This window comes from Pollicipes pollicipes, unplaced genomic scaffold, assembly GCF_011947565.3.
Source record: "Pollicipes pollicipes isolate AB1234 unplaced genomic scaffold, Ppol_2.1 Scaffold_7261;HRSCAF=8764_pilon_pilon_pilon, whole genome shotgun sequence".
Taxonomy (NCBI): Eukaryota; Metazoa; Arthropoda; class Thecostraca; order Pollicipedomorpha; family Pollicipedidae; genus Pollicipes; species Pollicipes pollicipes.
The window spans coordinates 62,013,681-62,082,895 of NW_023597054.1; the positions used below are offsets into that span (position 1 = coordinate 62,013,681).

At 52.1% G+C, this 69,215-nt stretch overlaps 1 protein-coding gene, 1 long non-coding RNA gene and 19 other non-coding genes across 21 annotated transcripts; 6 read left to right on the forward strand and 15 right to left on the reverse strand.

Annotated features, from left to right (window-relative positions):
* Positions 1 to 3,729: 3,729 nt before the first annotated feature.
* Positions 3,730 to 6,320, forward strand: LOC119112956 (uncharacterized). The gene is made up of 3 exons (XR_005095808.1): positions 3,730 to 3,842; positions 5,513 to 5,602; positions 6,177 to 6,320. It is a non-coding gene; the product is annotated as an uncharacterized LOC119112956 (long non-coding RNA).
* Positions 6,321 to 7,967: 1,647 nt separating this feature from the next.
* Positions 7,968 to 8,041, reverse strand: TRNAI-AAU (transfer RNA isoleucine (anticodon AAU)). Its single transcript has one exon. It is a non-coding gene; the product is annotated as a tRNA-Ile (tRNA).
* A 2,616-nt stretch (positions 8,042 to 10,657) lies between these two features.
* On the forward strand, positions 10,658 to 10,731 carry TRNAI-AAU (transfer RNA isoleucine (anticodon AAU)). Its single transcript has one exon. It is a non-coding gene; the product is annotated as a tRNA-Ile (tRNA).
* A 1,346-nt stretch (positions 10,732 to 12,077) lies between these two features.
* On the reverse strand, positions 12,078 to 12,151 carry TRNAI-AAU (transfer RNA isoleucine (anticodon AAU)). The gene has a single exon. It is a non-coding gene; the product is annotated as a tRNA-Ile (tRNA).
* Positions 12,152 to 14,419: 2,268 nt separating this feature from the next.
* On the forward strand, positions 14,420 to 14,493 carry TRNAI-AAU (transfer RNA isoleucine (anticodon AAU)). Its single transcript has one exon. It is a non-coding gene; the product is annotated as a tRNA-Ile (tRNA).
* A 1,939-nt stretch (positions 14,494 to 16,432) lies between these two features.
* Positions 16,433 to 16,514, reverse strand: TRNAI-AAU (transfer RNA isoleucine (anticodon AAU)). The gene has a single exon. It is a non-coding gene; the product is annotated as a tRNA-Ile (tRNA).
* Positions 16,515 to 20,420: 3,906 nt separating this feature from the next.
* TRNAI-AAU (transfer RNA isoleucine (anticodon AAU)) lies at positions 20,421 to 20,494 on the forward strand. Its single transcript has one exon. It is a non-coding gene; the product is annotated as a tRNA-Ile (tRNA).
* A 1,074-nt stretch (positions 20,495 to 21,568) lies between these two features.
* Positions 21,569 to 21,642, forward strand: TRNAI-AAU (transfer RNA isoleucine (anticodon AAU)). Its single transcript has one exon. It is a non-coding gene; the product is annotated as a tRNA-Ile (tRNA).
* A 1,182-nt stretch (positions 21,643 to 22,824) lies between these two features.
* Positions 22,825 to 22,898, reverse strand: TRNAI-AAU (transfer RNA isoleucine (anticodon AAU)). The gene has a single exon. It is a non-coding gene; the product is annotated as a tRNA-Ile (tRNA).
* A 791-nt stretch (positions 22,899 to 23,689) lies between these two features.
* On the reverse strand, positions 23,690 to 23,763 carry TRNAI-AAU (transfer RNA isoleucine (anticodon AAU)). The gene has a single exon. It is a non-coding gene; the product is annotated as a tRNA-Ile (tRNA).
* Positions 23,764 to 25,927: 2,164 nt separating this feature from the next.
* TRNAI-AAU (transfer RNA isoleucine (anticodon AAU)) lies at positions 25,928 to 26,001 on the reverse strand. The gene has a single exon. It is a non-coding gene; the product is annotated as a tRNA-Ile (tRNA).
* Positions 26,002 to 26,473: 472 nt separating this feature from the next.
* Positions 26,474 to 26,547, reverse strand: TRNAI-AAU (transfer RNA isoleucine (anticodon AAU)). Its single transcript has one exon. It is a non-coding gene; the product is annotated as a tRNA-Ile (tRNA).
* A 2,384-nt stretch (positions 26,548 to 28,931) lies between these two features.
* TRNAI-AAU (transfer RNA isoleucine (anticodon AAU)) lies at positions 28,932 to 29,005 on the reverse strand. Its single transcript has one exon. It is a non-coding gene; the product is annotated as a tRNA-Ile (tRNA).
* A 1,432-nt stretch (positions 29,006 to 30,437) lies between these two features.
* Positions 30,438 to 30,511, reverse strand: TRNAI-AAU (transfer RNA isoleucine (anticodon AAU)). Its single transcript has one exon. It is a non-coding gene; the product is annotated as a tRNA-Ile (tRNA).
* A 1,302-nt stretch (positions 30,512 to 31,813) lies between these two features.
* Positions 31,814 to 31,887, reverse strand: TRNAI-AAU (transfer RNA isoleucine (anticodon AAU)). The gene has a single exon. It is a non-coding gene; the product is annotated as a tRNA-Ile (tRNA).
* A 1,343-nt stretch (positions 31,888 to 33,230) lies between these two features.
* On the reverse strand, positions 33,231 to 33,304 carry TRNAI-AAU (transfer RNA isoleucine (anticodon AAU)). Its single transcript has one exon. It is a non-coding gene; the product is annotated as a tRNA-Ile (tRNA).
* Positions 33,305 to 34,621: 1,317 nt separating this feature from the next.
* Positions 34,622 to 34,696, reverse strand: TRNAI-AAU (transfer RNA isoleucine (anticodon AAU)). The gene has a single exon. It is a non-coding gene; the product is annotated as a tRNA-Ile (tRNA).
* Positions 34,697 to 35,990: 1,294 nt separating this feature from the next.
* On the reverse strand, positions 35,991 to 36,064 carry TRNAI-AAU (transfer RNA isoleucine (anticodon AAU)). Its single transcript has one exon. It is a non-coding gene; the product is annotated as a tRNA-Ile (tRNA).
* A 645-nt stretch (positions 36,065 to 36,709) lies between these two features.
* TRNAI-AAU (transfer RNA isoleucine (anticodon AAU)) lies at positions 36,710 to 36,783 on the reverse strand. Its single transcript has one exon. It is a non-coding gene; the product is annotated as a tRNA-Ile (tRNA).
* Positions 36,784 to 41,224: 4,441 nt separating this feature from the next.
* Positions 41,225 to 41,298, reverse strand: TRNAI-AAU (transfer RNA isoleucine (anticodon AAU)). Its single transcript has one exon. It is a non-coding gene; the product is annotated as a tRNA-Ile (tRNA).
* Positions 41,299 to 41,989: 691 nt separating this feature from the next.
* On the forward strand, positions 41,990 to 45,180 carry LOC119113058 (uncharacterized). The gene is made up of 4 exons (XM_037237384.1): positions 41,990 to 42,130; positions 42,729 to 42,890; positions 44,289 to 44,367; positions 44,720 to 45,180. The coding sequence occupies exons 3-4, from the start codon at positions 44,312 to 44,314 to the stop codon at positions 45,036 to 45,038; spliced, it is 375 nt and encodes a 124-aa protein (XP_037093279.1). The 5' UTR covers positions 41,990 to 42,130; positions 42,729 to 42,890; positions 44,289 to 44,311; the 3' UTR covers positions 45,039 to 45,180.
* The last annotated feature ends 24,035 nt before the right edge of the window (positions 45,181 to 69,215 follow it).

Genomic DNA, 69,215 nt, shown 5'->3' on the forward strand with positions numbered 1-69,215 from the left:
GCCATGATTTAATGATGTTATCAAGGAAGCATAAGTAAACGTGATAAGGAAACTCGACGCTTAGAGGTGTTGCTTATAATGGCTTATAATATAATAGCTTAAACAGTTGTTTATAGGGGCGTTGTTAACAATGCTTGGATGCCAAATGCTTGCTTGCTAACGTGGTTTAACCAGCAGCTCCTGCCATATTGAAGGTACGTTATCTGCAGCAGTAAATCTGATAATGGCAAAGGTAGGAGCTGCAGGCCGTTTTACTCACAACAAAAGACATTCATACCTATTATGACTGTGAAATCAGATTCTTCGCAACTGGCAGAGTCTCATCTCATTAGCACAGATAGTCCAATGGATTCTACTATCTCGGCCCAGGCATTACAAGTGCATACCGCCATATATATATATATATATATATATATATATATATATATATATATATATATATATATATTGTGATGTTGGGCGGGCTCGATTTAATCTCTTGTAGACCAAAAGCGATTAACCAAAATGGGGTATATTAATCACAGGAGCATGTAAGCATGAAGTCATCCTGACTTCCTACATCGCTTAGACCATGTTTGATACGAGTGCACGGCGGCTATAATCCCCGGGGGAGGTAGCAGTCGTCGGTAACAGCAACGGTCACTAAAGATGTGTCAACATTGTTATTCACAATGTCGACAAGGACACGTTGACGTCGTGTATATCAACTACAGCGGAGGGTAGAAGAGCCGGAGTCGGAGTCAAAGGGAACGGAGGGAGAGGAGCCAGCTACGCCGTGGATATCAACGAGAGCTGGCTTTCCTTCTCCGGCGCCGCCCGGACCACCACTGACCCACCGCCGACCCCGACCCCAGGCGTGACCTACTCCCCGGCTCGTGATTGGCCGGATCACGTGACCACGTAGCTTCGGGAACAGACGCGAAAATAAAAGGTCCCCTTACAAAAGAGAGGCAGCCGCCGTTGAGATTTTAACCCAACACGAAATGCGTACACGCTCACAACGCAGGCGCTCTACGCCACTGTGTCACCAGGACGATGATCACGTTGGCAGGTTAGAAGGCAACTTATCACGGGCACAACAATATATATATATATATATATATGTATGGTCATAATATAAGATATCGGTCCGGAAATGGGCAGCTCTGAACGCAAGTTCCATGCATAAATCAGCACGCCCACCTCCACTTAGATTTGCCTTGAAAGTCACTTTAGCCTAATTCCTACTCTATTCAATGATAAAGATTGCGGACCAATACTGCCAAGGGTTATCAAAAATGGAAGACGTGACGCCGCTATGTTAATTAAAGCTAATGACGCTTGCTAATGCTAATCCCGTGGGGAAGGTTTGCTTGAACTGGTCTACGCAGAGTGGAAGGATCTGGACCAGCGTTACAGAAACCTTGTTCTTCCACGCTGATTCAAGAAGTAGCAGGTTTGCGTTGTCTACCATCCACGTTTTTCTGGCTTCTATCTTCGACGAATCAACGTATTTTCCTTTTATTATACAGCATTGCGGCCAGCATAAGCAGAGACTAGATGCAACTATAGTTTTGTGACGCCAGCTTCCTCCTGACTTCACCGAAATGCTTGCTATTTCTTGAGAATATGCGTTTTATTTTGCGCAAAGTCGGAGCCGACTCTAGAAACCACCAAATTTTGGGTGAATCAGGAAGGAATCCTTTGCTTTCAAAACTGAAGCGCCAGCCCACCTATTTTACTTGCCAGTCATGCCACTTCTGCATGTCTTCTTCTTTTTTGTTTTGCTCGTTTTCGGTATATTTCATTACCCGGGTGATACGGGCACTGAAGGATGTTCCTGTCCACCTAATAACAGGTGAAGTTAATAAAAAAAACTACTGGTTGGTGCCAGTGAGGTGTCTGCTAAAGCTCATGTCAACAAACGTCTTGGAGGGTCCTTTCGCCCCGCAACGAGGAGTCAATGTTACCCCGCTCTTGCGTCTGGCGACACAAATATCAGGCTATGAACATGCATGCCCAGATGGCCATGGTAGCCCGGATAATTACCTGTGCAATCATGTTCAAATATTGCAGAAAACATTTCAAAATTTTACACTGGACAGCTTCTCCCAATTAGATCAGTATACATGCAGTGAGATTCCATGGAATGTTGACAAACGTGCAGGGCATTGTTCTGGATCGCTTCAGCATGGAATCATACTTCACCAGCAATGCAGTGCTCGAAAATAGGGGCAAGCGTCTGTTCTCGGAGATTTCCGACCGTTTTGAATCTTTCAAAACAAGTGCAAGCACCCTTTCAAGGTAGTTTGCTTTCCTTATGTGTCCCACTGAATTGTCTAAATTCGTTAACGGTCCGGTCCAGCCACAGACACCTGAAAAATAAGCAAATAAACAAACAAACAAAAACCCCAAAAGCTGTTTCCAATTCAAGTTCAGTCTGTAGTTACAACGGTCCCGAAATCAGCGATATGAGTTGCATGTTGAAGCCAAGATACGTCCACTATTCTCAATTCCAGTAGAAACGATGACTTTCACGATTGATGTCAAACACAGTCGTTAAGATATGTGGATATTTTTGAAAATGTGATTTTAACCCCGACATTTTATTGGTGGTAGAAAGGTTTTTCAAGGAGCATTAACGTAGCCGAAATTCGTCAAAACGGCATATGGTGGCTTTAGATTTTACGGGCTTTGGAATAGTCTCCTGTCGCTCTTGCCTTCCAGAAAAGGACCTGTGCATAAATTGGTCCTGAGCATCTTTTGAGGCCTCTGAATTTCATGCAGGGATAATTGGCAATGTAACCGATGAATTCTTGGTAAATGTTCATTGAGGTTCTTTTGAGGCTCAAAAAGTGCCTTCGATGAGGATTCGTCTTCATAAGTGCTTTGGACGTCCAGAGACCGCTTAACCAGCTGTCGTCGGGGCCCACGTGAATATCCAAAGGTCTGTTGGATAAACCAGGTATTCGTAGTCGGCTGGGAGGCCCGAGGTACCTTTCAACCAATGATCTTTTTTGAAAACGATTCCTTTCGTGGGTCTTGAAGTTCTAAGAACTTCCCACTGGAGCCCCAAGGGTTCCAAAAATGACAGTTGCTATAGACTGAGCGCCATTTTGCAGTAGGCTCCAGAAAGACCAAGGAGTGCTTCGTCACGGGGCTTATCGGGGCTATCGTCACGGGGCTCGTCCGGGGAGGGTCCTTTTGAAAGAAGACATCGAAGCCCAAGGAAATCCCTGACAGGACATCTAGAGGTTGAAGGGAGTTATGGATGCTCCTGGAATTGAAAGTGACCCCTAAGGGAGGGCCTTCAGGAGCCCATAGATACACAGGGGCCGCTTCTGCAAAGGTCGTCTTCAAACCATCGGGGGGGGGGGGGGGCTGAAGATTTGAGCGTCACGTTGAACGGGGACGCATAGAGACCGATAAGCTGCCTTGACAGGAACCCCTATAAGTATAACTGGCCGTTTGATATGACTCTCTAGAGTTAAGTGGCACTGCTTGGCAGATGCCGAAAAAAATCATGGAGACGAATTTTACGATACACCATCTAATTTCTAAACATCCAGGGCCTTAGCGGGGGGCATGGAGCCCGTGAGCAAGGGAGACGTGAAGGAAAAATAAAAAGAACCTGGCTAATACATTTGGAACGATATGGCAGCGTTGGCCGCGGGTTTATTGACGAATACTGGCGACGAGATGCGGCGTAATGCGGCGCGTTGATTGCACCGTTCACAGCGCTATTCCGGTCTCAACGCCCTTGCGCGCTGTTCCGTGGGTGAGATAGGTGCATAAGCGACGTTGATTGGTGGAAAGTCGTTGTCACTCTTCTCACAAATTGGGGTGTAGGTATAGGGCATAAGGTTAGTTGTTTCATATTTGTTATTGGCTCTTCGTTTCATATTTACAACCTGTTGTGTGCTGCTTTGTGTAAATTTGGGCAGAGTCCTGTTGCCTTTGCTTGTCACGATACTCAAATTCACCCAACGCAATTGGTGCTTTAACGAGCTTTATTTTCAGTTTGATGAAAACCCTTAGGCTATTGTGCAAAAAATATCCATATTGCATGGACGCTAGCACCATGGTGGTGTGCTGAGTCATGTACATGTCAGCCTCAGGTTGGGCTGAATTGGAGCTGAATTGATAAATAATTCTTTTTGTGAGAGGTTTTGGTGGCAATGATGTCATCAACTTTGAGGTGTTAACTATTCGTGCTGGAATTAGCAGCAACCTTGTGCTGGATGTTGTAGGTGCTCTCAAACTCATGTATGCTTATCAGGTCATCTGCTCTGCTAGATAATATATGTTCAGTTAAGGTTTTTCTGCCATTTGGACTGTGGGTTTTGTTCTGTTTTTAGTTGAATTAGACTGTTCAAAACTCCTATTAAGTGGCTGAGTGTAACTGCTAGGTATTTATTGAACTTTACAAGCTAAGTGCCTCTTATGAACTAAGTGCCTTATACCTGGCTATGTGGCAGCTGCAGGCAGCCTTTTCACTGGTGCATATGCTATGCAATATATTGTATTACTCTCCAGTGTTAGTGCTGCAGTCTGCCAATGTAGACAGTAGGTTGTTTGCTCTAAGTTATAATGAACTGCCTGTGATTCTTGAAAATTTGTGAACAGTATATTCTGTCAAAAAATGAAAGCTTGTTGCACTCTAGCTCATCTTTTTAGAAGTCTCTGATAGCATGCTATCAGTAGCCATTGTCATTTGTGGATAGTGTCAATGAGTGACACTTTGAATGTTTTATGCCCATATATGTACATTTTTGCATGCCCTTTGAAGCCATAACAACTGTTTCCTGCTCCCTTGGTGTCAGTGGATGCATTGAAGACAGTCATGACACTGACTATGATGGAGAAGCTGTAACCATCTCCATAGTCAATGCTGTCAGTGCTCCCAATACAGACATCAGAGTGCCTGCTGCACATCTTTTGATTCCATTGTAAATTTGCCTGCAGTTGATTTGGATGCTAAGTATTACATGTCATGTGGATCAACACTGTGTTCTGACATCTAACATTTTGGTAACTGGGACCATCTGACCTCAGGTGATTTGAATACTACCTGGCTTTATCATAGTTGTCCCCAGTTGTACCCTGCAGTATTTGGTGTATTTTGATATTTCGGAACAGCAAAATCATCATCTAGCATATTTTTCCTAGAACAGGCAGAGAACTGATAGCTAAAAGTAGTTCTTGTGTCTTGGAACCTGACATTTCATGTTTGCTGGAAATTTACTGCTGTTATTTTTTGTTGTTAATCATAGTGTTATCTAGTTTATTGACTCACCCCCATCAGGTGAACATAAATACCAAAATTGTGCAAAATCGTTTTGTTGTCAGAAGAAAGTATCTAGCAAAAAGTGAGATGTGAAGGTTACAGCCTACTTTCTTCTACAGGGCAGACTCAAAGATGGGTTTTGGTAGGCCCAAACCCTGCATTGGGATATGGGACATGTATCAGAACATTGTAACTTTAAATGAGTTCACGATAAATAACACTGTATTAGTAGCCTTCCTTTTGCAGGTTCTTGGTGTCTCATGCTCAAGGATGAGTGAAGGGGAACAAGATGAGGCTTCTTCAATTGGTCTTGCTGGACTGGCTGAGAAAATTCAGGTCTTTTGAAATGTTCCTTATGTGATTAGCTAAGGCTACATCCATACCACACTTAAATGTATGATGTATTTGTCATTCCTATGTGAGTTAGATATGGGTGGCTTGTAAATCAGTAGCTGTATATCTCTATTGCATGTAGATATCTGATGTTGGCATTACTCTTTCCTCCGTTAGATCTAGTGTTTACATATGCATTAATGAACAATATTTTGTTTAATCCATTAGTATGAAATGAACTGTGTGGATAGGCAGTATTATTTTGTTTAAATACCATTTGGCAATCGGCTGTGCTCTGAAGCAAACAAAAGGTTGTACTTTATAGGTTACCCAGTCATTTTGCATTTGTAAATGTAGCCAGTCATTTCATGATGAAAATTATCTGTGAAGAGTCTGTGTTCCAACATGCAGTGCTTGTGTGTACTTCTCCCAACTGACAGTTGTGCACTGTCATGCATAGCCATGTAGCAGAGCCCAGCTCTGCATCATCTCACCACACATCGCTCGGCCTGCGACCAGCCCTGCCCGTCCACACGCCCTGTCTCCTTCTCCTCTGACCTGACCGGCGGCTCCACAGGCGGTATCAGCGCTAGTGGGGCGGCGGCGGCAGCAGGTGGCGCTTCGGGACGGCCTGATCCGCGAGGCGGTCGCCTCGCTGCTGCGCCCGCTATCGCTGGACGAGGTCGGCTCCCTCGGCCAGCGGCCGGAGGGCGCCGTACCCCGCCCCCTCTCCCGGCCGGCCGGCCTGAGCGCCGCCGCCCGCTGGCAGCGCCTGCTCGGCCGTCACTGGGTGTTCGCCGCCGACCTGGTCAACGAGACGCAGCGGTGAGGGGAGGGTGTCAGCGGAGGGTCGGCTGCGGGCCGCGGTTCGGCGGTGCAGAACGCCGGGCTTCAGATGGGTCTCAACAACGCCGGCACAGATGGGTCGCGCGCGCTTGGTTGCATGCGTCTGTGATCAGGGGGCCTGGAATGCTTGTAACGTGTAGATGGCGGGAAGGGCACTTGACTCATACTTGGTTTGTAGCACCGGGGACCTCCTGGTCCCTGCATGGACCCTAACCTGTTCTGGGGAACGATGCTGGACCCTTTGTCCAGCAGTACGGGCTACCAGTCCCAGAACGGACGCTTTGTATGGTTCGGCTGATGTGGAGAGGTCAGCTGATGACTGACCAACCGGGGTCGGCCCGGGCCCGGGCCGCACCGTAGTCCGACACGCAAAACACGCAAAACGCACGACACGCAAAACACTCCACAGTTCCAGCTGTGGAAAGGCGTACGGCTTGGGCGGTGGGCTCATGGTACACACAGCACACGACGCGCAATACGCAACACAGCGTGCAACAGGCAACACGCAACAGGCTTTGCTTAGCTCAGCAAGCCGATGCCGTGCCGTGTGCCGTGCTCCGCCTCTCTCCCGGTCGGCGGGCCTGAGCACCGCCGCCCGCTGGCTGGATGTGCTCAGCTTAGCTTAGCTTAGCTAGCACTGCGAACACGAAGCCACCTGTAAACCGGATAAGGTTTTGGATTCCACTTCCAAAAACCGGATAAGGTGCTGGCGCGACATAGTACACACCAGTGGCGGTTAGGGCTTCCCTAAATCAAAGTCATTCGATCAGTGTTATGTAATTTGCGCAGTTTGTCGCGCAGACAACACAACTTGCTATGGTAGAAATAATTGCCGTTCGATGCCTGCACTCTAGTGACTCACTGGTGGAAAATGAGTGGCCAGTATGGGGGTCGAACTTCGCTCTGACCAACTGAGCTAACCGGCCGGCGGTCGCGTATTAGGCTCCCTTACTTGTGTGCGCCTTGGGATTCTTCTGTTCTGCACAGTTATATGTTTTATGATCATTTAAACACATCTGATTATTGACGCGCCCTAATGCAGTGATCCACACATCGGTGTCTAGGTGAAGAGAAGGTACTGAAAAAGCAGGGGCTTGGATAAGGGCGGCGCACGGATTTGAAGAACGAAGACATTTTTGCAGATGTCTTCCGGCAGACTAATTGGAGCGTCCTCGCGGGGCCTCGAACGACGGGACGGGACGGGACGGGACGGGACGGGACGGGACGGGACGGGACGGGGACACCAAGGGCGCCTGCTCCGTGTTAAATCGTCACTTGTCAATATGTTCATATAGATGTCCACGCGATTAAAAATTGATGTCTTTTTTTAAATCCGGAGTTCAATGTAGGGGTATTCTATATCCAGCAGAGGACCTCGTTATTCTAAAGCATGTTATCCATTTCCAAGAAGTGCCACTTATGGATGCCTCTATTGGGGCATGCTTGTCCACTGCGGACTGCGGAGATGGCAGTAGTACGTCAGTGCAGTGATGTGTGCCCAAACAAAGCTATAATAAACGAATGGCCAGTATGGGGGTCGAACCCATGACATTCGCGTTATTAGCACGACGCTCTAACCAACTGAGCTAACCGGCCGACGCCACACATTTGATGCTGCCTAAGTTGTGAGAGCCTTTGGCCTTTGCGCTATGCTGTTATCTTTGGAAACAATTATATTTTCTATTATTAATTAAAACAGCTGGTCACAGCATTTATTCAGTTAGACAGCCAAAACTGGCCAGTCAGAGCTTATCCGTCAGTCACCCGTCTTTGTCATTTTACCTCATTGCAGTAAACCTAGTCGAATGCGTCCCTTCTTTTCAGGAAGTACATGAGGATTAAACATGAATTACGCTAGGCACGGGGAGGGAAGAATGTGGAAAGTAACGTCAGCGTAATAAGGGGACAGAGAAGGTCTGTATGGCATAGATTTAAGTCCAGGTGTGACTGCAAATCATACTAAAATGTTTTGTTGCAATTGTCACTTGCAGCGGGATGCCATGGGCTTCCTCTCATGACGAGGAACATCGCCTTATTTGTTTCGCATTTCTAGCTCAATTAAGGTTCAAACGGACCTTACTGTTGTTGCGCTCAAATAAGCAAAACCAAAGAAAGGGGGAGAGCTGACCATCGTAGCCTGTGCGTACCATGAACAGACTTCAAGTACCGAAACTGCGTAACGAAATTTATGGTCGCGCCCTAATGCAATAACCCACACATGGGTGTCTATGTGAAAAGAAAGGGCAGAAACAGCTGGGTCAGCGGTGTTGGGGGGGGGGGGGGAAGGCACCGACGGCACCTGCTCCGTATCAAATTATCACTCATGAATGTATATATATATATATATATATATATATATATATATATATATATATATACATATACATATACACACACACACACATATATATATATATATATAAATATAAATATATACAGATCTGTAGTTATCCACGTGAAGTAGGATTACAAAAAAAATCCAGAGCGGAACCTTCTGTTCAGTACAGGGGCTTTCCCAATCCAGCAGAGGGCCTTTTTATTCTAAAGCAGGGCATCCCGTTCCAAAAGGGCCGAATTACGAGTGCCTCCATTGGGGCATGCTTGTCCACTGTGCACTGTAGAGATGACAGTAATACGTCAGGGCGGCGAGGCCGTGACTGAACAAATGCTATCATAAACGAATGGCCAGTATGGGGGTTGGACCCATGACATTCGCGTTATTAGCAAGACGCTGTAACCAACTGAGCTAACCGGCCCGCTTATGCGCAAAAGACTGCCTGATTTGTCAGCTGCTTGGGGCTCCTCTGGTCTGTTCTTATTTGGCGATACAATTACATTTTGTGTTTTTATTCAAACAGGTCTTCGTAGCATTTTTTTGCTGTGTGAGCAGGCTAAATGGGCCACTCAGGGCGTTTGCCACTTGCGTGTCTTTGTCGTTTTACCTTATTGTAAAACAGAATCGCGGCTCAAGGTTCGCTGATATGCGTCTGGGAATGGCTACCATCGCAAGGGCGGATACGTCTACATACTGTGCTCTATTGGGTGTGATGGGTCTTTTGACTTCACTGCTGTCGCCGCGTTCAGATATAGGAGCCGTTTACCAGTACCGGCTTGTTGGTGATTTTTCGCGTTTAGCTGGTTCGTTGACGCTTCTTTCCAGCGTTGGCCTTATGGCGATGGCGATACCTTGAAAAAAATGAGGGCATCGTATCATAACACCGAACATTGTATTTAAAACAGGGCATTGCATTGTATCGTGGCACAGTGCATGTATGGGCTTATGATGTTGAAACAAGCAGTAAAATGGATCAGACAACTTTTGGAACGACTTGACCCGGTTTGGTCTTGTAAAACACTGACGCCCTGCGTGTCTTATTTCAGGAATAACCTTATGGACAACCCGTAAATTACTTTACGCATGGAGAGGGAGGGTGATGAAACGTAACGTAAGCGTAATTAGGGATGTGGAGAAGTGTTGGGCGACCTAAATTTACGCACAGGTGTGCCTGTAAATCATGCTACAATATTTTACAGAAACGAAACCTTGCAGCTGGATACCGTTGATTTCTTCTCTTGGCCAGTACCATCACCGTGTTTTTTTTCTCATGTGTAGCTTAATTACGCTGGTATGCGAGCCTTTCTAACATTGCTAGCTAATTGTTACCGGTCATTTCAACATAAAACCCACGCACGCTCCGTTACATACTACAATACAATGTCCTGTTTTCTATACAATGTCCGGTTGGACGGTACGATGCTCTGTTTTACGGTACAATGCCCTGCTTTACGATAACCATGACGGACATGGTATCGCTACGACAGCCACCGCTGGAAAGAAGCGTCAACGAAGCACGCAAGTGCAAAGTAACTAAGGAGCCAGCACCAGTAAACGGCCCCAATATTTGCATGCAGCGCCAGCGGTGGAGTCAAAAGTCCCATCGAACTCAATACAGCGCGGCACGTTTCGTATCTGCCCTTTGGTGGTATTCATTTTTAAATGCATGTCAACGAACGATAAGTCCCGGTTTTGCTTTGCAGTTAGCTAAAATGACAAAGAACCTAGAGTAACAGACGTTCTGACTGACTAGTTTAGGTCGCCCAAATGAATTGGTGCCGCAAAAACATTTTGAAATGATCATACCACATGTAACTGTACCGAGCAGGAAAGCCCCAAGGCGCTCACAACTTAGGCAGCCATAGGCGCCAATCGCTGGCCGGTTAGCTCAGTTGGTTAGAGCGTCGTGCTAATAACGCGAATGTCATGGGTTCGACCCCCATACTGGCCATTCGTTTATGATTGCACTTGTGCAGACGGTGTCACCGTCCTGTGAGGCCCTATGAAGAGATCACAGTTCGTCTCAAGGACGACCCAGGACAAAAATTTATGCATCCAGTTCACTAGATCCGTGGAGCCGCCCTTATGAACACCTCTGTTTTTTTCCCAGTCTTTGCGCATTATTAACCTCGACACCGCATGTGTGGGTGATTGCGTTAGGGCGCGTAAAATTTCAGAAATTTCAAAATTTTCATAAATTTGGTTCCGCAGTTTCGCTATTTTAACTCTACCAGCGTACCAACGTATCTTTTGGAGCGACATGATGTGATTTAGTCTTGTAAACCACTGCTGCAACAGCGGTCGTTGTTAGTGCGTAAGGCTGCCTAAGTTGTGAGATCATTCAGCTCCTCTGCTCTGCTCTTATCTTGCGATACAATTCTGTTTTTTTATTGGCTCTTTATCACAGTATTGATGGAAGTTCGATGCCGCCGTGACCCACCTGAGCCTTGCGACAAAAATAGCGTTGCGACACTGCATAGCTTCCTTCGAATCTTCTGTCCCCTGTGATGGCCTTCTTAAGCGATAGTGCAGTAGAATACAATAGAGGAGGATATTGGAGTTTGGTTCTCGCGACAGCTGTCGATGAATCTGTGTATGCGAGCAGGCAGCCAGTGGGCAGTGCGTCGCTTTTGCTGCTGCCTGGGTGTTTAGGAAGACACAGTTAACTATCTGAAATCACTAGCCTCTGCCTGGTTGACTTCTCCCTAACACTCTATCTTTTTAGGCAGCCATTATGCCATGATAAAGCCTTGTGTCTGGCACTGCATGGATTGGATATGTCTTGACTGGATACCACGTCTGAATTTCGAATTTTGCGAGAGCCTGCAGTGGCAGGATCCAAGCCGCGGGATCCATGTTTTGGGGCCAGACGGGGCTGGCGACAAATTTAACATCGTCTTGCCTGATTAGATTGTAGGAATTGATATACATATATATATATATATATATATATATATATATATATATATATATAAAGGATCATGAATACTTTTTGTAGGAATTATAGTATGCAATATCCAGCGCATACGTAGTCTGTCTTTTCTGTGTGTAGACCACAAAAGAATATTGCATTTGGCTGGCGAGAAATCTGGCATAGTCATTGCTTAGATTCGACTGCGTATTTATATTATTAACGACCTATTTTTATAGAAAACACGTTATGCAATGTTTGGCGCACACTTTGTGTGTCTTAGGTGCGTATAGACCACAAAAGCGCGGGTGTGGAGATCCGTGAAGGGGGAGATCACAGTTTGACCGCCGGTCGGTGATGGTCAAATGACTGCAATCATAAACGAATGGCCAGTATGGGGGTCGAACCCATGACATTCGCGTTATTAGCACGACGCTCTAACCAACTGAGCTAACCGGCCCGCATATGCTCAAGGCTGCGTGATTTGTCAGCTGCTTGGGGCTCCTCTGCTCTGTTCTTATCTTGCGATACAATTACATTTTGTGTTATGCTTCAAACAGGTCTTCGTATCATGTTTTCTGTTTGGGCAGGCTCAAACTTTGGGCAAACTCAGGGCGTTTGTCGCTTGCGTGTCTTGCCGTTTTACCCTATTGTAAAGCAGAACCGCGACTCAAGGTTCGCTGATATGCGTCTGGAAATGGCTATTATCAAAAGGGTAGATACGAATACATACTGTGCTTTATTGGGTATGATGGAACTTTTAGCTTAACGCCAAATATGGGAGCCGTTGACTAGTACTGGCTTGTTGGTGATTCTTCGCGTTTAGCTGGTTCGTTGACGCTTCTTTCCAGCGTTGGCCTTATGGCGATACCTTGAAAAAATGAGGGCATCGTATCATAAAACCGGACATTGTATTTAACACGCGCCTGGGTGGCCGGTTGGAAAGATGCCCTTCGCTCGGTTGGGGGAAGGGGGGTCAATTTGACCCCCCCAGAGAACTCGGGAACTAAGAGAGCTAGAGACACAAAATTCACAAGCTTTATTGACCTGTACGGAAGCTCTCTTGGGCCAAAGTTTGAAGTTCCTTGATTATGGCCTTCGGGTCAAATAAGGTCAAACAGGGTCATATTCCAGATTGGTCTCCAAAGGGCCCCTAGAACCTAGGCAACTGTTATGAGCAAAATGTCACACGCGCAGATAAGGTCAACGACCTCGTTTGACCTTTCAGAGGTACTGATGACAAAAATGATATAAAACTGCTTTGGGTTTTGCATCTGGATAAGCAACGAAGATTACGCTAGGTAGTATGTTCTTAAAAACAGGATGTTGACTTGAATAATATTAGGTCAGTGACCCATTCTGGCCTAAAATAAGTCCATGGAAGGTGTATCATGCGGCTCCTGCTATCAGTATATTCGAAATGAGCACCAGAAACCAGCCCATGCAGCAAGCCCGAGAGTAATAAAGCAGGTTGGCTTTGACCTTGGTCTGACCTTCATACCTGACCCTAGGTTAATGCCTTTTCTTTATTCAAAAGTCGTGGTGCCTAAGAGAGGATCTCAGAGATGTATGGCTTCGTCTAAACCTCCGTTGTTTGTTCGGATTGAAGATTCCCTAGAACATGCCTTCGCTGAAACCAAGGCCTGGCTTTGCCCTGCCATAGGTCAGCAGCATTCCAAGGTACATCTAAAGTTTTGATGTCAGACTATCCGCTATTCAATTATCTACAGCTATACAAATTTTGACACGGCTACGCCGCGCCGTTCGGAAACCATTCCGGGAAAACCTTCCGGGGGGTCAATTTGACCCCCCAGCCAAGCGCGTCAAAACAGGGCATTGTAGTGTGTCGTAACACACTACAATGGTATGTATGTATGTAATGGGGTATGTATGGGCTTATGATGTTGAAGCAAGCAGTACAATGTATCAGAAACGTTTTGAAACCACTGGACCAGGTTTCTTGTAAACCGCTGATACAACAGCCGTTTTGGGCGCGTACAGCTGCCTAAGTTGTGAGATCATTCAGCTCCTCTGCCCTGCTCTTATCTTGCAGTGCGATTCGGTTTTTTATGATTGTTGTTGGCTCTTTATCAAAGTACTGATGAAAGTTTGATGCCGCCGCGGTGCACCTTGGCCTTGGGATGAAACTGGCGTTGCGGCATCGCACAGTTTATTACGTATCTACCGCCCCCTGTGATTGCTCCCTTAAGCGATAGTACAACAGAATACAATAGAGGGTGATATTGGAGTTTGGTTCACGCGACAGCTGTCTATCAATCTGTGAATGCGAGTAGCCAGCCAGTGGGCGGTGCGTCGCTTTTGTTGTTATGGGGACGTTGTTCGGACGACACAGTTAGTTATTTGAAATCACTTGCCTCTGCTTGGTTCGCCTCCCCCCCCCCTCCCCACGCTCCATCTTCTCAGGCAGCGAGTATTCCTTGATAAAACCTCGTGTCAGGTACTGCACGGACTATATGTTTGTTGGGCTGGATTCCGTGTTTGAACTTCGAATCTTGCAAAAGCCTTCAGTGACAGGATACGAACCGTAGAATCCATGTTTTGGGTCCAGACTAGAGGTGGTCCTGACTGTCTAGAGGATTGAGGTTTAGGTTGCCCAAGTGAAAAGGTACTGCGAAAACGTTTCTAAATGATCATACCACATACAACTGTACAGTGCAGAAAAGCCCCAGGGCGCTCACAACATAGGCAGCTATTGGTATCAAACGCCGGCCGGTTAGATCAGTTGGTTAGGGCGTCGTGCTAATAACGCGAATGTCATGGGTTCGACCCCCATACTGGCCATTCGTTTATGATTGCACTTGTGCAGACGGTGTCACTGTCCTGTGAGCCCCTATGAAGAGATCAGTTCGTCTCAAGGACGACCCAGGACAACAATTCATGCATCCAGTTCACTAGATCCGTGGAGCTGCCCTTATGAAAGGCTGTTTTTTTTTTTGCCAGTCTTTGCGCGTTATTAACCTAGACGCCGCATGTGGGGGTGATTGCGTTAGGGCGCGTAAAATTTCACAGATTTCAAAATTTTCATAAATTTGGTTCCGCAGTTTCGCTATTTTAACCCTACCAGCGTACCAACGTATCTTTGGAGCGACATGATGTGATTTAGTCTTGTAAACCACTGATACAACAGCGGCCGTTGTTAGCGCTTAAGGCTGCCTAAGTTGTGAGATCATTCAGCTCCTCTGCTCTGCTCTTATCTTACGATACAATTCTGTTTTTATTATTATTGGCTCTTTATCACAGTATTGATGGAAGTCCGATGCCGCCGTGATCCACCTGAGCCTTGCGATAAAACTAGTGTTGCGACACTGCATAGCTTCCTTCGAATCTGCTGTCCCCTGTGATCGCCTTCTTAAGCGATAGTGCAGTAGAATACAACAGAGGGGGATATTAGAGTTTGGTTCCGCGACTGCTGTCGATGAATCTGTGTATGCGAGCAGGCAGCCAGTGGGCAGTGCGTCGCTTTTGCTGTTGCCGGGGTGTTTAGGAAGACGCAGTTAACTATCTGATATCACTGGCCTCCGCTTGGTTGACCTCTCCCTAACAATATCTTTTTAGGCAGCAATTATGCCACGATAAAGCTTCGTGTCCGGCACTGCATGGCTTAGATATGTCTTGACTGGATACCATGTGTGAATTTCGAATTTTGCGAGAGCCTGCAGTGGCAGGATCCGAACCGTGGGATCCATGTTTTGGGTCCAGACAGGGCTAGCGGCAACTTTAACGTCGTCTTGCCTGATTAGATTAGATTATGAATACTTTTTGTGGGAATTATATTATGCAATATCCAGCGGATACGTAGTCCTTTTGTGCGTGTAGGCCACAAAAGGACATTGCATTTGGGTGGCGGGAAATCTGGCATAGTCATGCTTAGATTCGACTGCGTATTTATATTATAACGACCTATTTGTATACAAAGTACGTTATGCAAGGTTTGGCGCACACTTTGTGTGTCTTAGGTGCGTATAGACCACAAAAGCGCGGGTGTGGAGATCCGTGAAGGGAGAGATCACAGTTTGACCGCCGGTCGGTGATGGTCAAATGACTGCAATCATAAACGAGTGGCCAGTATGGGGGTCGAACTCATGACATTCGCGTTATTAGCACGACTCTCCAACCAACTGAGCTATCCGGCCGGCATTCGCTCTCCATAGCTGCCTAAGTTGTGAGATTCTTCTGGCCATCTGCTTTGCTGTTTTCTTACGAAGGAATCATATTTTCTATTATCGTTTTAACAGCTTTTGCTGCACGTTTTCAGTGAGGCAGCCACAAGTTAGGTCGTTACTCTTAATTCAGCATAACCAAGAGACCGGGGTTTCGCCCATTGCAACCTGTGCGTAACCAGGAAGAGGGCTGAACATAACGAAAACTGCGCAACGAAATTTATTGGATGCACCCTAATGCAATAACCCAAACATTCGGTGTCTAGATCAGTAATGCGGAAAGACTGATGTGATGAATAAGTTGTTACCGGTATGAATAAACCTCAACAATAACAATACAGAGTAGGACATTCTATTTAATATAGGGGACTCTCAGTCCTAGAAAGGATCTGCTTATCGTAAAACGGAGCATTCCGTTCCGAAGAAATTGCATTCCTCTATCTATCGGGCCCCACTTTCCCTCTGGATAGTGGGGCCCGTTTGTCCGTTGTGCACTGTAGAAGTAACGCTAATACGTACGTGTGGTGGTGAGGTCGCGAACGTGTGCAATCTTAAAGGAACGGCCAGTGTGGGGATCGAACCCATGACATTCGCGTTATTAGCACGACGCTCTAGCCAAGAGCTAACCTGAGCTAACCGGCCCGCATTTTGTGCCTATTACTGCCTAAGCTGTTAGCGGCTTGGGGCTCTTCTGCTCTGTACAGTTTTACGTGGTATGGTCATTTAAACATGTCTTTGCAATATCTATTCATTTGGGCGGCCTAAAATCGTCGGTCAGGGCGTCTGTCACTCGCGTTTCTTTATTGTAAAGCAGAACCGTGACTTGTGGTTTGCTGGCATGCATTTAAAAATAAAAATCATCAAACTTCGGATGAGAAACATGCTGTGCCTTATTGGATTCCATGGGACTTTTGACTTCACCGCTGTCGCTGCATGGGAATATTGGGGCCGTTTACTGGTGCTGGCGGATTGGTTACTTTGCATTTACGTGGTTCGTTGACGCTTCTTTCCAGCGGTGCCTGTCGTGGCGATACCATGTCCGCCATGGTTGTCGTAAAACAGGGCATTGTATCGTAAAACAGGGCATTGCACATACAACCGGGCATTGTATGTAAAACGGTATTATATTAAAAACGGGGTATTGTATTGTGCCATAGCACAGGGCGTGTATCGGTTTATGGCGTTGACATAAGTACTGAGTAGACATAAGTAAAATACATCAGCGAATGTTTTGACCAGATTAAATCTTCTAAACCGCTGATACAGCAACGACCGTTGTTGATGCTGAAGGCTGCCTAAGTTGTGAGATGATTCAGGTACTCTGCTCTGCTCTTACCTTGCGATGCAAATTTATAGTTATTATTGTTGATCGCTCTTTATTGCAGTATGGATGGAAGTGCGATGCCGCCGTTATCCACCCGAGCCCTTGGGTGAAACTGGCGTTGCGCCATTGCAAAGCTTCGTACGAGTTTACTGCTCCCTGTAATCGCTCCCTTAAGCGATAGTACAACAGAATACAGTAGAGGGCAATATTGGAGTTTGGTTCCCGCGACAGCTGTCGAATCTGTGCGTGCGAGCAGCCGGCCAGTGGGCATTGCGTCGCTTTTAATGTTGTCGGGGCGTTTTTAGGACGACATTGTTAACTCTGACATCACTTGCCTCTGCTTGGTTTACCTCTCCCCCACACTCGTTCTTCTCAGGCAGCAGGTATCCTATGATAAAACTTCGCGTCCGGCACTGCATGGCCTAGATATGTGTCTGGACTGAATACCACATGTGAAGTCCGAATCTTGCAAGAGCCTGCAGTGATAGCATCCGAACCGTGGGATCCATGTTTTGAGTCTAGACGTATGGTTAGCGGCACCTTTAACAACGTCTTGCCTAATGAGGTTGGAGGGGTTTCCATTATAAACACCTATTTTTGTAGAAAGTACGTTATGCAATATCCAGCGCATACGTTGTCTGTCTTCGGTGTGTGTAGACCACAAAAGAGATTGCATTTGGCTGGCGATAATTTTGGCATCGTCATGCTTGGTTAGATTCGACGGTGCGTTTTTATCATAGCGACCTTGTTATACAAACTACATTATGAAATGTTTGGCGCGCACTTTGAGCATCTTATGAGCGTTTAGACCACAAAAGCACGGGTTAGACCACATCCATCACCTTAGAGATAACAGTATGGCTGCCGACCGGTGATGGTCAAATGACTCATCATAGGCGAATGGCCAGTGTGGGAGTCGAGCCAATGACATTCGCGTTATTAGCACGACGCTCTAACCAACTGAGCCGACCGGCCGACGTTCTGCGCCTAGGGCTGCCTGAGCTGTGAGATCCTTCGGCCTTTGTACTCTGCTCTTATCGTGAGAAACAATTATATTTTCTATTATTAATTAAAACAGTTCGCCGCAGCAGTTATTCAGTTAGGCAGGCGAAACTGGGCAGTCAGGGTTTGTCCGTCAGCCACCCGTCTTTGTCATTTTACCGCATTGCGGTATACCTAGTCGAATGCATTCCTTCTTTTTCTGGAGGGTTTTAAGGGATGGTCCATAACTTACTCTAGGCATGGCGAGGGAAGGATACGCAAAATAATGTCAGCGTAATAAGGGGACAGATGAAAATTGTATGACAGATTTACGCTCGGGTGTTGCTGCAAATCATACTAAAATGTTTTAAAGAAATTGAAACTTACTGCGGGATGCCGTGGGCTTCTTCTCATGGTAAGGAACATCCCGTTTCAAAGCATGCACACTTGTGCATGCCTCCATTGCGACATGCTTGTCCACTGCGCACTGCGGAGACGACAGTAATACGCCAGTGCGATGAGGTGCGGCCGAACAAATGCGAACATAAACGAATGGCCAGTATGGGAGTCGAACCTATGACTTTCGCGTTATTAGCACGACGCTCTCGCCTCTCGCCTGAGACCGCCTAATTTGTAGCCTGCTGGGGGCTGCTCTGCTCTGGTCTTATCTTGTCATACAATTATATGTCGCGATATGGCCAGCCTAATTTGACCACTCAGGGTGTCTTCCACTCACGTTCCTTTCTCGTTTTACCTGATTGCAAAGCAGAATCGCGGCACAGGGCCCGCCGATACCAAAAGGGCTGATACGAACACATGCTTTGCTTTTTAAAGTTTGATTCACTGTACTGCTGTCACCGCGTGCAAATATAGGAGCCATGTACTAGTACTGGCTTGTTGGTGACTTTTGTATTTCGCTGGTTCGTTTACGCGTCTTCCCAGCGGTGGCCTTACGGTGGTACCTTGCAAAACAATGTTCATCCTAAAAGAGAGCATCGTATCATTAAACGAGGCATTGCATGGTACCGTAAAACAGGGCATGTGTGGGTTTTGCGTTTGAATGAACGGTAAGATATATCAGCGCATTTTTGGTACGACTTGACCAGATTTAGTCTTGCAAACCACTGATACAGCAACGGCCGTTGTTGGTGCGTAAGGCTGCCTCAGTTGTGAAATCATTCAGTTTTATTGCCCTGCTGTTATCTTGCGATACAATTCTGCTTTATTATTATTATTGTTGGTTCTGTATTACAGTATTGATTCAAATTCGATGCCGTCGTGATCCACCTGCGCCTTGGGATAAAACTGGCGTTACAACAACGTATAGCTTCTTACGAATCTACTGCCCCCTGTGATCGCTCTTTCAAGCGATAGTACAACATAATCAATGGAGGGTGATATTGGAGTTCGGTTCCGCGACTGCTGTCGATGAATCTGCGTGTTTGGACAGTCGGCCATTGGGCAGTGTATTGCTTTTGCTGCTGTTGGGGTGTTCAGGACGATGCAGTTAACAATCTGAAATCACTAAACTCTTCTTGTTTTCCCTCTCCGCCACACTCTTATGTTCGTTATGGATATGGGGCCTAGTGGTAGGGGGAGGGTGGCGCTGAAGACACCCGCTGATCGCAAAGGTGCTACAAGACGAAATCTGATCGGGTTGCTCCAAAAATGCGCTGATATCTCTTACTGTTCATTTCAACTCAAAATACATGCGTGCCCTGTTTTGCGACACAATACCATGCCCTGTTTGACATACAGTGCCTGTTTTACGATGCGGTGCGCTCTTTTACCAAAGACATTGTTTTGCGTGGTTTACACGGTATCACCGTTAGGTCAACGCTGGAAAGAAGCATCAACGAATCACATAAATGCAAAAAGTCATCAACAAGCTGATCTTAGTAAACGGCTCCCATGTTTGAATGCGGTGGTGGCAGTGAAGTCAAAAGTCCCATGACACCCAATAGAGCACAGCATGCATTCGTATCTGTCCTTTTGGTAACAGCTATTTTCAAATGCCTATCAGCGAACTTTGAGCCACGATTCTGCTTTGCAATTGGGAAAACGACAAAGAGTCGCGAGCAACAGGCGTCCCGAGCGGTCAATTTTAGGCTGCCCACACAGCATAAATGCTGCGAAGAACTGTTCAAAATAGTAACACAAAATATGATTGCATCGCAAGATAAGGACCAAGCAGAGGAGCCCCCAATCAGCTCACAACTTAGGCAGCCTTGCGGGGTCACGCCGGCCGGTTAGCTCAGTTGGTCGGAGCGTCGTGCTAATAACGCGAATGTCATGGGTTCGACCCCCGTACCGGCCATTCGTTCACGATAGCGTTTGTTCGGGCACACATCACCGCGCTGACGTATTACTGTGATCTCCGCAGTGCACAGAGATAAACATGCCCCAGTGGAGGCATCCGTAATGAGGCAATCTTAGGAAAGGGTTTCCCGGCTTTAAGATAACGAGGCTCTCTGCTGGATTGAGAGGTCTCTTGTATTAAACAGAAAGCGCCACTCACTCTGGATTTTAATATGAAGATTAATCACATGGACATCTGTATACACCTATTGATCAATGACAACTTATTACAGGGCAGGTGCCTTCGGTGCCAACCCCCCCCCCCCCCCCCCGCTGCTGAAAATGACACTGCCCACGAAGCCCCGCGAGGAGGCCCCAGTTAATCTGCCGGAGGACCTCTGAAAAATATGCCTCCCTTCTCCAAGCCGTGGTGCCGCCCTTATCCACGCCCGTACTTTTTCAGCCTTTTTCTATTGACCCAAACACCGATGCGTGGGTGATTGCACTAGGGTGCGTCCTTGAAAGGGCAGGGTCGCTATTTTAAACCCCTCCATGGTTACGCACTTGTTATGATGGGCGAACCGTCTTCTGTTGGTAATGCTATGTTAAGCGCAACGACCTTAAAAGACGACTCCAGTTTGGTCCCTCACTGAGCTAGAGATACGGACAAATGGTGGTGTTCGTCACCATGAAACGAATCGAAAGATATTCTGCTCTAAGTTTCAATTTCTTCGAAATATTTGCGTATTATTTGCAGCCACATCTGAGCGTAATTTTACGCCATCCAAAGCTTCCCCACCTCCCGTATTACGCCTACGTCACGTTTCATCACCTCCCTGTCCATGCGTAACGTCAATTGTGGATTGTCTCTCATGCTCTTATTAAAAACAATGCACGCATTCGACTGGATATACTGCAGTAAGGTAAAATTACAAAGACAAGACAGGTAACTGACGGAAACACTCTGACGGGCCAATTTTGGCTGCCTAACTGAGGAGGTGCTACGTAGAGATGTTTGAAATAAGAATAACGTATGATTGTGCTGATGGCCCGAATGATCTCACAAGCTCGGCAGCCCCAATGGCCAAACGCCGGCCGGTTAGCTCAGTTGGTTAGAGCGTCGTGCTAATAACGCGAATGTCATGGGTTCGACCCCCATACTGGCCATTCGTTTATGATTGCGGTCGTGTGACCATCACCGACCAGCGGTTACTGCGTCATCTCTGCAGTGACAAGTTGTGCGCACTCGTTCTTTTGCGGTCTTTACGCACCTAAGGCAGATAACTTATGGGCTGGACTTGCAATGATGTGCTTCCATCAGCACTGTTTTTTTAAAACAATGTGTTGAAAAAAGACGCCCAGGTTTTTCAAGGATACTTGCTGCCTGAGAAGGTAGAGTTTGGGGAGAGGCCAAACAAGCAGAGGCTAGCGATCGCAGATAGTTAACTGTGTCATCCTAAGCACCGTTATATAGTATGTCTGTAATGGCTCTTTTTGAGCCGGCTGTGGACATACTCTGATTGGCCAATTTTGGCAGCCTATGCGAAGAGACACTACGGAAAGCTGTTAAGACACTACCAGAAAGTATGATTGTTTCATAAGATGAGAGCGGAACAGATGCAAGATAACATAAGGGGAATAAGGGGATGGAGAAGGCTTGTACGGCGTAGGTTTGCGCTCAGGCGCGGCTGGGAATCAAACCAAAATATGTTACAGAAATTGAAACTTATAGCCTGATGCTGTTCGCTTCTTCTAATGGCCAGGCGCACCACCATTTTTTTCGCATCTTAATTAGTGTCCAAATAGACGGTGCTTTTTAAGGCCGCTGCGCCTAACACAGCAAAACCAGGTGAAGGTGATTCGGCCTTCGTAACCAGTGGGTAGCCATGAAGAAAGTTAAAAGAGGGAAACTGCGAAACGACAGTTTTGGACGCCTCCTAACGCAATAACTCACATATTCGGTATCTTGGCCTATAGAAAAAGCTGACAAGGATGAAAGCAGGTGCGTGGATAAGGGCGGCGCCATGGATTTTGGAAAAGGGAGGCATAATTTCACGGAGGTCCTCCTGCAGATAAACTGGCGCCTCCTCGCGAGGTCTCTTAGGCAGTGCCGTGTATCAAATTGTTTCTCATCATCAGGATGTGTACATATAGATGACCGCATGATTAAATCTCAATAATCAAGAAATGTCATTCAAATTCAGCAGAGGGTCTGCTTTTCGTAAAGCGGGACATCCCGTTCGAATAACTGCCTTCGGACAGGGCCTGCTCATGCACCGTGTACTTTAGAAAGGACGGTAGTACGTCGGAGCGGTGATGTGTGCCCGAACAAACAGTATCATAAACGAATGGCCAGTATGGGGGTCGAACCCATGACATTCGCGTTATTAGCACGACGCTCTAACCAACTGAGCTAACCGGCCGGCGTGTGGCGGGCAGAGCTGCCAAGTTGTGAAATCCCTCGGCCCATCTCTGTCCTTATTTTGCGCAATAATAATATATTTTGCTATTATTTAAGGAGCTCTTTGCATCACCTATTCAGTTAGGCAGGAGAAACTGGCCGGTCAAAGTTTGTTCGCCGCTTGTCCTTTTTTGTGTTAGTTTAGCTTATTGCAGTATACCTATTCGAATGTGTACCCTATGAAGGGGTTACACATCGTAACCAGTGCGTAAACAAAGAGAGGGTTAGCACAGCAAAAACTGCGTAAAAAGTTTATGGATTCGCCCTGGTGCAGTAACCCACATATCCGGTGTCCAGGTAAATAAAAATAAAGCTGAAAAGGCATTGGCGTGGATAAGGGAGGCGCCGCGGATTTGGAGAAGGGAGGTATATTTTTCAGATTCTCAGAGGGGCTCCTGCAGATAAACTGGAGCCTCTTCACCGGGCCTCGTAAACAGTGCTGTATTCAACGGGGAGGTGAGGGGATGGGGGGGGGGGGGGGTGGGCACCGAAGGAAACTGCTCCGTCCCAAATTTCCCCACGTGAATATATTTATGTGCTTGTGTGTGTCCACGTGATTAAAATTTTAAAATCCAAAGTGGGGCTCTGTTCGATACAGGGGCTTCTCAATGCAGCACAGGACCTCCTTGTAAAACAGGACGTTCGGTTCCTCCTTATGGATAATGGGGCCTGCTCTTTCACTGTGCCATATAGAAATAACACTAATTTGTCAGCGTGATAATGTGTTCCTGAACAAACGCTATCCTAAACGAATGGCCAGTATGGGGGTCGAACCCATGACATTCGCGTTATTAGCACGACGCTCTAACCAACTGAGCTAACCGGCCGGTGTTTGGTCTCTGGGCTGCCTTAGTCGTGAGCTCCTTAGGTTCCTCTGCTCTGTGCAATTATATATTATGCGTTATCATTTAAACATCTCTTTGCGGCGCGTATTCATTTGGGCAGACCCAATTGGTCAGTCAGGGTGTCTGTCACTCTCCTTTCTTTCTCATTTTACCGGATTGTGAAGCAGAATCGTGGCTCAAGGTTCACTGATATGCATTTAAGAATGAATATCGCCAAAAGTGTGGATGCGAATACGTACTGCTCTTTTTTGGGCATTATGCGGCTGCCGACTCTCGTCGTTGCATTCAAATATAGGACCCATTTGCAGGTCCTGGCTTGTTGGCGACATTTACCAGGCTCGTAGACTTTTCTTTCCAGCGGTGGCCTTACGGCGATGCCATGTAAAACCATGTGTATCGTAAACAGGGTATTGTATCGTAAAACAGGGTATTTTATGGTATCGTAAAAGAGGGCATGTGTGGACTTAATGTTAAAATGAATAAAAACATATATGGACACATTTTTTGGGAACGACGCGATCAGATTTAGTCTTGCAAACCACTCATGTAGCAACGGCCGATGTTGGCGCCTAAAGCTGCCTAAGTTGTGAGATCATTCAGCCTTTCCGCTCTGCTCAAATCTTGCAATCTGTTCGTATCTTGATGTCTTCACTGCATTCAAATATAGGAGCCGTTTACTAGTACCGATTTGTTGGTGACTTATTATATACTTGGCATTTGCCTGGTTCTCTGACGCTTCTTTCCAGCATTGGCTATCATGGACCAGATTTAGTCTTGTAAACCACCGATACAACACATCGTGTGCTTGAGTACGATAAAAGTGAACGGGTAGCTTATAACCGTTCATGAGAACTATTGACGGTCACGTATTAAACAGGGCACCGATGCCAGCTGGAAAAAAACAGCCGTTTATAGGAGGGAGAATCCCTCTGTTTCTTCGTTCCTGCACTGAACATTGTCTCTGCTTTCCGCTGACCGGCTTTCAACCGGTCGGTTGATTTGTGGTAGTCTGCCAGAGAGTTGTGAACTACTGCGATCTGTGATTTTCAACGGACCTTCGTGTTGCGTCACGACCACATCGTCCTTTATTAGAGTATTGATCGTCGGCAGATGCCGTCCCCAAGCCTTGGACAGACTCTGGCGCGACAGCATTGCACGATCTTTGACGGAGCTACTGCCCTTGGTGATCGCTCCCATAAAAGATGACATGGCGTTGCAACAGAGGGCCATGCGAGTCACCACTGTTTGGCAATCGGCTGATTGCGAGCACGTAACCAGCGGGCAGCGCGCTGCTTTTGCTGTTGACGGTGCATTGATGCAGTTAAAGCCTGCCTATTGTGGTCCATGGCAGACGTGGCAGTTATGGTCGTCTACTGTAAGACGAAACAATGGTCAACCTTGGGAAAAAAATCCTCGACGTGCACGTTGTCAGCACGACGCATTAACCAGACTGAACTAACCTGCCTGCCATTGTCGGGCTGTGGTGTACCGCTGTTTGCCCCCCCCCCCCCCCTCCCCCACACACTCCCCTTCATCCCCGTGCCCTGCCAGTCACTTAGTATTTTATCTTAACAAGTATGGTCTAGTATGGCATTAGCCAGAAATGTATCTGGATTCCCTTAATGAATTTCGGGTTTCATGGGAACCTTCAGTGGCAGGATCTAGAACCCTGGGATCCCTTGTAGGATCCAGGCAAATGATAGGCAGTAGCTTTTTCATTGTAGGACATACATAGATCGAGCAAGGTGTTACATTACCACACTTGGCTTGTACCTGATGCTTGTCCGAAGCGATCTTCACCTTTCTTCGAAATTATTAAAAGTGAGAACTTGTCTCATGGGAGACGTACACTGTCCCTCGTGTCCATGCAAACCCATGTGTTTGTCAAAAATGTTATAAGCTCGGCCCGTTCTCCGGTTTTCGAGTTCAGACAGACGACGTGTTGGGCGAGAAAACTGTACAGATTAAAGATAAGGATTAAGCATGCGCAATACAAGCATACGTGTACGGCTTTACCTACGTGCGTGCGGTACCATTACATGCCCTTTTTGAGATTACCTACATACCTACATGAGATTACTACGTCGTTCAAGTTCTACCACGTCCGCGCCGCGATAGGCGGACGAAGAATGCGGCGCTAAACGAATGGCCAGTATGGGGGTCGAACCCATGACATTCGCGTTATTAGCACGACGCTCTAACCAACTGAGCTAACCGGCCAGCGATTTTGCTAAGTGCTGCCTAAGTTGTGAAATCCTTTGGGTGCTCTGCTATGATCTATCTTGTGATGCAATTTGATTTTCCGAGATTTCCACACCTCTTCCTAACGCCTCTTCCTAGCACCTCTTCATCATGCTTATGCATGCTAGTCTGCTCGTAAAAATATGCACGGTGCGGCGTCACCGATTTATTAGCTCAAACTGAATAGTGTTCAGTGAACACTCAAACGGCAAAGATAAGTGCATAGTAAAGATTATATCAGGGATATGCAGCACACTAACAAACATGTGCTAACGCACGGTACCCAAATATACGCGGTGGGATATGTGCCTATTTTTGTGGGGACTCCATTATGCAATGTCCAACGCATATTTGGTCTGCGATAGGTATGCGTAGACTACAAAACGATTGTGTATGTGGTAAACCCGCCACTGTAGATATAACGCCATCACGAATTGCGATCATAAATGAATGGCCAGTATGAGGGTCGAACCCATGACATTCGCGTGATTAGCACGACGCTCTAACCAACTGAGCTAACCGGCCGGCGTTCTGCGCCTGAGGCTGCCTTATTCGTGAGATCTTTCGACTCCTCTGCTCTGCTCTTATCTTGCGGTGTATCTGTATTGTCAAATATTATCTAAACGGTTCTTCGCAGCACCTGTTCAGCTAGGCAACTGAAATTGGCCAGAGTTTGTCCGTCGCTCGCCTTTCTTTGTTATTTTGCCTGATTGCAGCATGCCTAGTCAGGTGCGTACCTGACGTTCAGAAGTATGATAAACAACCTTTCATAAATCACGCTACACATTGACCGGGAAGGCGGGATGGAGCATAACCCAAGCGTAACAAGGTAGCTGGAAAGGTTTTGGACGGCATAAACTTACGTTCAGGTGTGGTTGTTAATAATACTATTTTGCTTTGAGCATATCAATGGTTATAGCCGGGTTCCGATGGCTTCCTCTCTTGACAAGGAGCATGACCGGTGTTTGTTTCGCATCTCTAGCTCAATTAGGGCGCCAACAGACATTACTTTCTAGGGACCCTGCGCTTAACACAGCATAACCAAGGGAAGGAGGGTTTGCTTACTGTAACCAGTGCGTAACCAGGGAGAGGTTGAAAATAGCAAAAACTGCTGACGAAATTTATGGACGCTCCGCAAAGCAGTAGTCCGCACATCCTTTGTCTAGGTCAATAATAATGTGCAAAGACTTAAAAAAGTGGGGCTATGAAGATGGGCGGCACCACGGAGTTGGAGAAAGGGAGGCGTAGTTTTTAGAGGGCCTTTTGTAGACAAGCTGGGGTCTCTTAGGCAATGTCGGATTCAGCTGGGGTGGCGGGGACGGGCACCGAGCTCTCATATCCTTCAGCTCCTCTGCTCGGCTCTTATCTTGCAAAACAATTATATTTTAAAATGTTTATTGAAACGACTCTTTGCAGCACCTATGCCGTTGGGCCACGCAGTCCCTGTGTGGGTAAAGCGTCGGTGGCTGGGCCCCCAGACGCACGCGGTCATGCCCCACTGTTATCCGTCGCCCTCCATCCTATAGCCCTGAAATGGCCATGACTGGCCGAAAGGGCTCTAATCCAAGAACTAAACCTGGTAATTGGCGTGTTTTCCCCCGCGCGCTTTATGTCCCGGCCACTAAGTGGTAAGTACCTTTGATAAAACTTATTTTCTGGCATTGCGTAGACCAGAGATATGTCTGGATATCATCTTTGAAATCTGGACCTTACAGGAGCCTTGGGTGACGGGATCCGAACCATTGGAACATTGTGGGTCTAGACGTATAGCGGGCGGCAGCTTTTATTCGTTATTATTACGTCGTAAATTCGTTATTGCAATACGTATTTGTGCGAAGCATTCCCGAGGCGTTGCTCATGCTTCGTCCGGATAATTGTCAAAACAGTTATTTGGCTTCTTGGAGACGTAAATATTATTATTATTTGAATCTTGATCTGCGTGTGAAGTGTAGACAGTACGGTGCAACTGTTAAGTTTAAACCCAAAATACGTGCGGCGAAGATAAATAAATGGCATAGATCATGATCAGTGGTATGCAACACAATGGCAGATGTTGACTCAACGTGCATGTCTAGATACACGTCTGGAGTGTAGGAAGCTGGAGTGCGGATAAACACGGCTAGATTATAGCACTACTAGGGCCGCTGGGTGATAATGATCGAATAAATCACGCAAACGAATGGCCAGTATAGGGTCGAACCCATAACATCCGCGTTATTAGCACGACGCTCTAACTAACTGAGCTAACCGGCCAGCGAATGTCCGCTATGTTGCCAACTTGTGAGCTCCTTGGGGCTCCTCTGCCGTGTCCTTACTTTGTGATGCAGTTCGATTTTGTTATTTTTTGTACAGTCCTCCACAGCGCCGTTGCACTTGAACAGCCCCATTGGGCCAGACAGTCTGTTCATCACTTGTCTTTGTTTTTTTTTTACGATGTACATCCCTGATGGCAGAACAGAATGCAATGGAAGGTTATGTGTGTGGCAGTGTGTCGAAGTAGAAGCATGCCTGGAGCAGTATGGGTCGAGAAAAGCAGCGACGTGGAAATACCTGCCCGCGCAGAGATTAATGATTGAACGAACACAATCATAAACGAGTGGCCAGTATGGGGTCAACCCATGATATTTGCGTTATAACAACGATGCTCCAACCAACCGAGCCAAACGGCCAGCAATCTCGCTTTTCATGCTGCCAAGTTGGGTGCTCCTTCGCCTGCTGTGTTCCCTGACCTGTTATATCCCACAACGCAGGCGTGAAATACGCAGTGTTTCAATATCTGTCTGTCTGCAATATCTGTCCTGTTTCATGTCAAGAATGCGTGTAGAGCGTTAAATCCAGGGGTGTGGAGAACCGCAGGCTGCCACATACGACCGCGCAGTGGGAATGACCGAGTAAATGGCGTAAACGAATGGCCAGTATGGGGGTCGAACCCATGACATTCGCGTTATTAGCACGACGCTCTAACCAACTGAGCTTACCGGCCACCGATTGCCGGCCAAGCTGCTTAAGTTGTGAGCTGCTTGGGGCTCCACTGCTATATTCTCATCTTGCGATTTAGTTAGTAGTAGCGACATTCTAATATGATTCAACAATCCTCCAGAGCGCCTTTTCGGTTTGGTAGCCCAATGATTGCCAATTTTCAGTGTAGCCTGCCTTCGCTATTTTTACTGATATCGAAGAAAAACCGTGACTAAGGTCTCGTGATGGGCCAGACTAAATCACTATTACTTAAAATATAGAACTCAAATTATGTTGCGGTTGTGTAACGTGTGGATACATGTGCTGGGTTTTTGCACCTATAACTCTACCTCTCTCGCGGCATTCAAGTATCGGAGCCGCTAACGAGGGCTGGCTGATTGGTGACTTAATTTCCCAGATTTGTTGATACTTCGTTCCGGCGGTGGTCCTGTCACTGAGGTGCCATGACAGCCATGGCCATTGTGTATGGTTTGACCACGTTGGTATAAAAATAAGGTATATCGCAACATTTTTGAAACAGGTACACCTGATTTGGCCGTGCCAGAATCAATGTCAAGTGGACTTGCCAGCCTCTGATATTAGTTAGATTCCCTTTCGGCGCACCCCTGCTCCCTTTCTCGAAGCTTTATACTTGCACAGACTCGATTTCAGCGCATCGGTTGATTCTGACCTGATTTCAACGCATTGCGTCGACGCAGTCGTTCGTTCAACGCCGTCGTTTCCGCCGTAATTATCGATGAATCGATGGATGTGAGTAGCCGGTCAGTGGACAGCTCACCACTTTTGCTCTTGACGCGTCGATGCCGGCGGAGGAAATCAGGGGAACCTGCCGTAAGAAAAATAACGAATTCATGGAGTTTGTGTTGTACATGATATGTAGGTGAAGTGTGACGCTCCAACCAACTGAACTCACTTGCCACTGATTGGTCTGTCTCTAGAACAGTTTGTTCCTAGTCCTAGATAAGACTGAATTTATGTAGTATCCCGGTAAATGTAAATTATGTAAATCGCGGTAGGTCTCATAGGTCATTCAAACACTGGCGATGTGGATATGCCGGTAACACGGCCACACAGTGATGGATGGCTGGATTGATGCGACCGTAAATGAGTGGCCAGCATGGGATCGAACCCGTGGCATTCGCGCTATTAACACCGCGCTCTAACCAACTGAGGTAACCGGCCGGCGGGCGCTGTTCCTTTTAGCAAGTTGGCTGCCCCTTCGTGCCATCAGCTTTGCTCTGCTCTGCCGCAACCCACTACGCAGATATAATATACGCATTGGCATGTGTACTATTTTTCAGAAAGTACACCATTTGACTTCCGTCCGGCATCATGTCAATAATGCACATAGAGCACAAAAGTAAGGGTGTGAGGAACCGCAGACTGTATAAACACCCATACGGCCGCGCAGTGGTCGAATAAATACTGTATACCAATGGCCAGTATGGGGGTCGAACCCATGACATTCGCGTTATTAGCACGACGCTCTAACCAACTGAGCTAACCGGCCGGTGGTATCGGGCCAAACTGCCTAAGTTCTGAGGCTACTTGGGGCTCCTGTTGGGGCTCCTGTCTGTTTTGTTGTCATCTTGCGAGTCACTTATGTATTTTGATATGATTTAGCAGACGTCCCCATCATATTTTCAGTTTGGCAGCCCAAATATGCCAGTCGGAGTTTCTCCGCCGCTGGCCTGCCTTTGCCATATGCTAATTGCTAAGATATGCTTAGCTTGAGTTTGGTGATGCGCCGATACAAATAACTATGGCTTAAAATGTGACTAAAATTCATGCTGTAATGGTGTGTGTGGATTAATGTACTAGGTTCGGTAGGACCTTGGACTCCACCGTTGTCGCGACATTCAAATGTCGGAGCTGTTAAATTGGGACTGGCTGACTGATGACTTCATTGACCTGATCCGTTGACACTTTGCTCCGGTGGTGGCCCTGTCACTGAGGTGTCAGGGCAGCCATGGCTGTTGTGTTTGGTTTGGTCGTGTTGGTATACACAGCAAGGTATATTACAACATTTTTGGAACGGCTTTATCGGATTTGGTCGTGCTTTCAATCGATACGAAATGAACATGCCAGCCTCTGGTATTAGTCAGACTCCCCCTCGGCGTGTCTCTGGTCCGTAATCCTTGCGCGGACCCGATTTCAGCCCATTACATTGACTAGAGATATGTCTGGATCACATATGTGAAACCCGGATTGGAGGAGCCTTTGGCGACGTGATCCGAGCTGTTGGATCCATATTTCTGGTCCAGATATATGGCAAGCGGCAACTTCAACGCCGTTAGGCCTAAAAGATCGGACATGCTTGTTCTTTGTCGCAATTAGTTCTGCATGAGGTATTCCTGCAGCGGTGTTCTTTTTTATCCAGATAATGTGTAAGCAGGCATTTTTCGGAGACGCACAATACTCTTCATACTGCATGTCGGATTACAAAATTATTCATGGCATTTGAATCTGCTCGTAAACATATGATGCAAGTGCGACGATTTTACCGATTTTTCTTTTTCTTTAAACCCGACACCTGTACGGCAAAGATAAGTGCGTGGTCAATATCGTACGCAGTGATATGCAACATATTGACAAACACACGCTGACGCAAGGTACGCATTTAAGTATGTGCAAAAGGACACGTATCTTTTCAGGGAGTGCGTATCGGAATGCCCCACACACGCAGTGGCTATATGGGCAGTGCAAATAGAGTGCGAGAAGCAGTATGTGGAAAACCGCGCACTAACACGGGTAGAAATAACATTAGGACGACTGCAGGGTGATGAATGGTCAAATGAATGACGTAAACAAGTGGCCAGTATGGGGGCCGAACCCATGACATTCGCGTTATTAGCACGACGCTCTAACCAAATAAGCTAACCGGCCGGCGGCTATCTGGTTTGCTGCCCAAGTCGTGAGCTTCGTTGGGCACTCTTCTCTGCTGTCATTTTATGATGCCGTTCTAGTTTTTTTTTATCAGCCCCTTGCATTGCCTATTCACTTTGACGGGCCAGCTAGAGCATTTCGGTTGTTTTCTTGTTTTATCTGTTTGCGGTCTGCTTGATTGCAAAACAGAATCGTTGCTCAATGGTCACATATATTCCCAATAAAGTTGACTCGTCAAAACTGGACACAAATTTGATGCTTTTCTGTGCTGAGTTTGATGAGACTGACAAATCCACCGCCGTCGCAGCGCTCAAATCATGGTGGCCGTTGTCTAGTGCTGGCTGGCTGGTTGGTGGCCTGTTGCATTTACCTGGTTCGTTGACACTCCGTTCCAGTGATGGCTCTATCGTGCAGATACCATGTCAGTCATGGTTGTCACGGTATGGTTTTATCATGTCGGCATAAACAGCTGCGGCACGTCCTGGCCTCACACTGAGCTCTGCGTCTGCCCCCTTAAACGATAGTGTAACATAATGCAACAGAGAGACGTTCTCGCCGTAACTACCGATGAATCGGTGGATGCGAATAGCCGGCCAGTGGACAGCTCACAACCTTTGCTCTTGGCGCGTCGATGCCGACGGAGGAAATCAAGGGAACCTGATGTAAGCAAAACAACGAACCCTTCACATGCGCGTTGTACATGTTACGTAAGTCTAGCACGACGCTCCAACCAACTGAATTCACTTGCCATTGCTTGGCCTATCTCTATTGACACCTTTTGTTTCCAGTCAACAGGTGCACCACGATGTTCCCAGTCACCATGATATTCCATTATAAAACTGAATATATGCACGTACGCCTAGATCCCAATAGGTCGCATAAATCGTTAAAAAGGCGGTGATGTGAAAATACCGATAACACTGCCGCGCAGTGATGGATGGTTGGATGGACGCGACCATAAACGAATGGCCGGCGTGCGGGTCGAACCCACGACATTCGCGTTACTGGCACGACGGTCTATCTAACCGAGCTGACCGGCCGGCGGATGCGTTGTTTTGTTTTTGTTTTGTTTTTTGCTATCAAATTACTTGGTCCTTCGTGTCCTTTGCTCTGCTCTGCTCTGCTCTGCTCTGCTCTGCTCTGCTCTGCTCTGCTCTGCTCTGTTCAACTCTGTTATAACTCACTCACGGATATAATATATATATATATATATCCGTCCGGTATCATGTTGATAATGCGTATAGAGTAAAAAGTAAAAAGCAGGGATGAGGAGAACCGCAAAATGCATAAGCACCCATACGGCCGCACGGCGATGAGGTTGTCGAATAAATGTTGTTTACGAATGGCCAGTATGGGGGTCGAACCCATGACATTCGCGTTATTAGCACGACGCTCTAACCAACTGAGCTAACCGGCCGGCGACTGCTCGTCAAGCTGCTTAAGTTGTGAGCTGCTTAGGGCTCCTCTGTTTCGTTTTGTTATCTTGCAATTCAGTTGTGTATTCTACTATGATTCAGCATCGTTCCCCAGCACCTTTTCAGTTTGGCAGCCCAATCATGCCAGTCAGAGTTTCTCCGCCGCTGACCTGCCTGCCTGCCATGTTTGAATTGCTACGAAAAGCCATGGCTAAAGTTTGGTGATGCACCGATATAAATTGTTAGGGTTTTAAATATAACTAAAATTCTTGCTTCGGTGGTGTGGTTTTTGGATCGATGCACCAGGTTTGGTGGGACCTCTAACTCCATCGCTGCTGTGGCATTCAAATATCGGAGCCGCTGTCTGACTGATGACTTCACTTACCTGATCCGTTGACACTTTGTTCCGGCGGTGGTCCTGTCACTGAGGTGCCGTGATAGTCATGGCTATCGTGTATGGTTTGATCATGTTGGTATACACAGCAGGGTATGTTACAACATTTTTGGAACGGCTTTATCGGATATAGTCGTTCTAACAATCAATACGGAAGGCACTTGCCAACCTCCGGTATTAGTCAGATTCCCCCTCAGCGTGGCCCTGTTTCCCAATCCTTGCGCGAACCCGATTTCTGCGCGTCGTTTGATTCGGGGCTCGATTTCAGCCCGTGATATTTACTAGAGATATGCCTGGATCACGTTTTTGAAACCCGGTTCGGAGGAGCCTTTGGTGACGTGATCCAAGCTGTTGGATCCATATTTATGGTCCAGATATTTGGCAAGCGACAACTTCAACGTCGTTGGGCCTAAAAAGATTGGACATAATTATTCATTGTCGCAGTTAGTTTTGCATGAGGTATTCCCGCAGCGATGTTCTTTTTTATCCAGATAATGTGCAAGCAGACGTTTTTTTTTTTCGGAGACGCACAATACTCTTCATACTACATATTGGATTACAAAATTCTTCATGGCAATTGAATCTGCTCGTAAACATATGATGCACAGTGCGGCGATTGTACCGATTTTTCTTTTTCTTTAAACCCAGCACCCATACGGCAAAGATAAGTGCATGGTCAATATCGTGCGCAGTGATATGCGACATATTGACAGACACACGCTGACGCAAGGTACGCATTTAAGTATGTGCAAAAGGACACGTATATTTTCAGGGAGTGCGTATCGCGATATCCCACACACGCGGTGGCCATATGGATAGTGCAAATGGAGTGTAAGAAGCGGGGTGCGGAAAGCCGCGCTAATACGGATAGAAAGAACATTAACACGACCGCAGGGTGATGAATGGTCAAGTGAATGACATAGACGGGCCAGTATGGGGGTCAAACCCGTGGCATTCGCGTTATTAACACGACACTCTTAACCAACTGAGCTAACCGGCCGGCGCTAATCTGTTTTGATGCGTGAGATGTGAGCTCCTTAGGGTCCCCTTCTCTGCTGTCATTTTGTGATAACGGTCCAGTTTTTGATTATTTCTTAAAAGCCCTTCACACCACCTATTCACTTTGACAGGCTAAATAGGCCAGACAGAGTATTGCGGTCACTTTCGCCTTTTATCTGTTTGCGGTCTGCCTGATAGCAAAACAGAATCGTGGCTCAATGGTCACATATATTCCCAATAAAGTTGACTCGTTAAAACTGCAGACAAATTTGATGCTTTTCTGTGCTGAGTTTGATGAGACTGACACATCCACCGCCGTCGCAGCGCTCAAATCATGGTGGCCGTCATCTAGTGCTGGCTGGTTGGTGGCCTGTTGCATTTAACTGGTTCGTGGACGCCCCGTTCCAGTGGTGGCTCTTTCATGGAGATACCATGTCAGTCATGGTTGTCGTGGTATGGTTTTATCATGTCGGTATAAACAGCTGCGGCATGTCCTGGCCTCACGCTGAGCTCTGTGTCTGCCCGCTTAAACGATAGTGTAACATAATGCAACAGAGAGACATTTCCGCCGTAACTATCGATGATTCGGTGGATGTGAGTAGCCGGCCAGTGGACAGCTCACAACCTTTGCTCTTGGCACATGGATGCCGGCGAAGGAAATCAAGGGAACCTGATGTAAGCAAAACAACGAACCCTTCACATGCGCGTTGTGCATGTTACGTAAGTCTAGTACGACGCTCCAACCAGCTGAGCTCACATCCCATTGCTTGGCCTGTCTCTATTGACACACTTCGTTCCCAGTTTACAGGTGCACCACGATGTTCCCAGTCACCATGATATTCCATGATAAAACTGAATATATGCACGTACGCCTAGATCCCAATAGGTCGCATAAATCGTCAAAAAAGCGGTGATGTGAAAATACCAATAACACTGCCGCGCAGTGATGGATGGTTGGATGGGGGCGACCATAAACGAATGGCCAGCGTGCGGGTCGAACCCACGACATTCGCGTTATTAGCACGACGGTCTAATTAACTCAGCTGACGGGCCGGCGGATGCGTTTTTTGTTTTTGTTTTGCTTTGCTCTTAAATTACCTGGTCCTTCGTGTCCTCTGCTCTGTTCTGTTCTGTTCTGTTCAACTCTGTTATAACTCACTCACGGATATAATAGATATCCGTCCGGTATCATGTGGATAATGCGTATATAGTGTAGAAAAGCAGGGATGTAGAAAACCGCAGAATGCATAGGCACCCTGCGGCGATGAGGTTGTCGAATAAATACCGTTTACGAATGGCCAGTATGGGGGTCGAACCCATGACATTCGCGTTATTAGCACGACGCTCTAACCAACTGAGCTAACCGGCCGGCGATTGCGCGCCAAGCCGCTTAAGTTTTGAGCTGCTGAGGACTCCTCTGCCTCGTTTTGTTATCTTGCAATTCAGTTGTGTATTCTATTATGATTCAGCATCGTTCCCCAGCACCTTTTCAGTTTGGGAGCCCAGTTTCAGCTTGGCCTGTCTCTATTGACTCACTTCGTTCCCAGTCAACAGGTACACCATGACGTTCCCAGTCACCATGATATTCCATGATAAAACTGAATATATGCCATTACGTCTCGATCCCAATAGGTCGCCTAGATTAAAAAAACGGTGACGTGAAAACGCCGGTAACACTTCCACGCGGTGATAGATGGTTGGATGGACGCAACCATAAACGAATGGCCAGTATGGGGTCGAACCCATGACGTTCGCGTTATTAGCACGACGGTCTAACCAACTGAGCTCACTGGCCGGCGGATGCGTTTTTTTTTTTTAAATCAAATTACTTGGTCATTCGTGTCCTTGTTCTGCTCTGTTATAACCCACTCACGATATAATAGATATCCGACCAGTATCATGATGATACGTATAGAGTAAAGAGTAAAAAGCAGGGATGTGGAGAACCGCAGAATGCATAAGCAAACAGACGGCCGCACGGCGATGAGGTTGTCGAATAAATACTGTTTACGAATGGCCAGTATGGGGGTCGAACCCATGACATTCGCGTTATTAGCACGACGCTCTAACCAACTGAGCTAACCGGCCGGCGACTGCTCGTCAAGCTGCTTAAGTTGTGAGCTGCTTAGGGCTCCTCTGCTTCGTTTTGTTATCTTGCAAGTCAGTTGTGTATTCTACTATGATTCAGCATCGTTCCCCAGCACCTTTTCAGTTTGGCAGCCCAATCATGCCAGTCAGAGTTTTTCCGCCACTGACCTGCCTGCCATGTTTTGATTACTAAGAGAAGCCATGGCTAAAGTTTGGTGATGCACCGATACAAATTGTTAGGGCTTGAAATATAACTAAAATTCTTGCTTCTGTGGTGTAGCTTTTGAATTGATGTACCAGGTTTGGTAGGATCTTTTACTCCATCGCTGCTGCGGCATTCAAATACGAAGCCGTTAACTGGGGCTGGCTGATTGGTCACTTAATTTCCCTGATTTGTTGACACTTCGTTCCGGCGGTGGTTCTGTATCTGAGGTGTCATGGCAGTCATGGATGTTGTGCATGGGGTGCGTATCGTTTCAGGGAGCACATATTGTAATATACCACACACTCGGTGTCCATGGATAGTGCGGATAAAGTGTAAGAATCGGTGTGGAGAACTGTGCTCGAACACAGAAATTGTATTAGGAGGTATGCAGAGTAATAGGTGGTCGAATGAATGACATCAACGAATGGCCAGTATTGGGGGGGGGGGCAAATCCATGACATTCTCGTTATCAGCACGACGCCCTAACCAACTGACCTAACCGGCCAGCGGCTCGCTGTCAAGCAGCCTAAGTTGCGAGCTGTTTGGGGCTCGTCTAATTTGTTTTTATCTTGCGATACAGTTGCAGTTCGATGTTTGTTTGACAGCCCCTCGCAGCACCTTTTTATTTTGACAGTCGACGCGTGCTTGTGAGTGTTTCCGGCGCCCAGATTGCAAATCAAAGTCGTGTCTCAAAGCTCATTGATATGCCGATGCAAATCACTGTAGCTGAATAATCGCATTAAATGCATCCTTTGTTTTACCGTGTTCCATGAAACCTCCAACTCCACTGCAGCCACTGCGTTCAAAGACCTGTTTCCGTTTACTACTGCCGTCTGATTGGTAACATGATCTACCTTGATCGTTGGTGCTCCGTTCCATAGCTGGCTGTCGCATGGAGGTACCTTGGCACTCATGGCTGTTGTGCCTTGATCGTTGGTGCTCCGTTCCATAGCTGGCTGTCTCATGGAGGTACCCTGGCACTCATGGCTGTTGTGCCTTGATCGTTGGTGCTCCGTTCCATAGCTGGCTGTCTCATGGAGGTACCTTGGCACTCATGGCTGTTGTGCCTTGATCGTTGGTGCTCCGTTCCATAGCTGGCTGTCTCATGGAGGTACCTTGGCACTCATGGCTGTTGTGTGCGCTTTTTTGTTGGAGCAAACAGTGAGGCTATCAGCGCATTTTTAGAGGACTTAAACTGATTCCATTAAACAAACGGTCGATACCAGATGGCCTGGCCAGCCGATGATTGGAGGTAGCTTCCTCCTTGGTGTGTCGCTGCTCGCCCGCTGCGTTTCGGGCAGGAGGCACATCGGCGGCCGACGTCCGACACTACAGCTGGCCGCCGCTCGAGCTGCTGCCGCTTCCTGCGCTTCTGTTCAGTCGCCCATGAGGCGACACCGGTCCGAAGCGGCCTCTGTGCCGGACTCCCGCGCGTCGTCCGGACCGGGATCGGTTGTCTATGGTTTGGACGTATGCGCGACTGCGGTCATAGCCTGGAGTTGACTGGTTATTGATTGGCTGATTGTTCGATAGATTGACATGGAGGGACTGCGGGTGGTGGTATTCTTGTTCTAAATGCAGTCCGCACGTTTTGATTGCATGGATGTCTGGGAACAGAGCCCACGCTTAGGAATGCTTGTTGCATCAGAGCCCACGCTAAGGAACGCTTGTTGCCTGAGCCTTAACCTCGCCGCCCGATCGTGATGTTCCAGTTCAACAGCAGAATTTTGCGGGAATAGTGAGGCGTGTCGCAATGCTCGGCACGACCCATCCCGTCCCCTGACCTCGTCTGTCCGTAACCGACCGCTGCCACCGATCGTGGCCATCCCAGCCAAGGGCAAATGGTGGGCGCCGAACTGACTTGAACCCACCCATCCCGCCACGGGCAGGCTGAGAGACAGGCGCTATAACCGACGCAGGCACGGGCCGGAGTATTTTGTGATAATGGTGCATTCCTTTTTTACGTTTAGACAAGGGGCTCTATCAGCTGCAAAACCAATTGTGGATGGCCTTTACGAATATCCATCTGCACAACGAATGCATATCTGTATCTGTGAATTGTTCCCGCCTTCCGCAGGCTCGATTTCAGCGCATCGATCTGTGGTAGTCTGCAAGAGAGGTGCCAGCTGCTGCCACCCGTGCTGCTTTAGCTAGCTTTTGTCTTACTTTTCAGTCATATCGTCCTTTCTTAAAAGAAGAGTATCGATGAAAGGCAGATGACGCCGTGACCCCATAAACGTGGGCAGACATTGGCTCGACGGCGTTGCATGGTCTCTGCGAAGCCGCTGCGCTTTGTGATTGGTGCCTGAGGCGATAGCACGAGAGGACGCAACAGAGAGCGGTTCTCGCCACGGCTGTCGATGAATCGGTGGGTCACGAGTAGTCGGCTGGTAGGCGCGCAACACTTCTGCGGACCGCGCATGGATGCAGCCAGAGCTAACCAATCGCAGTCCAGAGGTGGTGTCACATGTGCGGTTGTCTGATGTAAGTACAAACAGTGGTCGACATGGGGAAAGAACCCTTGGCAGTCGAGTTAGCACGACGCTGTCTGCCATTGTCTGGCTGTGGCTACCCCAGTTTACCTCCTCCTTGCTGGTCTCTGCCAGTTACCCAAAATTTGTTTTGTCTGGTATTGCATTAGTCAAAGAATTGTCTGGATTCACTTGGTGAATCTCGGGTCCTGCAGAAACCTTCCGTGGCAGGGTCCAGAGCCCTGGACACATGATTATTCTACGGTCACGTAAGTGGCAGTAAATGTTTTGCTGCAGGCCTTAATACAGATCGAACAAGGTTTTTCTTCTCCCTTCTTCGCTTGTATCTGATGTGTGTCCGAAGATTCGTTAATTTTTTTCCAAACATGTTTGAAAATGGGGCTTTGTCTCACTGGGGCGTACAATGATCCTTGCGTTCATGCAAGCATATATGTTTGTAAAACTGTCAGATCTGCCAGTCTGTCGAATTCTTGTCAACGCATTTGTAAAAGCATTGCAGATTAAACATCTGGGTCAATTATATGGAGCACAATACGATAGGCCTGTACCGACACGAGAATCTGGAGGTTTTATTATCTGTGATTTCATTACTTGACTTTTGCCGCAGGTATATAAATATTGGTAGTCATTTTTGGAGGGCACTGACGCAGTATATCACAAACGTATGGCGTATGTTTGAGGTACATATTGGCTGAACACAGGGTTTGGGAAATCAATAGGCTCACTGAAAAGCTGCGATCGCGAGCGCGTCTTTATTGATCGATGGTCGATTAGATGGCGTGATAAACGAATGGCCAGTATGGGGGTCGAACCCATGGCATTCGCGTTATTAGCACGACGCTCTAAGCAACCTAGCTAACCGGCCGGCGTTCTCGTTCTCTCAGGCAGTGTGTGATCCGACGCCGCACGTTATGTTCGAACCCCTCGCTGTGTTTGTTTATTGGTTGTCGTCTGTTCTTGAGGGAGGTGCCATACCTGTCTGTACTGCTGTCTGTTCATTGGTCGTCGTCTGCTCTTCAGGGAGGTGCCATGCCCGTCTCTGCTGCTGTCTGTTTATCTGTCGTCTGCCCTCCAGGGAGGTGCCGTACCCGTCTCTGCTGCTGTCGGTGAGCCCGGACGAGCCTCTGCGGTACGAGTCCCGGCTCGTGCCGCTGCCGTTCGTTCTGGACGAGCGGCTGGACCGGTGTCCGGACGGGGCCCTGCCCCCAGGGAAGATGGCTCGCACCTTTGGTACGCACAGGCGAACCGGACCCGGGCGCGTTCTGGATTTGGTTACGTGTGCTCGCACGACCTGTGATAAATTTCAGCCATCAAGAGAGACGATGCCAGCAGTAGGAGATGACGCAGAGGAAACTGTCGTTCTCCAAAGATCTGTGTTCTGGAATGGTGTGAAGTCCAGTATTGACCATGCACCGTGATTGAGTAGTTGTTCCAGTCATAATTCTTGTCAAGGCTCCCAACATGTCATATTGCTTCTGCGCCTTACACGAACTCGGTCAACACTGCATGGACGTTGATGAACGCCCTATATGAACGGTGCATGAACACCATCACCGCGTAGTCGCAGCATGTAAAACACGAACGGCCAATTAATAGACGACACGCTGCCGCCTCGCCCTGATGCCGGTGTGCAGGCGTAGCCGCTGGCCGTGTACTCGTCCCCAGCCGAGGTGGAGTTGCCGGCATGCCCTCTGACCGCGTGCCCGTCCCCAGCTGTGATCGATTGTATGGCGCGATAAACTAATGGCCAGTATGGGGGTCGAACCCATGACATTCGCGTTATTAGCACGACGCTCTAACCAACTGAGCTAACCAGCCGTTGTCCTTCTTTTCTCAGGCAATATAGGCTCCGATGCCGCACGTTATACACCAACACATCGCTGTGTTCGTTTATGGGTTGTCGTCTGCTTTTCAGAGAGGTACCATACCATCTGCTGCTGTCTGTTTATTGGTTGTCTGCTCTTCAGGCAGGTGCCATGCCGTCGGCGGGCCGGGCCGGCTGATACCGGTGTGCAGGCGTGGCCGTTGACCGTGTGCCCGTCCCCAGCCGTGGTGGAGCTGCCGGCGTCGGCGGACCGGGCCGGCTGATGCCGGTGTGCAGGCGTGGCCGTTGACCGTGTGCCCGTCCCTAGCCGTGGTGGAGCTGCCGGCGTCGGCGGACCAGGCCGGCTGATGCCGGTGTGCAGGCGGGCCTCTGGCCGTGTGCCCGTCCCCAGCCGTAGTGGAGCTGCCGGCGTCGGCGGGCCGGGCCGGCTGATGCCGGTGTGCAGGCGGGCCTCTGGCTGTGTGCCCGTCCCCAGCCGTAGTGGAGCTGCCGGCGTCGGCGGGCCGGGCCGGCTGATGCCGGTGTGCAGACGGGCCTCTGACTGTGTGCCCGTCCCCAGCCGTGGTGGAGCTGCCGGCGTCGGCCTGCCGGATCGGCTGATGCCGGTGGCAGGCGGGCCTCTGACTGTGTGCCCGTCCCCAGCCGTGGTGGAGCTGCCGGCGTCGGCGGGCCGGGCCGGCTGCCGCCTCTCCGCCGTGCTCGCCTCGCCGCCGGCCCATCCCGAGCTGGACACGGACGTCGGCTTCTACCAGCTGACGGCCGGAGACGTGACGCTGAGCGTGGACGATCTGCTGGAGCGGCGGCACCGGCTCTTCGCTGACGGAGGTCGGTGGTGGGGTGTTAACTCCTGCCACCCACGGGTGCCGTACCTCTGTGGCCTGGGTTGGGGTAAAGAGTTCTGGAGTTCACATCGGGTCCTTGCCGTAGAAACAACCAAAAAGTCGGAAACCGACTGCTGCTAGCAATCGCGTCATTGTTGACGCGCCCGTGGTGCAGGGGTGGGGGTCCACAGATCATCGGTTGGTTTTAGTTACGCTGTCCGTATCCCATGGAACATTCGTCACCCCCGCAGAGTTCATGGTACTGCCCAGTGCTGCCCAGTACTGCCCAGTACAGATTACTGCTCAATACGGCAGTAATTGGCGGCAATAGGTGTGAACAAACGTCCAGTTAAGCCGTGTATTTATCATGCTACCACCCGCATAAGACCAACTGCACATCCCAATGGTCATGTTGCGCGGCTCCCTCTCCCCTCCCCTCTCCTCCCCTCCCCTCCCCTCCCCTCCCCTCCCCTCCCCTCCCCTCCCCTCCCCTCCCCTCCCCTCTCCTCCCCTCCCCTCCCCTCCCCTCCCCCTTTCCCCGGCGCCAGTTACCACTAATCGCTGTGCGCCCCGGCGCTGACCGCCCGCCGCCGCCCGCGCAGGCGTGACGCCTGAGGACGTGCAGACGCTGTGGGCGCTGAGCTGCCGCCAGCTGCGCCTATGGCTGGAGCTGGCGCGACCGGTCAGCCTGCAGGCCGCGCGCGACAGGCTGATCGAGGCCGACTTCGTCCCGGCGCCGCCTGGCTTCACCGTGACGGAGCCCGGTGAGCTTCGCTGGGCCGACCCAGTGTTCGCCGTTGGCGGTGGGACAGAGTGTTATCTTGGGCGTCACTGCAGCGGGCTTCACCGTGACCGAGCCCGGTGAGCTTCGCTGTGCCGACCCGGTGTTAGCCGTTAGCGTTGGGACAGAGTGCTATCCTGGGCGTCACTGCAGCGGGCTTCACTGTGACGGAGCCCGGTGAGCTTCGCTGTGCCGACCCAGTGTTAGCCGTTAGCGGTGGGACAGAGTGCTATCCTGGGCGTCACTGCAGCGGGCTTCACTGTGACGGAGCCCGGTGAGCTTCGCTGTGCCGACCCAGTGTTAGCCGTTAGCGGTGGGACAGAGTGCTATCCTGGGCGTCACTGCAGCGGGCTTCACTGTGACGGATCCCGGTGAGCTTCGCTGGGCCGACCCATTGTTAGCCGTTAGCGGTGGGACAGAGTGCTATCCTGGGCGTCACTGCAGCGGGCTTCACTGTGACGGAGCCCGGTGAGCTTCGCTGGGCGGACCCAGTGTTAGCCGTTAGCGGTGGGACAGAGTGCTATCCTGGGCGTCACTGCAGCGGATCTCAGTTCTGCTGCCCTTGTGTGGGTAGCGGGAATAGTGAGACGTGCTTTCTGCGAGGGCATTCTGTGCTTGTGTGCGGAAATCTCCAACGGACCCTTTGAACACGTGCTGATGGTGGGACGTGTTCTGGTCTATGACGAACTGGCACGTGGAACGTAGATCCAGTGCTGGTGTGTGTGACGCACCGGTACTGGTGTTCTAGTGCGTGGAACTACTTGCACTGGTGTTCTAATGCATGGAACGTACCTGTACTGGTGTTCCAGTGCGTGGAACGTACCTGAACTGGAGTTCCAGTGCGTGGAACGTACCAGTACTGGTGTTTTAGTGCGCAGAACGTACCTGTGCTGGTGTTCTAGTGCGTGGAACGTACCTGTACTGGTGTTCCAGTGCGTGGAACGTACCTGAACTGGAGTCCCAGTGCGTGGAACGTACCAGTACTGGTGTTTTAGTGCGCAGAACGTACCTGTACTGGGGCGTTCTAGTGCGTGGAACGTACCTGAACTGGTGTTGCAGTACGTGGAACGTGTCTGTACTGGTGTTCTAGTGTGTAGAACGTACCTGTACTGGTGTTCTAGTATATGGAACGTACCTGCACTGGTGATGTAGTACGTGGAACGTTCTTGTACTGGTATTCTGGTACCTGAAGCGTGGATCCAGCATTGTGTTGCCAGGGATGCATAAATGGTCGCGAAGGAACGTATTCTGTATGACTGTCCCAGTTACCGCCGTCTGTTGCTCCGCACCCAACCACGGCAGCTGATGGGCCTGCGTATGTTTCTGGGGCCAATAGAGGTCGCGTGGCATTGCGCTGGCTGAAGTGGTGACCTGTTGTTAGGTCATCCTCTGTTTGGCTGTCTGATGCTGCTGACACCGGGAGACAGCGATGACCGGCTCGCAGCGACCGTCTGGGTCAGGTCAGTGGGGAACATTTTCGCGCTGGTCACTGCTGCACGCAACGAGATTAGTGTGTAGTGAAAACTCCTTTTGTCAAACTCGCTCCCTTGGAGTTTGGGTGGGACGTTTTTAGTGAGTGCCGTTATCCAAATATTGGGATTTTCCTGGCTGTTGGGCTGCCTTGGCCGTGTTCTTGCACTATCTGCGTTGGTTTTGCGCTTCTCACTTGCCTGAGATGTCGTAACGACTGTGGCACCCACATAAGGCTCGTGGTTAAGAGCTGTCCCGTATGTTTTAACGCTGTCTTCCGTGCGTGTCACGCGACTTCAGGCTAGCCCCATCACATCAGCGTGACCTGACCTCCCTCCGCAGGAACGAGGGCCAGCTGCCGCTGCTGCTGCACCGGCTGCGTCAGCTGTTCGGACCCGACTGCCAGCTGCGCTCGGCGCGCCGCCTCCACACCGCTGACGACATGCGCGCCGCCCTGGTGGCCCAGCTGCAGTTCACCGAGGCGCGGCTAGGTGGCGACAGGGGCGCCGGCGGCCCCGAGCGCCGCGGCCTCCGGCTCGGTGATCTGCACGTGCCCATGGCGGAGTACGGGCCCTGGCGGCGGCGGCTGACCCAGCTCGAGGATAACACGGCCGCCTGTGCGCTGGATTTGGTGGAGCCGGAGGAGGCTGCGCTCAGCTGACGGCCGGTGGTGGTGGACCGGTGGACTGTGATAGCGGGCTGACCGGGAGATTTGTGGTTCAAAACTTACTGCTGTATCGCGCTGTGAGTACTTGTTGGTGGCGCGTATCCAGTACTTGTATCCAGTTTCATCGAGTCGCTTATGAGGTAAATGAAATAAACTAATTTTTTAAAGTTTATCTATGCACGTTGACGTTGGTGTCAGAACCTAGTGCGGCGTGTTGTAGGGCGCTGATGCACGTTTTATGTCCAGTAACGATAGATCATCTTGTAAAGCCGAAGACATCGATCATCATACGCAACTTCCAGAGAGCACATTCGATATTGGAAATATAATCATGCAGCCACAAACGGGACACCAATGTAACACGGGCACATAACAAGGCTTGGCAACTGAGATAGTTAAGACTGCCTCTTCGATGCTAACACCATCCCATACATTGCATTAAAGTGCGATGTTCTGAGACACCGCCCGCAGTTCGCTATCTGCCCCAACAAAGCAAGCGAACAATAACATGGTGGTGATAGAGAGGACATCAGCGGTTCGGCGTCCCGCATCGCACGCTAAATCACACCATCGCATAGCTTCGCATAGCAATCAACACTGCTTTGGCAGCCCGTCCAACCGATCATTCCTCTTACACTAACCGATTAACAACAGGCGCGAGCGCGCAGCAAACGTAACACAGCCTCTACGCTACTTGTACCACAGTTCACTCGGTCCGGGCGCCGCGGCGTCACTTCACGTGCACCCAGCGTGTCCGCGAGGGGCTGGTCGGCTCGGCCTCCCGCTCGGGTCGGTCGAATTGCTTCACCAGGCGGCGAATACCGCCGGGCGTGGCCAGCGGCCGGTGCGACTCGGCCGAGTCAGTGCTCTGGTAGCCCGAGTCGTCGCGGCCGGCCGGCGGCGGCTCCACCAGGCGGCGCCACGTGCGCCGCAGGCTGGGCCGCTCGGCGGCCGCCTCCTGGCGCTCCTTGAGTCCGAGCGCGATGGCCATGCCGGTGCCGGCGCCGGCGCCACGCCGGATCGCCGTCTCGCACTCGCTGATGCGCTCGAGCACGTTGGGTGACACGCGCTGCGGCGAGCGCAGAGAGCTGCGCGAGCTCGTCAGCGACTCCAGCTCCGAACGCGACACGTCGCTGGCCGAGTAGCTGCGCTGCAGGTGGCGCTCGAGGCGCGCCTCCACGTGGCGGCCGAGCGTGTGGCTGCCCGGGTCCGACTTGTCCGTGCCGGCCGAGCCCGTGCTGCCCGCCTCCTCGTGCGAGGACGCCGTCGAGTTGGTCTCGCTCTCGCCGGCGCTGTTACGCCGGCGACGCGGCGGGCCGCCCTCCGTGGCGCCGTCGATCTGGCCCAGGAAGTAGCGGCGAGCCGACGACGGCGGTGGCGAGGCGGCGGGCGGCACCGGAGGCGCCGGGCGGCTCTTGCTCGGCAGCGGCGGCGGTGACGGCGCGGCCGACTTGGGCGGCAGCGGCGGCTGCTCGGTGCGCGTCGGTCGCGGCGGCAGCGTTGGGGACGGCTGCAGGGATGCAGCGGGGGCGCTCGCACGCGCCAGGGCCCGCTCGCGCTGCGGCGAGTGGGTGCGCGGCGGCAGCGGTGGCGCGGTGGACGCCACAGCGGGTGAGGCGGCCGCCGCAGTGGGCGGCGCGGCCGCCGCGGCGGGCGATGCGGCGGCTGGCGCCGGCGGCACACTCGCCTTGGGCGGTATGGGCGGCGTCGGCTCGGCCTGGGGCGGAGGGCCACTGAGCCTGTCTGACCGGCAGACAGAAGTGACAGTGGTCGGGGTCGGCGACTGCGCGGTCGGCGGTGTTGGCGACGTCGGCGTCGGCGAAGCTACTGACAGCGACGAAGTCCCGGACATGGCCGAGTCGCCGCGCTGTTGTTCGTTCTTCTTCTTCCACTGCTCGAGCAACGAGGTTCGTCCGCCGAACTTCATTGTGCTGTAGTCTTTGAACGTCTTGAGGTTGCGTTGGCTGTGCCGCAGGTTGCCGACAACCAGCTCGCGCCTCTGCGACTTGCCGGTGACGAAGTTGATGCGCGAGTACACGGAGTTGGCGTCCGACCCGGACGCCACTGAGCCCCACTGCTTGTACACCGACTCGCTGCTCTCCGCCGACGTGTTGAGCACCGTGTTGACGTTGATGTGCGTCGTCTCGAACCTCTCCTCGTAGTTGACGCCGCGCTTACGCCGCTCCAGCGAGTCGTCGTAAAAGCTGGGCTTGCGGCGGACCTGGCGCGCCTTGCGCACGCGGATGCGCCGCTTCTCGAGTGTGTCTGGGTCGAACACCTCCTCCTCGCTCTCCGGGTCGGAGCCGGCCGCCGGCGCCGCCGCCGCGTCCACCTCGATGGTCATGGTGCCGCCGGTGCGGATGACGGTGCCGTCGCCGTGGATGCTCACGCTGGTGTACTCGCCGCTGAACGCCGACAGCGAGCGGTCGCTGACGTTGATCTCCTCGTAGACGCCGTCGTCGCGCGCGCGCCGCCTCTCGGCCGCGCCGGCCGCCGGCACCTCCGAGTACACGCTGTCCTCGTCCGAGTGCAGCTTGGGCACCTTCGACTCGGCCTCGGACACCAGGTCGTTGAGCGTGTCGTCTGAGTCGAACGAGGCGTTGCCGGCGCGTCGCTGCTCGTCGCCGCTAGCGCCCACCAGCGTGTCGCTGTCGGTCTCGTCGCGTTGCTGGCGCGCCTGCTGCCGCCAGCTGGTGGTTGTCGGGCGCGGCGACGCGGCGGCGGCCGGTGGAGGCGGCGGCGCCGCCTTCTTGACGCGCCGCGGCCGAGGCAGCGACTGGTCCGAGTACAGCGGCTCGCCGTCGTCTGAGTTGGACTCGCGGACGACCGTCTCCAGCCAGCGGTCGATGTCGATGGCGGCGGCGCGGCCGGCGGCGGGGCGCGCCGCGCTTGCCGGTGCCGCCGCCGCCTCCTCGTCGGCCGCCTCGACGATCGGCGGGAGCGTCGGCTGGTACTGCTTCGCCTGCATCTTGATCTTGGCGATGGTGATCATCTCGCGGATCTTGGCGAGGAACTCGAGTGCACCCGGTGGAGGGTCCTGCATGCGGGTACAGTATGAACACATTTGAAACATGCCGGGACCCTCAGCCCAGCAGTGTTTACATACGCAGCAGTGTTTTTTTGTCACCCAGGTACGATGGTTTTTAGTTCTTATAAACGATAACGGATCAGAACGATAACGAATTGTGTAGATAGGCTGGACACGATAAGACATCGTCCGCACGAGGCTTATCTGTCCATGCATGGCGCTACCATACCCCTCAACCATTTGATCCTTGCACACACTAGGTTCGCCCGAGATTTCCATGAGTTATCCGTTAGTGGACAGCTTTGTCTGGTAGACCACAGCTGTGTAGAGCACACTCACATGCAGCAGGTCGGGATCAAAGAAGGCCGGATTAAAGTACAGCCGTCTGCGCAGCTGACCGTTGTGGCCGCTGGAAAGGAAGCCAGGTCATAACGTCGTCATTACAACTCATGCAACAAGCGCGGTAGCTGCAGCAGGAAATCGACATGGCGTTAACATTGGAGCCTTGCATTTTATGTGAGCCTTCAGAGCGTAGCGCGAGTGTTTGTCGCCATTTGCGCTACGCTGCCGTGACAAAAGTGCCTTGCACCTTGAAAGAAACCACGGACATGTTCATTACCATAATTGCCATCGTTATGCAATCAATTCAAATGCGCTGCAATGGCACCACGAATTGCCTTGCGGAGGTACTTTGTTGCGGAACGTGATTACGATGCGACGAGTGCACGACATGGGCCTTGATTGCTTCCTCCTCAAGCGCCACTCTTTGCATGTGTTGTCGCTCATACCCAACTTTAAGAATGGGTGCAAATGCATAGAATTCCGAGGATGCCGTTATTTCTAAGGCCCCTTCTCCAAATTCACACATCCGCTTGTTTCTAAGCCCGGGCTTCACCAGCTTCCAAAGCTATCGGCGTCGCGTGCCATCACCCGACTGACCTCAGGTCATCCTCGTCGTCGAGCAGGTCAGCCTCACGCTCGGCTTCGACCAGGGCGGAGAGCGTGTCCTCCGGCAGGCACTCGTTGACGTCACTGGAGCCGGCCGAGCCGTGGCTCAGACTCGACGCCGGCCGCTGGGTCAGGTCGGTCGGCTCCTGGCGGTGCCGTCAGGGTCAGGCGGGGTCGCGCCGTGGGCGGGATGGTGAGAGGTGGATAACGGACGGACGCGGTGAGGTTGGCCGGATGTTGCCACAAGCGGGCCCGTGGCTTGGAATGACACGAGTACCTGGTAATCGAGATCAGCCCTGCAGCGGCAAAATAATCAAGAAAATACCGTGGGAGTGGGAAAGGCGCGATGAGGGATTTTTCGCACATTGTGTGTACAGGCAAATGGTCGAATGTGATTGACTGTCACGGTGTTGTGCTACACTTGAGAATCTGCGCAGGAAATGGTCTTGTAATGAGACTTGTAGCCCACGGGTAGTATTTGCGCACGCGGACCATATGACAATTAGTTCCGAAGAACCAGTTCCGCAACGCCTCAGTCACAGAGCTTTTCAAAGCCATTTCCGGCCGCCAATTTCCACCTTCGCTGCTTATAAAAAATGGCGTCAATTGTTGTCTTCGAGCCATCCTTCCCCCTCCCCCTCCCCACCCCTGGGCAAGACCGCCTCTGCCGCAGTTTTCACTGCGGCTTCCTGATCTGACCTCCCAATAACTCACACCGGCCGCATCACTCACATCGGTCTCCGCCTTGTCCTCCTTGCGCCGTCTGGACTGGCGCTCGCGGCCGCCGACGCCCGTCTCGCTGCGCCGCCCCTTGCCCATGAGCGCGTCTTCGATCAGCTGATGGCCGGCGCGTCGCTTGCGGCGCCGGTACACGAGGTAGCCGGCCATGGCGGCCAGGTACAGCAGCAGCACGGCGCCGATACTGAGGCCCACGGCCAGCTGGCTGGTGCCGCCCTCGGAGCCCTGCGAGATCGCCTCCGCCTTGCCTGCGGGAGAGGCGGGGTCGTGACCTGGAGCGCGGGTGGGGTCACGGACTGTGACCCGCGCGGATGGCGAAACGTCCGGTGGGGGAATTAGTGGGCGGGGAGGGGAGGGTGACAGACGCGACGAGGTCGTGATGGCGGGTCGTGTAGAGAGGCGCGTCCATCCGTCATCGGCAGACACGGGCGAATGTTTCGATTAGTCGGTCAGGTTTGTGCGACGAGCGGCTATTATTCGAGCCGGCATCTGATAAGCCGACGGCCTCATGTATCTCTTCATCGACGTTTGGCAAACAAAACGCGGCGAGCCACACACGATCCATGGAGAGAATAGGCGACGCGACCTTTTCACACCCTCGTATTCAGAACAGAAAGCCGGCCTGAAGGGAATGTAGCACACCCGCCCCGGCGACCCACGACTCGTGCGGCGCAGGAGCCACCTCCCAGAGTGAGAGGCGCTCGTCGCCTCGTCATTAGGCGCAGTAATAGTCCTGGAACGGCTTCTCTCTCGGACAAACATGGCAAGCAATCCGCACACGGTGCTTCGTCAAGTTTGGCGCAAGTCCTGTTCGAGTCTCGCGGGCCATTTGTCCCTGCGCCGCAACCAGAGGCACGAGACGGCAGCACTCCGGCCCGTGTCCATTCCTTACCGGATGCGGAGCCCGCCCATGGGTGGAACTCGATTCCACATCTCTTCCACTCCACTCGATTCCACTCGATTCCACAAGAGTTCCAGAAAGTCACGTAATTTTACGCCGGTTGTCATAACACACCAAGTCTGAGCCCCCAGGAGATCTAAGAAAACACCAAAAGTGTCTCACGGGCGTTCCAGCCGGGGGTCTCCTCAAGACTGCTCCACCCCCTTTTTGAAAATAATGTGTGTCTGTTGGACGGTAACGCAGTGTCGGTCCAGAGCCAACGCACTTACCTTGGGTGCCCGCCACTCTGAAGGCAACGCAGGGAGAGAAGCGGGGCCTCAACTGGTTGCCGGCATCTTTGCAGAGAAGCCGGACCAGGACCACCCGTCCTTCGATCACCTCTGGACTGACGTCTTCCCCAACCCACTGGAACAGCAGAAGCCGAGGTCAGCTGAGGACGACAGCTTGACGTGGCGACTGGCCTGACTCACGCAGGGGCCAGAGCACCTACATGGGCGGCTGGCCCATGAGTGGGAGCACATCTGACTAATGCATGAGCCTGAGACTGGTGTGGAACATGTTTCCAGCCGTGCATGGGCTGGACGCCAAGCCCGGCTGATACACTGACCGAAGTTGAGTCTGACTGCGCCACGTGCAGGCGTGACGTCACAGTGTGTCTGTGTGCACCATACACAGATTCGACTGCGGCATGATGTGGCGCATGACTGAGGCGTGGGTAATGCAAGCCCGACGAAGGCATGGGCCAGTATTCATATTGCTCTGATCCGACCGATCCATGACCGGGGATATCTACACGGATCCGATCCGATCGATCCCAGACCGGGGTGTTAACGCTGCTCCCATCCGACCGATCTATGACCGTGGAATGTACACCGATCCGATCCGACCATAAGCTGACCGCTGCATAGTCCGGGATACGGGTCAGACTGATCCGTGGTTCGAAGCGAGGGTCTGACCGGTCCGTGATCTCGAGTGCAGCTCTGAGACAAGGGCTGGAGTATGTACATGTATGCCTCGCTGACACATGGGCCGAAGTGTAGCCCCGGTTCATGATCCAGACTAATTATCTGACCGGTTCATGATCAGAAGTCCGGGTCTGATTGTCACGCATGAGGCAGAGTGCGGGTCCGGTACACATGGGCCCCAGTGCGGGCCCGAGCCATGTCCGTCCGGCATCTCCGAGCGCGAGACACTCCTCATGATCGATGCCCTAGCTGTTGCGCTGATGAGGGCGGACGGTCAGAGGAGGTCATGCTCATGCAGTGTCGGCCACACAGGCTCGCCCACGGACCAGGCTCGGGAGATGATTAATGTCTGCACGGTCCAGCCGGAGCGAGACCCGGGCCGGCACAGGTCACGGTGATAAGAACTCCGCTGATTGTATCAGCTCAACCATCAACCGGCCGTAAGTTCACAGGGAAGCTGTCAGCGCACGCGTCGCCGCAGGAGGGCGTGGGATGACGAGTCTGGCTTTCACGGTAGCTAATACGAGCAGGGGGAAATGCTGGCGGGACGTCCTCTACGCGAGTGTGCTTGGCCGGAGCGTGAAGACTGGTGAACTCTTGTACGTTGTCGGAGGAAGCCCCGAATAATGCAGGACGCAAAGGCGATGTTAACCAAGCTGGTTTGCGTACATTACCGTTGGGTTAATGTTGCATGAGTGGAAGACAACTGCCGTTCGTACGTGCTAAGGAAGGTTCGAAGGACTTTAAATGTTTCGTGAAGTATCGTGAAACACTTAGTTGCAAAAATCCTTGCAAGTTGTGTCGTACTAAAATTGGCAGCGTAAGCAGATGAGGGATTGTGAAATAATGCAAAGTACGAATATCTTGTTTGCTTACAACCATATCAATTAGCTTTCAATCTGATTGTGACACGATTACACACTCTATCTACATTCGTAGACCCCCACTGCATGCCAGGTGCAACAGAGATATCATATCCAATATGTGCACGCAGAAATCTAAATGGCATTGACCTCGGCTGTGTGATCATCTCCCTGTCCTCTCCGATCACCGCCCACGACCATGCATTGCACAATGTCGACACTTTCGTACCTTCGGTCCAGGTCAGAGCACTACATGCCGGCCGGCCATTAGACCGAGGCTAACCTGGTCCAGACCAATCGTCTGTCTTCCAGTCGCGCTGTCAAACACTCTTTTCAGCCCTCTGCCTGCGGCACGGCGGGATTGAAGCTTTACAGCTTCGCATCTCGCTCTAGATAGTCCCTCGCTGAGCTTGCTGTCGGCAGTTACACCCAAACTAATTCTTCTCCCAGGCATCCCACTGGTTATTTGTTGACTATTTGTCCCACAACCAGATTTCCATCGTTGATCTTATTGTGACGTCGCGGTCGTTTATAAGCGCGCGACGTGAACTCCCATAAAACCGATGGCGATGAAGACGGCTGGGGTGCTATCCTTGACCCATGGCCCCACCCGGAGAGGAGAGGGGGAGGGGGGCGTTAAGTCACGCAGCAACTCGCCGGGTGGCGAGGACAGAGGCGTCGTCACGCGCTGTGGCGTCCCCAGTTCTGACCCCTGACCTCAGCAGCGCGGCTCAATGCGGCCGCACGAGCTCGCGAGATGAAAGAGGAAGACCGCACGCAACCCTCGACTCGGTCGCCCGGCGGCGCCGTTTGGCGTGGCCAAACGGTGTCGTGACTGTGTCTTTTTCTGCCGTTTGGGGGCGGATTGTGATGCCCACGTGGCACCGCTCTTGAATTGGACGCAAATATCGCGTGCGGAATGTCCCGAGGACGGATGCGCCATGGCCAAAACAACTTAGTCTCGCCGGAATAAACGCACGCAAGGCCGTCCGGCCGCTTTCTTCTGCGATTAAAATCTGTGATGTTAACCTTCCTTAGAGCCGGCCACTTTGGCGCCCGGAGACAGGGAGTCTCCCCGAGATCCCGCACGGAGATTTCACCATTGAGCCGGCCGTGTACGGACGGCAATGAAACATCGCGATTACCATCCGGGGGCTGCAGGCATGTGTCACGAGCTGGGGTTGCTCGAGACGTGGCCGATTAGTCTGTTCTTCCGGCGCACGATTGGAAAGGTTTACGGGGCCATTCCTATGACTATGGCCTGAGCGTCTATGGTCTAGGCTGGAATTTATGATGGATTGTTGCCTCACGTCGCTGAAGTGAGTGACCCGAGAACATCTATGAAGCCACGGGCTGGTGGTGCGTCTGGGACTTGGGACGCTGCGTGACCTTAGTAGAAAGCCAGTAAAGTCAATCGGTGTGCCCGGAGTTTATGACGTGTTTAAATGGTCATGCACTCCGCTTAGTTACGCACTCACATGGTTACACACTGCGTATTTAAGCAGCACCGAAAGCTTAAACGGCCACACATCTTTCTCTTTCTCACCCTCCTTCCCCGTTTCCCCTTCCTTGTGACTTCCTCTTTCCCGCCTCTCTCTCTCTCTCTCTCTCTCTCTCTCTCTCTCTCTCCTCTCTCTCTCTCTCTCTCTCTCTCTCTCTCTCTCTCTCTCTCTCTCTCTCTCTCTCTCTCTCTCTCTCTCTCTCTCTCTCTCTCTCTCTCTCTCTCTCTCTTCTCTCTCTCTTTCTATCTTTCCCTCTCTCTCCCTCTTCCTCTCTCTCCCTCTCCCTCTCCCTCCCTCTCTCCATCTCCTCTCTTTCTCTCCCTTCCTCTGTCTCCCCATCCCATTCCCCTGCCTCTTCCCGCCCCCCCCCCCCCCCCCCCCAATGGACCTCCGGCCGGGCGTTGGCGACGGCAGCTGTCTGAACGGTCAATTCCGAGTGTCCCGCCTCACGACAGACATCATTCCGACACCACTGACGGCCTGAGGCCCGTGCACACGGCAGTAAGACATCATCCCGACACCACTGACGGCCTGAGGCCCGTGCACACGGCAGTCAGACATCATCCCGACACCACTGACGGCCTGAGGCCAGCGCACACGGCAGTAAGACATCATCCCGACACCACTGACGGCCTGAGGCCAGCGCACACGGCAGTAGGACATCATCCCGACATCACTGCCGGTCTGAGGCCCGCGTACACGGCAGTAAGACATCATCCCGACACCACTGACGGCCTGAGGCCAGCGCACACGGCAGTAAGACATCATCCCGGCACCACTGACGGCCTGAGGCCGCACACGGCAGTAAGACATCATCCCGACACCACTGACGGCCTGAGGCCAGCGCACACGGCAGTAAGACATCATCCCGACACCACTGACGGCCTGAGGCCAGCGCACACGGCAGTCAGACATCATCCCGACATCACTGCCGGTCTGAGGCCCGCGTACACGGCAGTCAGACATCATCCCGACACCACTGCCGGTCTGAGGCCCGTACACACGGCAGTCAGACATCATCCCGACGCCACTGCCGGCCTGAGGCCCGCGTACACGGCAGTCAAACATCATCCCGACACCACTGCCGGCCTGAGGCCAGCGTACGCGGCAGTCACGCCCCACCTCAGAGTAACGCACGGCGTCACGGTCAGCTTCCTCCGTCCCCTCCCCCCATCCCCCACCCGACCCGCCGCCGCTGACCTACCGTGAGCCCGGCCAGCTGACACAGCAGAACTAGCCGAACTATGCAGATACATTGTGACGCTTAACGGTGGGCTTCTCGTGCATAGACGCCCATAAAATGGAAAACCAATGCGATCGGCCATGAAGAGCAGCCGCTGGCAAGAGCCGCTCTTGGTACAGCTTTCTAACTCAGGGGTGGCATCCGAATCTGGGCTGATTATGCCTCAGGCGGGCTTCTGTTGGATGCCCTGGCCATTCCAGCTGGATAGCCACATTTTCATGATGGTCGCATTGCTTTTAATTTTTTTAACACGAGATATGCAGTCTTTGAGCAAACTGTCCACACTCTTCAGATTATGTTCTTACATATATGTCTACGTTAGGCGCCTTTCCCCATTTGCCACTTCCATGTCCGTATTGCAAATATACATTAGTGTATAGTTTTTTATTGCCACGTTACTGATTTTGCATCGAAGATACAATTACTCTTTAAGTAGGCATACTTGCATCGCAAGTCACCAAACCGTCTATTTTGATGCTCCACCTCCGCTCACATAAATCATGTGGATTTCAAGTACGAGGAAAGGAACATATTCTTGAATATGTTCAGACATGTTCTGGACAGGTACGGCTCGGAAATATACAACCCATACACAAGGCCCTTGTTCGTCCGCCAGCAAGCCAGCTCAGCTTCCTCTACATTCCAAACCGTTGCCAACTCAGAGTTCCTTCCCGCTATATGACCGTGCAGTCAAAGCGCCCTAAAGCCCACCTCTCCCCCCCCCCCGAGTTTTTTCTCAATCTAGAGTGTAGATTTGACCACTCCCTTTCGTCTTTTTGCTAGTCCTAGCTAGGTGAGGGACCTGTGTGCGAGTGCTGTGGTGTACACGCACAGTAAAATATTTCGTCCGTGCTGTGGCGTCCACGGTCCTGTGCCGATTTTCCGTTCGTCTCTCGTGGCATACGTCACCACCCATGCATCTGTGAGACGATGGGTCACGTCGGCTGCCAGCTGCTGACTGTTGGATTGTCAATCCTGGCTTCGCGAAGCCATTCACCCGTCAGTCCCGCTGCCTGTCGGTCCGGAGCGAGCTTTCCGCGTGTCTGCCTGCCTCTGCGCCGCCAAGCCCGGCCTGCTCTGCGCGCGTCGATTAGCTTCTCTGGTGTCAGCTGCGGCGGGGCCGCGATCCGTCACCCCCGACGGCAGGCTCGTCGGCGGGGTCGCCAGTGCCACGCGGCCGCCGACGCCGACGCCGCGCGGCGACCCGGCCGGGCTTGACCGTGTCGCGGAGGACGGCGCGGACATGCGCCAGATGGCGGACGCATTTTGTGTGGCCGCGCAGACGGCGGCTCCGGCCTGGTGCACCGCCCAGCCAGCGCCAGATGGCCGCTGCCGGCCGCAAAACATCGCCGCTGCTGGCGGACGTGGGAGCCGCGGTCCGGCCGGCGCGCGGGGCACGCGCGCCGGCCCGCTCGTGCCGCTGCAAGCGCCGGGGGACGGCCACGGGCCGCGGGGGCCAGGTGGCGGCGTGGTGCTCTGCCACACGGCGGGCTGGCGGAGAGGCGGTCTGCCGTGCTTCGGCCGCCTGAGCGACGGCGGGTTCGAGGGTGGCCGCGGGTGGCGCCGTGTCTGGGGTGTCGTGTTGGTGGAGCGGTGGGGCGGGAACATACACTCGGGGGGTTGGAGATGGACTGTATAAAATTGGTCACTTCCGGAGGGAGGGTTTGTACTGGTTATTCTAAAAATCACACGAGTTATTATAGCCCCAATCCATGTTTGTACTGATAAGCGTAATTTTTCATGAAATGTGCCTCAATTATCGGGATGCAGCCTAGTGGCACATGTGAGATTAATGTTTTCATAATTAAGCACACGATCGACTCACGCGTCTTGATGTGAGGCTAGGGTCACCGGGATCACATTTTGTGGGAGCAATTTTCCTACCTTTTCTGAGTGGTTGATTAACGACACGTATAAATTGAGCTGTTTTCTTAGGACTGTAAGTCGAGCTTCGCAAAACATTCACTCGAGTGAAAATGGGAAGAGAGCGAAGTGGAAGCCAAGTAACGGAGATCACCTGATGGCACCAGCATCAGAGCAGGATCTGATAGCGTCGATGACGCAACGCTCCGTAACTAACAAATAACAACAACCAGCGCCGGTATCCGGCCCTCCATGACAACCCCCGGAGGCATTTCACAGTGCTCCCCGCCGAAAAACACGCCGATGCCGTGCCCGCAGCCTCGCGCGGCGCGCGGGGCGTGCCCGCGCCGGCCGGCGGCGCAGCCCGCGTGACGGGGGCCCGCCGATCGACACAGCCGACTGGGTCGGCCCCGGTCCAGAGTGGGGCTGCAGGTGCGGCTGCCGTGGCGGCGGCGACCACACTTCGCCGCCCGGCGCGAGCCTCTCAACTCAACTGGCTATCAAGTGTCGAGGCTCAGCGCGCTCCGAAGCGCCGGCGGTGGACCGGCGGCGCCCCAGGCTCCCAAGGGTACGGGCACATCCGGTACGGGGAAGCCAAGCGCCAGATTCTGGTGTGCTTTGAAAGCTTCAAATTCGGCTAGGGCAGCTTCAAGCTATGTAACGCTTGTAACGTCCGCTTATGTGGTTCACGTATGCGTTGCTTGAATGGAAGCAAGACCTTCGCCCGCCTGGATTGTCCGAAGGGTGCATTGGCAAGATGCTGTATGCGTGCGGGTCAGCTCCATGACGCGCATTTCTGACATTTGTCAAAAGCGCAGCCGCTGACATCTATCACTATGACGGACCGTCTCTTAGGACTGAGAAGCCGGGCCCGGTCTGCGTGGACTGGGAAGGTGCAGCCCCTGAAGCGGGCCAGTTCGCCGTGTGCCACGCCCGATCCGCCCCGCGGGTCACTCGCAGCACGAACAAACGAACGCTGTGAGGGTACGGGCCACCGGAAAACACTTGGCTTCCAGTCATAACAGCAGCGGGTTGAGTTCAGGCACGCGCTTTAGAGGTTCAGGCCGCATGACTCGGCATTGCGCCCAGTCCAGGAGCAGAAAAACTCACTGGAAGTCCGAGGGCAGGTCCATGTGGGACTATGGCATGGGCACCGTAGACCAGCATTGTGCAGAGACCCGGCATCCAGTCTAGGTAGCCATCACACGGGAACGGGAGCCCACAAGAGTACGATAATCTGTCAGGTAACGCAACGCTTCACCGAAAGTCCTCGGGATGAAGTAACCTGCTGCACCCTATAAGACCACAGCATCTAATGATCTGTCGCCCGTGACATTTACCAGATAAACGCGTTCATCAGAGTCTCCAGCTCCAGAAACCCAGTCGACCACCGGAAACTCCGGCCTAGAATCACACGAGGGCCCGCTCAACGACCTGCCCGTCCGATGGAATTCCGGCACTCGGTGACCACACAAATCCGACGAACCTCCCCACCCCCAATGCGTCTACTCTACCGCGCTCCCTTCCGTCCGCAGTGACCTGCCACCCTTGGGCTCCCACCCGTGACCATCCGGATATGGACAGCGGATGATGAGGAGCATACATGGTCTTACATGGTCTGGGGAGCATGAGGTCTTACGGCTGCCCCAGCCGTCGTACAACTTCAATATAATTAACCAACTCTGTAGCGCTGCGCGGAAATAAGGCACTTCAAAACGGGCCCCCATCCCCACTCCAGCGAGGCTCCACCGCCACGGGACCGGATGATAGCGGGCAGTCGTGGGCAGTCGATGGTCGAGGGCAGTCGAGCGACACCGCTGACCGCTGCTATCTCGTCCGATCGGCGCGCGTCGCCGACCACCGCTGCAGCGGCCGCTGCTGCGGACAAGTGGGTCGGCGCGCGGCGTCCATATGGCGCGCCAGCGCCGCTAACGCCGGCCGCGCCGGCCACGCCGCATGGGCACCACTCCGGCAACGTAGTGGTGGCCGGTCCGAGCGGTCAGAAACGCGCGGCGCACACGAAAATGGGTTATTGCGTGGAATTGGGCGAGGCCGTTCGGTTCCGAGTTCTACTTGAAGCTGGGTTGCTGTGTGCCGCCTGGTTTGTGCTGTCAGGTGGCGTACAGAAAAACGTGGGGTTCGCGGAGCCAGGCCTGTGCTGTCTGTCGATAAGTGCCCGTGCTTGGCTGCGGGCATGAAAGAACCCCTCGGGTACGGAACAGCTTGTTCGGAGCCTTCCACGCGTGAAGACGCCGTTCGAACAGTGCCTACCTGGAGGAACGTCTTGCCCTTGTCTCGGTTGAGGCGGAACGGCGGCTCGAAGGTCGAGTTGATGGCGACCCAGCCAGACCTGGTGATGACCTCTGACCCGGAGACGACGCACACGGGAGCGATGACCGGCTCGTCATCCTGGCGACAGGCCTGCGGACATGACAGACGGTGGTGACGTGGTGAGGACACAGCGCCGGTCCAGGGACGGGTTAGTGCAATAAGACAGAAAAGTGACATGAACCCGAGCTCTCAACAGGATTTGTGGAAATGCCGGAAGATGTTGGACGAGAATTTGGCGGAAGATGTCGGACGAGCATTTGGCGGAAGATGTCGAACGAGCATTTGCTAACTTCAGCTGAAATGTTGCTCGGTCCAAAGTGACGCTGAGGGGCGTGGGGATCGTACACCGCCGTGTGCTGATACCATGACCCCCGGTTGCTGACCTGGCTTGGTGACCTCAGGTCATGAGCAAAGATAGTGACGTACCTCGTGTCTCATGAAAAATTTCGTTTAAACAGGATTAGTCGTTTAGGTTATACGCAGTTTTGCGTTCGGAATTCGACCTAGTACTGACAAAAAGTTTTAAAAGAGACAGCGAGAGAGAGAAGGAGAGGGGAGGAGGGAATGTACATAATCTATATATATATATATATATATATATATATATATATATATATATATCTCTCTATCTCTCTGCTCTCTCTCTCCTCTCTCTCTCTCTCTCCTCTCTCCTCTCTCTCTCTCTCTCTCTCTCTCTCCTCTCTCTCTCTCTCTCTCTCCTTCTCTCTCTCTCCTCTCTCTCTCTCTCTCTCTCTTCTCTCTCTCTCTCTCTCTCTCTCTCTCTCTCTCTCTCTCTCTCTCTCTCTCTCTCTCTCTCTCTCTCTCTCTCTCTCTCTCTCTCTCTCTCTCTCTCTCTCTCTCTCTCTATGCTATATATATAATATATATATATATATATATATATATATATATATATATATATATATGCATATATATGAATGTATATAATATATATGTGTATATATATATATGCCCTTAACTTTATTTTGGGGACGATCCATGCTATCCATGGATGGATTCATTCATTGATGTCGATGGATACTATCCATGTATCTTATTCATTCAGCACGTGTTTTGCAGCTTTAATTTTTATGCTCCTAAAACATGTCAAGGACCTAATTTAGACTCTATGCAATTTAACGATCGAGCTGAGCTTGATGATACCAAATTGGTATATCTTACTGGTTATACTGAACTGTAATATGTTATCATATAATCGTCACTTGTATGTTGTATGTGTGAACCTTCGAAATGGAATATAAAATTCAGAAACGTCAGTACAATCAATAGACGTCAAAAATCGGCGTTACTTTTCAGTCTCAACGATGAATAAACAACCTAACAGAAAGCTAGAACAAGTACAGAAAAAGCTTATTAAATGTACCGTTGCCAAGATTTTTAACAACACTTGTATAGAAGGCAATTTGCTGCCTATATATGCCAGTATTTATGTATACATATATGCATATATATGTATATATTTGTATATAGATAAATACATGTATATATATATATGTGCACAATATATATATATATATATATATATATATATATATATAATATATATGAACCAAGCACAGCACTATATTGGTTGAAAGATGTGGCAGTAACGGTTGTCTGCACTTCATCAAATTGCTACACCACAAATAAGTATACAGCTACTTCGAAACTTTTTTCGTTCTTCGTGAAAGGTCCCGCACCAACATACCATGATGACTACGCCCTTTAACAAGCTGCGGCAGTCAGCCGAACATGTCGCGTAAGGACAACGACAACCCAACCCTTCACAAGTTGACCTCAGGTCAGAGGTCACTGACCTGACATGGTGATCTCAGCTGAAGGGTGCACCAGCTGACCTCGCTCCGGCGTGAAAACGAACGGCACCTTTTCCTGTGTGTCCCCCATGCTGAAGTCAGCCAGGTGGCACTCTGGAACGCAGGACTTTAGTCAGCCAACATTTGTCCATAAAACGGACCGTTAACCGATAAATTATACATCGGTTCACCGGTGACAGCTACGATGCCGTGTTTAAGCAAAGCATGGCATGCGGCGGATCAATGGTGTTTTTTATAATCGCATTCACTAGCTCGCCTGTAAGGTGAGCATTAAATTCATATTCACATTCCTTTGTTGTGTGTGGAAGAGCAGTGTCTACTTAGACGAAGCATATTTCATGGCGCTATCACGTGAGCCCAAATTGGCTGCAGGCTGAATGCATTCAGCCAGAAAACACCATTGACTCTGTATGGGATACACGCCAAGGCTGGCACTTGACTGAATAGATTAGTCCTCTCCCGCTGACGCGAGCGTGCGCCACGTGTCTGACGCATACTAGTCGTCCCTAATTGGTGGCCGTTCATGAATCATGATAATGAGCGCTGGGACCCAGTCGACGTCTCTTCTGGAGGCTGCGCTTAGCGAATGAAATCGTGACGGTCGTTCAGCGCGACAAGGCCAGGGGATGTCGAGTTTTGCGCTTCCAGGTGGAGCGTAGACAGCTCGTAGGTCGGTAACTGTGCCTCAAGAAAGCCCGCGTGGGTATGTGCTTGCAGTATGGAGTTAATAGTTGTATTTTATGCTGTTTACATGCTACAGTTGTTTATCACTATTGAATTCTTGCCCTCGGACGTCTGCCTTCGACTCTGTGGCGAAAGCATCTTGACCCTCTTCTACCACCGTTGGATGAGCTGATCCGTTTTCGAACACCTCTGGAACGCGCCGTCTCCCGTCTGACCGTTACACTTCCGGCAGTGTCGCGGACATCGAGCGGGCATTCTGGCAGCGGGCGAGCGAGCCTGACGCCACATCCCAACGATAGCCCATAGTCATCGATCCCGGCGGCTAAGTGTCGATCAAGGGGCGCCGATACCCTCAGCTGTGCTCCATACTGCAGTCCAGCAATGTGTTCTGTCCAACTCGGCGCCCGGCCCGGACTGCAGTCCCGCCAGTGTGCTCCGCCCAGCTCGGCGCCCGGCCCGGACTGCAATCCCGCCAGTGTGCTCCGCCCAGCTCGGCGCCCGGCCTGGACTGTAGTCCCGTCAGTGTGCTCCGCCCAGCTCGGCGCCTGGTGCATACTGCAGTCCCGTCAGTGTGCTCCGCCCAGCTCGGCGCCCGGCCTGGACTGTAGTCCCGTCAGTGTGCTCCGCCCAGCTCGGCGCCTGGTGCATACTGCAGTCCCGTCAGTGTGCTCCGCCCAGCTCGGCGCCCGGCCCGGACTGCAGTCCCGTCAGTGTGCTCCGCCCAGCTCGGCGCCTGGTGCATACTGCAGTCCCGTCAGTGTGCTCCGCCCAGCTCGGCGCCCGGCCCGGACTGCAGTCCCGCCAGTGTGCTCCGCCCAGCTCGGCGCCCGGCCCGGACTGCAATCCCGCCAGTGTGCTCCGCCCAGCTCGGCGCCCGGCCCGGACTGCAATCCCGCCAGTGTGCTCCGCCCAGCTCGGCGCCCGGCCTGGACTGTAGTCCCGCCAGTGTGCTCCGCCCAGCTCGGCGCCTGGTGCATACTGCAGTCCCGTCAGTGTGCTCCGCCCAGCTCGGCGCCCGGCCCGGACTGCAGTCCCGCCAGTGTGCTCCGCCCAGCTCGGCGCCTGGTGCATACTGCAGTCCCGCCAGTGTGCTCCGCCCAGCTCGGCGCCTGGTACATACTGCAGTCCCGCCAGTGTGCTCCGCCAGGCCCCGGCGCCTGCCCGTGACCGTCTGACGCTGGCCTCCGGCCTCCGTCGTCGATCCCGTCACGGTTCGCCGGCTCTTGTTCGTCCCGCAAGCAACGGACACCAGGGCGGCTGCACCTCTCTCTCTCTCTCTCTCTCGGTTACCGGTGCAACCGCGGCAGGCAGCTGGCTCAGGCAGCTGGTCAGTCTTCAGAGCCGCGTGCCTCTTCTCGCGCGGGACCGGACAGCGCCCAAGCGGTGGTCATTTCGCTGCGCTGTGGGGCGGCATGCGCGAGTGGGAGGGGTAATTTCGGGTGAGCGACGCTTTTCGGAGGGCGCTGACCCCGCCGGAAGGGGGCCTTGCGGCAGCGCGATCTTTCTGAGATCAAATAGTTCCGAGGCCATTATTAGCAGCCTGGAAGGATTGCTTTTTTAAGGTTGACGCGCGGCGCTACCACGCCACCGATGGCGTGGTTTCGCATAGTTCCATGCGCGATTGGGTCAATAGCCCGCGGCTCCGGCTTTCTGTGGGCTCGCCTGCCATTTCACACCACTCTCCATCACGGAAGAGCCCCCCCGAATCGACCGCGGCGGCAGATGTTAACCTCCTGCAGCTGCCGTCGACCGCGCGGCGACCACAGGCGGCCGCCGTTCCCGGCGTCGCCGCCGCCGCCGCGCCGCGCTCCGGCGTCCGCGGTCGCAGCAGACAAACCGCGGCAGCGCGGCGGCTCACAGCCGCGTCTTTTTCGCAGCGCGCGTAATTGAACGCGCGGTCAGGGCGGCGTGGTTCGACGGCCAGTTTTCGCCGGCGCGCCGGGGTCGCGGCCGGCGACCCTGGCCGGCGGGCGGCGAGCGCGGCCGGGCGGCCCGGCCGGCGAAAGTGCGGCGGCGGCCGGCCAGCCGCGGCTCCTCCTCACTCCCGCGTGAATTACTGCGGCGTTTGAATCAGGCGAAAGCCGGCCGAACTGGCTGATGGCCGCCAGAGCGGCTCCGCGGCCGCTGCGAGGGTGCGGGGAGGCGCTGCTGGTGCGGGTGGTGCGTGTCGCATGGCTCCTCCACTCGGGGATAGACGGTCTCACCCGGAACAGTGATCACCCATGCGCACATACGGGGGGGGAGGGGGGGGGGGCTGTGCGTGTTGCGTGTAAGGCGATGGCCAGCGATGAGCCTAACGGGCTAATGTAGCTGTGGTTTGATGGCAGCGTTGATGTGCTGACGGAAGTGTGACAACTGGCGTGTGAAAAATAGGCCATGCCATGCGGTGGCCGTGTAATATTTGATAACTACTGATACACGCCCCTTTCCAAACAAAATTTCACAGTAATACCCGCTCACAAGACGACCAAGAAGGCAAACTTTAACGAGACAGCCTCCCAAGCAAGAGCATTCATTCGCCTGACGCATAGCTTCTGCATGTATCACCCACAAGCCACGCGGCGATCACGCCAACCCTCACCACACCAAATCAGCCCGCAGCCCGCGTCTTCATGGGACACCACACGGCAAGCGGGATCCCCTCTCCAGCTGCCGCTCGGGCCATGCGGCTGTCAGCTCACCCTGGACGTCATTGACGCAGGCGCCGATGTCCTCGCGGTAGGTGGGGTAGGGTGGCTCGCAGCGGCAGCGGCACGGCACGTCGTCCAAAGCCACCGCTCCCAGGCCGCCCCACTCGTAGCAGAACGAGGCGCTGCATCGACCTGCGCGGCGAGACTGTGGTCAAGCACAGTCCTGACAGTGTGCTTCATCTTTCTGGCGTTTGATGTACACTAAGAGAAACTTGCGTGAACTCAAAATATTTTCTGTTATTTTTGCACCTAAATCGCGTGCGCATGACAGGGCAACAGCGAAGAAGGCTTTTGAACTTTTCTGAAAGTCTGAGATCTGTGCAGGGAAAACTTCATCATATTTGATCATATATCCGTGGTTTCGTAATTGAAATTTTTATGCGAAATTGGGATTGGTCCTATTGATCGAGACAGGTCGTTGCCAGAGCAGCGTATCGGCTTTTTCAGCCCGTAAAATGACTTTTGAATGTCGTTTTCCACGGCGTCCTTTCTTGGCGTTTCAAGTGGGCGCGAGCATAGGAACACAATGGAAACCGGAATTAATCTCCGACAACCATTAAAACGGGATTTGCGCCGGCAGCACGGCATCGGGAAACAAACGCAACTGGCCTGACGCTGGATTTACGGCGAGACAATGGAGCACAGACAAATATGGCGACGCCTCGGTCGGACTCGTTCAGCGGCCACGGCGTCCATTTGTCTCTGGCGGCCAGCTGCTTGGCCGCCGCGACAGCCGCCGGACGCCCCATGTGTGCGACGGGCTTCATTCCAGCGGAATGTGCGGCCGTTCCGGCCCGGTGTCGGCGGCCGGCCGGCCGGCGGTCGGTCCACTCACCCGCCTGGCCCGTGAAGGTGAAGAGGTCACCGTGGTAGTGTCGGGACACGACCAGCGACCGGTTGTCGGCGGGCGCCGGCAGGCCGGAAGCCAGGTCGAGCGCCGCCGCCAGGAGAAACCGCGCCCAGAGCATGCCGCCCCCGCGCCGCCGGCTCAGGTCATGACAGGTCAGCTGAAATGGAAACCGGGTCTCGTCAGCGTGAGAAGAGTCGACCGCGCTGGCGACCGGTCGATAGATGTGATGTCACCGACGAGAGTTTCGCCCGCTTTATGCGCGGAGTCGGCCGGGTTTGATTAATGTAGGGGCCACTGGCCTTTTTGAGCCGGCGGAACGTTTGATTACGGCGCACATGCTGCCTGTGTGGCCAGAGGTATCACACAGCGGGGATGTGTGCAGTTTGTGACGAGGTAATCAACTTTCTCGATAAAGCCTTGTCATGTCCCTTCCCGTAGATCAGTTTTTTGAAAAACGAAAGCTGTTGGCTGCCAGGCCGTCCACTTATGCCTCATTACCCAAGGAATAATAAAGCGCATTCCCTCCGCCTTGCCGTGGCTTCCTCGTCGGCGGCAACGCCCCAAGCGCGCGGATCCTCTGATGGCGTTTCCATCACACGCCCGCGGCGATCCTGGATCACCGTCGGAGATCATCACCGACGCAAATATGTCGGAGGGGGCAGCAATCACAGCACTGTTGGAAAGCCATCAGCGGCGGCGCAGCGCCCAGCTCGGCTGCGCGACCGGCGGCGGGGTCACCGCAGGTGAGGCGCAGCCTAATTGAGCTGTGGGCGTGCGGCGGTCCCTGCCCCCAGGCGGTGGTCCTGAGCCAGAAGGCGCCGAGGTGGCGGGAGGGACTCGCCGCACCGCGATCGGGAGCACGACTCAACGACTCGGCGCCCGGACTCGACCGGCTGGCTCGCTGTTGTGGACCGTCAGGCCGCCTGACTGATGGGGCGTAATTGGGGCGGCGTCGTGCCCTCTCGCCGGCGAAGAATGAGCTCATTACAAATGGGTTTGCGCGTCGTCAATCACGACTCCCACACGCAGGGCATCAGCGTCCTGGCGCGGCGTCTGAGCCACCTTCTCTGTCTGCTGAGTGGCCGTGAATGGGGAGGCAACTGAGGCCAATATTCGGTGAAAAGAGCAATCTTCCTCTTGCCGCGACCGCGGTATTCACGCAAGCCGACCAATGGGAGGCGCAATTGTTTGGTCAATGGGCGCGGTTCGTGGTTGGTTTCCCGCTGGGAGCTTTGAATGCGACGCCTCACACACGGCGAGTCCCCCAAACGCCACTGGGTCTGCAACGCAACGTAGTGACGTTGCAACGTCCCAACGCAACATCCATCGACGTTGTGTCTACGTGTACGTATACGTCGACGTTACGTCTAGGCAGGAAGTTGCCAGAATATTGGGCCCGGTCTAACGCGGTTTCCAAGTCCACAGTGACGTACCAGCTGGAGTGACACTGTAGTTAATGAAAGCATGCCGTTAGAGGAAAGCCACGGCTAAGCCTGAGGTAGGCGATCGCTCTGCAGTGCCTGCCTGAGTCATGCTTAGGTGGCTCAGGCATGTCGTAAGATGGTGGCTAATGCCAATGATATTGCAATAGATTGCAGAATTTATAAAATCACATCGGCATCAGCATAATTTATCTTCTCACATCATTTCAAAAGTTTTTTTCAATAAAAACATGGAGCTCACTTGCATGACTGACATGATGTTTGATCTTACGACGGTCTACCTTTGAGATGGCCTGCCTCTGTGGACACACGGGTTACAACCGCAACGCAAGAATGTCCAATGTAGGGCAACATCTGCTGCCATGCGGCTGGTGCCATGCAACGCTATGCATATGCTATGCAATCACGTGCTATGTGTAATGCTGAGATACACCAAATTGCTTTCGAGAATGGGTGACACGAACCGCGCAGACACATTCATTGGGGAGGGGGGGGGGCGGAGAAAGTAGCTGTATGGAGGTCAACTAATAGTTTATCTTACACCACTGCCAAGCGAGATCGCCTCGCCAGATTAGCCTCTCTTCATCGATCAATGGGCAACGTGTAACCAGAAATGCTTACGCACGGCACGACGGTCGGCAGAACTGTAGCACGTCACATGATGGCCACAGTAGGGCGACAACTGTAAAACTTTGTCAGTTTACGAGACAGTGTGACGTGACCGTGAGTCACCTTACCCGACAGTAAGCCAGTCCGGCCGCCGTGGACACCCTGACCACTAGCGGACACGCGTTCTGACGCCGAATCACGCGAAACGCCTCCAACCTGGCGGAAGACACCACCCACGCCAGCAGAAGCCCCAGCTGCCTTGCCGTCCGTGTCAGATCCTTCCTCGCGCCGGGAGGTGCCCCCTAGGTAAGACCCGGCCGGCGGGCCGCCCGCGCCGCGCCGGCGTAGAAATCGCGGGCTGCCGGCCGCGCCGGCCGTATCCGGGGCGCCGCCACTGACCTGGAGAGGCCGCCGCCGAGCGGCCGCGCACAATGTTGGCACCGGCGCCGCTTTGTGCGCTGTCGCGCCATGTCGAGCGACCGCGTTTACGCTCGGGGAGTCGTGCTGAATGCCCCGCGCAGTCGCCCTTATGAGGCGTGTTCTAAATCACGGCCGTGTTTGGAATCGTTGTAATGAGGGATGGTAATCAGGACTCCTCTGATCATCTTAAAAGTTGTCTGGGGCTTTCACTCTCGACGCGGGCTATGCCGTGCGAGGCACCGATGAAGAGGAAGGATTAGGTTGTCCAGCGGCTTCGTGTCACTCGATCCAGCGGCAATCGCCACATCTGCTGGAATTTACTGCACCTCCCCTATCCGACAATGCAGTCACACCGCACGTCCTTCAAACAATGCGTGACGTTCTAGTCCGACGCTGTAATCCCTTTATGTGCCACAGCAGAAAGGTGCATACAAGAATACTTGGCTGGATGCGGAGGGCAGGTGTTTGGTTGGCTAAAAGGATCCAAAGAAAGCAACTAAAGGATTCCGCTCTCTAATGCAGCACCGGACGATGCTCCGGGTCAGAAAACAATCCGAGCGAACCAGAACAGGGGGCCAGCAGAAACCAGGCCAGATCTGAGACTCTCATGTCATGCCTGACAGCACTCGGTGGAAGCGCAGCCCTCCCTGGGGCGTCCAAGTGTGACAAACGGCGGTGATCGGAGCCATCTGAATGCCTTGCGGCACCACGATACAACGGCCTGGCGGAGCGAGGCGAGAAGTCCACTAACAAACGGATGACGCCCCGCACGGTGCGCTCTGCGACGCCTCGGTAAGGGGTGCAGCCATTCGAGATAGCCCTGCTGGAGGCGCTGCTGGCGGCGCTGCTGGCGGCGCTACAGCCGTCCCCGACGGTCCGGTCCGGACAGCACCTTTGTATCAGCGTCGCTTAACAGATATCCGGGGAAACTGTGCAGGGAGAAACGCCAGCGCGGCCAAAGGGCAGAGTCGGCCTGCGGGTTGGGGCAGCCGCGCGGAACACCCGCCCGGGTCCGCCGCAAAGTGAAACTAACCCCACACGCCGCAGTGGAAAACCAGGGAAGGGATTATCTGGCGAGGAAAGGGTGCGCGGTATGTCGGTCCTGGTGCCCGTGTTGTTTGGTTTCGGGTGACGATCATTCGAACACATTGTTTACGGACAGCGGGTCTGTATGACCGGGTCCCGCCGGAAGGCTTTGGTTGTGGTCCGGGGAGAGAACCTGTCGCGGAATTTAAAATTGTTATCAGTTGAGAAGACTC

What these genes read in the sequence shown, in the direction of transcription:
- LOC119113058 (XM_037237384.1), top strand. Translation starts at nt 44,312, where the DNA reads ATGCTGCTGACACCGGGAGACAGCGATGACCGGCTCGCAGCGACCGTC. An exon ending in GCAGCGACCGTCTGGGTCAG is followed by an intron (nt 44,368 to 44,719) that starts GTCAGTGGGGAA and finishes CTCCCTCCGCAG; the next exon opens with GAACGAGGGCCAGCTGCCGC.